Below are 72089 nucleotides of genomic sequence, written 5' to 3'. Positions count from 1 at the left end.
CTTATACGGTCAGATAGTTGGTCCGCTCATGTGAACGTTGTAGATCCGCTTATATGTACATGTACATATAAGCGGACCATGTCTGTCTATATATAGGGACCTTGGAGCGGACCTAGAACACATAGTTGAAGGTGTTTTTGTTCCGGTATGCTGCCGAAATGCTGTCAGACCTTGTAATTGTGTTTAATATCAATACAACAGCAAGCTTAAAGTGAATCTAGCTAGAATTGCACCAAATCATTAGTTTCCGCCTCTTGATTTGGATAGAAACTTCTCTGATCGACTCAAACAGGGCCGAAAACGATCCTACAATTGGTATCAGAGCTCAGGAGGAGGAGTTCTTGCCATTTTAGCTGCATTTCTTCTGATTTTCTACACTTTCTTCATTTTTTCAAAAATTTTCACGGAAAAATCGGCTCAAAATCACACAGTGCACTCAGAATCATGAACTAATAAATCCTTGAAGTTTCCAGATCTAAAATCGACGTAGAAGTTAGGATTTTAGGTGGTTCGCTCATACGGATTTGCGCAAAAGATGACGTCAGCAAGAACACTGGTTCGCTTTTAGGGACAATTGTTGACTGGTTCGCTCCAAAATCATTAATCTGGTTCGCTTATACGTACAGATTTGCTGGAAAAGATCAGATTCTGGTTCGCTTATTGATCCAATAGTTTGTTCGCTCGAACGGTCCGTTCTTTAGTCAGTCCATCTGGTCCGCTTATTGGGTAAACTTATTGGTTCGCTCATAAAGTCAAAAGTTTTGGTTCGCCTATTAGTCCAACAACCTGGTCCGCTCGTTTGTTAATATTTCTGGTTCGCTCCAAGTGAAAGTGACGGTCTCGCTTTTAGGACACTTGTTGGTTCGCTTTTGGAACAGTTATTGCTTCGCTTTTCTGACAGTGTCACTCATTTGAACAGTTTGCATAAATTTTGAAATTGTTGTAAACGTTGAATATTTGAACAATGGATACTGATTTCTATAACGCTTTTGCAACTCCGACTTCGATTACTCAAAGTGCTTTGATTGAAAACGAAACCGGAACGTCTCAGAAACCGCCGAAGCTCATGGATATTGATGATTATAACGTGTGGTCTGAACGTTTTGGAAATTGGGTTAAAGCTTATCATCTTGATGCGTGGGAACACACCGAGGAACCATATGTTAAACCCACAAAGAACAATGTTATGAATGGTACTCCGTTAACACTTAGAGAGATGACTACTGCAGATAAAAAGAAATATCGAGATGAGAAATTGATGGTGAGTCTGCTTCAGCAAGCGATAAAAGAAGATATTTTGCTATTGCTTCAACATGATGGAACTGCATATTCGATTTGGACAGAGTTAGAAGCAAAGTTTACTGGAAGTGACGATATGCTCAGGAATAAAATGTCTCTCATGAAAAAGGAATTTGATTTGTTTCGGGGATTGAAAAATGAAAATACCAAGCAAATAATTGATTGATATTGTAACTTGGTAAGAAATATGACGAAACTTGGTGTTAAGAAAGATACTGATGAATTAATTGAAAAACTTGCAGATGCATTACCATATGAAACATGGGGAACATTTCTTATGATGCTGCGAGCAAACAAAGCAGAATATAAGAAAATGACACTGGGAGATTTTATCAAACATCTGGAAGCTCAGGAGATGGAGCAGAGAAAAATCGCTAGGATGAAAAACTATGATGGAGAACAGGATATCAGTTTGTACTACAAGAGTGGTGCTACTGATTCTACAAAGTATTCTCCAAAGATCAAAACTGCTTACAGTGTTAAAGATTCTCCTGAGAAGAAGACATCTCAAGGATCAAGCAGCAGCATAAGATTTTCATCTTATGATCCTAACATCTCTGTAACAAAGAATGGTAGAAAACTTCAGTGTAACATTGTTTTAAGCCTTGAAAATGATCAAGACTACACTGAAGATATTGCAAAAAATCAAATGTCTTTGTTAGGGATGATTTTAGAGTCTTATAGTTGCTTTGTTGCAGGAAAGATCGGTAATCCAATGCTCACAAAAGAGGATTACGATCAAATTGATGCTGAGGAAATGGAATTGATGGATATCAAATGGTTATGGCGAGTGTGATGAGACGTGCTGAAAAGTTTAAACAAATTACAGGCCGTGATGATTTTCGTGATGCAAATGTTTCAGCTTTGGGTTTTGATAAATCTAAAGTTACATGTTTTCGTTGCAGGGAGAAGGGGCATTTCAAGAGGGAGTGCAAAAACCGTGAAGCTACCGGAGCCTAGAATCCTTTCGGAAACAACGACTATCACAAGAAGGCCATCTATCATCAAATCACACCACCAGCACAGCAACAGGCACAAACAGCTCATGGGAGAGATATGGTTGATAAAAGGGCATGTGTTGTTAGTGAGGGTAAATATGATAATTTTACCTGGGAAAAGTATCTTCCGAAAGACAGCAAAGTGTGTTTGGCTGAACAAGATGATGAGAAGTTGGCTGAAGGTTTTACATGGGATGATTTTTGTCCGGATCAAGATCTCATGGCCAAAGAGATGTCTAAAAACACTTCTCATGCTTTCTTTGCTAATGCTTATGATTTGAAATGTGCAGAAAGGTGCAGAAAAGTCATGGAAGCTGCTGAAGAAAAACGAAGAAGGAACAGAGAAGAGGCAGAAGAGGAAGAGAGATTGAAGGAAGAAGCGAAAGCTGAGAAAAGAAGAAGAGCTGAGTTTTTACAACCAAGCAGAAGTGTCAAAGAAGTTCCAGAATATGAAGTGAAGATTGATGCAGAATAAGTTGAAGTTTCTGAAAAGTGCTTAAACTGTGATTCGTTAATCAAACAAAACAACGAGTTGTTGCACAATATTCACAAATTGAAAGAATCTTATGACACAATGAACAGAGAAATCAACAAATATACTGATTCAAATGGTGAACAAGAAATGGCGATGAATACTTTGAAAGTAGCTTATCTTAGACAGCTGGATGAAGCTAACTTTCATATCAAGAGATGTGCTGATTTAGAGTTGGATCTGGCAACACAGAAGATAGAGACTGAGAAAGTTAAAAAGTTGTTAGACAGTTACTCATGTTCATCTTTTGTTGTTGACAGGATTTATCCCGTGGTGGAGAATTTGAAGACGTTTGATGAAATGAAAATGTCTGAAGAAAAGAAAACTGTGACTGAAGATGAAGTAAAGTTAAAGACTTCTGGTAAGAAATCAAGTGTGGTCTATAACAGATGTCCGCCCCCGGTTGAAAATGGATATTCACCTCGAAATCCAAATTCTGAAAGAGTCAATAAAGCAATCAATTTGCAATGGGAGTCTGGGCCGTCGGATAACTTGCCAGAAAATATTGATATTACGTATACGTCATCAGACACTGATCATGAGTCAAAGTTGATAAAAAGTGTGGTCGATCAGGTGTTAGATAAAGATGACAGTGAGGAGTCAAATCCGGAGTCCAAAACCGAGTCAAAGTCGACAAACAAAAAGGACAAACGGGTTTATGATAAAGAGTTTTTACTTTCGAAATCTAATTTGAATGATGAATCGGTCAAAGTGGCATATACTTTGAAAGGTTCTGACAAATTATATTCTGACGAAAGTTTTCCAATAAGAAGTGTCAGACTTGAAATGATTCAAAAGGTTTTCAAAATAACAGAAATTAATATTTCTGAAATAAAAGATTTTAATCTTAATGGAAAACCTAAACCATACACTTCAAGAGATCAACAAAGAATCAATAAGAAAATGGGTTACAATTGTGGTTATAGTTTCCGACAGAAACCAAACCATAATCGTAATTTCAAAAAGAAAGGTCTTGGTTTTGTTCCACCGAAAAACTATAAAAATGAGAAAACGTATAAACCAAAAACTATGTTTGTTTTAGGGAAAACGTCAGAGGCTGAAAAAGAACAATCATTCAGAAAGCAGACAAATCAGGAATTCCTTGCCAAGAAGCAAGAAGAGCTAAAGAAGAATGAAGTTTCAAAGAAAATTGAAAAGAGAACCTGTTTTCAATGCAAAATAGTTGGGCATGTGGCAAAGGATTGTCCGAAGACTTTCAAGCCAAAACAGGAAGTTTCTGGAAAAATGAAAGAAAAAGTTGTTGAAGAGACTGAACTGTCAACCCGGAAGTTTACTAGCTTTGAAAATTCAATTTTTGAAAAAGGAGAATGTTCAAAGAGTGCTTCAAAAAGGAAAGAAAATGTGCCAAATCAGAAATGGGTTGTGAAAGGTTCAGGTAATAGTTCTGGTGATGAATCTGATTCCATAAAATCAGAGGAGCCACGTGTTGAGAAAAAGGTTGAAAAGAAAATTCCGATAGTGGACGATGTGAATTTTCCGCCACTGAATGCTAAAAATTACAAATCCAAAATCGGAAAAGTTGAAATTTCAAATCAATTTTATTCTGACAAGAAGAAATTTGATGTTGAAAAAACTTTCAACGGAAATGTAAAACGTATCTTTGGAAAAATGGTCAATGGTAAGGCCAAAAGCATCGAAGATTTTTATGCTTCCAAAGGACGTGTTTACAAGCCTATTGAAAGTAAAGAGAAAGAAGATGTTGTTACACCCAAGGAAGGTCAGGCTTGGGTGGATATATTTTTCAAAGAATAAAAACCTGACTTGCCGGAGATCCCAAGTTGGTATCGTGGATCATGAATCGGCATCCTTCTTAATCTGTGTTTGAGGTTTTGCAGGACTTGCCGGAACTCCCAGGTTTGTATGCGAGGAGTAGGAATCGGCACCTTGAGAATTCAATCAAAAGATGGTAATTGTTTGAAAAACAGGTTTGAATAGCTTAATTGCTAAGTCTACAAGTGGTTGTATGTTTGTGGATGTTATAAGTGGTTAAGAATGAGAACTAGTTGATCCTACAAGTGGTTAAATCAAGGTCATTAAATTGAACTTGAATTAACTATCATTCATAAGATTGGTAAAACAATATGATGATTTGACCCCAATTTTACAAAAGGTAAAAACAACTAAACTTATTTTCCGGAAAAACCATTCTGATTAAATCAAACTTAAGTGTTTTGAAATCATTATGGGAAAATAGTTTGTTGTGAGGGGGAGTTCTGATGGTTTAAGCCAAACGGATGGAGAATTGAAGAGTTTCGATATCAGTTGTCATGTTCTGTACAGTTTGTTTTCAATTTTTATTAGATGTATTTGAATTTTAGGGGGAGTAAGATTTTTTAGAATTTTTTAGAAAATCCAAAAACATCAGAAAATTTGAAAAAGCCAAAAACATGATAAAACTAAAAAATGAGTTTTGTTGCAAAACAGAGGAAATGATAGTACATCAGTGGACTATCACAGCACGTTAAAGAATTGTAAAGCCAAAATGTGATAAACAATCTTACTGCGGATGTGTCAGTAGATTTTCGCACATTTAGTAAATTGAAACGAGATATAAACCTAAATTCGAACTTGCTTAATTCGTGGGTAACTATTCTTGGATATATGGGTAACCCCCGAAATCTTGTTTAAAAGGTCCCGTATTCTGAGATACTAGGTCTTTATACTCAGTGATATCTGGGGTATTATTCCGGGACTTCTGCTGTATGGAAATAATGACCTAGTCCCCGAATAATACTTTCTGCAAAAAGCTTTGAAATACAAGCTCACCTCAGCAATCTGATTAAACAATAAAATTGATAATCTTTGCTGTTGTAATAAAAGATCCTCTAAAGGGGACCCACCAAAAGTCGAGCCGTCATCTCTCTGCTGAACGGAAGTTCTGACCTGAGCTCTCACGGTTTCGCATCTACCCCTTTACAGATATCATCTGTGGTATACTCACCTGTAAGACTGAATATTTGGGAACTGGATATGGGAGTATATTCAAGTGGAGTGATACACAATTAAGTTTTAGTTTCTAAAACATTAATATCGTATCTCGAATCAATTGAAGTCTGTGTGAAAATTTAAGTGGACAAACATACTGACAATCTAGGTAAATTGTTTAGAACTTAATATGTAATCAAGCTTAATGGTGTTTGTGATCTGTTTCATAACTGATATAATCCTCTTGCACAAACTCACAAAAATATTGTCTGTAAATAGTTGTTTTCTGCTTTTCTACTTTCATTCAGAAAATTCAAAAAGATTTTTGGTGTGTTTTAGCATAAATTTTGAAAAAAAATCAAAAAGATTTTCGACATCTGATGTTGAGATACTGATTTTCGAAATTCAATGTGCTAAACTTGAAGAACTGGTTTGGGAGAGTGTATGTGAAGATGGTAAATTTGTTTGAAAAAAACCTGGTAATTGATTCTGAATGCAAAATCATTATTATAAGCTTATCAATATAGTTTCTGAATTGTTGGAAAGTTTTAATCTTTGAAGAAACTTATGGTTAGGTAGAGATTGTGCAGGCTTTGAGTCAGGTGACAATTATGTGATGAAGTGCCAGGTTACGATCTTGAACCTGATGAAGTTGTGAATTCCAGACTACGATCCCAGTGGTGTGAGAGGGGGAGTCTGAAGACACCGTATTAACAGCTGAGAGAGAGGAGTTTGGTGATGATGAAGAAAGAGTACGAGGAGTCTTGAAATGACAAATATTTCAGAGGCAGATTGTCGACTGATGAAGATTGTAGATTGACATGTGCGAAGACTCTATGAAGACTCCGTCAACATCCGAGGGGGAGTCTGTTGGTGCACTTACGTCTGTCGACTACGTCTTACATCGAGTCTTAGAGATGAAGAGATCGGACATGGCACAGAAACCTAGAAATAGTAGTATTGTATAGGTCCGCTTATGTGTACTCTACTAGGTTCGCTTTTGTGTCAAGTCTTGATCAGGTTCGCTTATATGGTCAGATAGTTGGTCCGCTCATGTGAACGTTGTAGATCCGCTTATATGTACATGTACATATAAGCGGACCATGTCTGTCTATATATAGGGACCTTGGAGCGGACCTAGAACACATAGTTGAAGGTGTTTTTGTTCCGGTATGCTGCCGAAGTGCTGTCAGACCTTGTAATTGTGTTTAATATCAATACAACAGCAAGTTTAAAGTGAATCTAGCTAGAATTGCACCAAATCATTAGTTTCCGCCTCTTGATTTGGATAGAAACTTCTCTGATCGACTCAAACAGGGCCGAAAACGATCCTACAATGAGAACCTTTCATGATCACACCTCGTGCTTCCGCCGCAGAAAAGGGTGTGACAGATTGGTATCAGAGCTGCGATTGTAGTGAACCAGGATTCCTTCTCGAGTCTAGTCTACAATCTCTAGGATCCTATCACAAAAACAATTTTTCAAAAAGTTTTCATTGCATAAAACGTCCCGCGACATCCACTACCTGAAACTGTTTACAAGAGTCAAGAAAAGGCACTACGAGACTTAGGGTGCACTGGAGTAGCACTTGTCTGTGATTGAGAATTACTTGCATTTATGTGTGATAATTGATATATACATTTACTAGAAGTAGAATATCACACGTGTATGTGACTTTACCTGAAAACAGTGACCTATCTGAAGGAAGAGATACGAGGATGAAACAAACTGTGCGGACTGTGCAAGGAGTTACGTAATTATGGATGCATACATAATTATGGAATTCAGTGCAGAGAAACCACAGCAAGTCTTGTCACGTATAGATTCCCTCAGTACAAGAAAAGGTCAAATGTATACTCTTTGGAGTAATGACTTAGGATAAAAAGACAAGAACCGCCAATGTGAAGTAAGGTGTTTACCTAACTACACATGCTTGTTGCTGTATGAATTGATTTATGCATTGCGCGGATTGTTTGATGTCACGTATGTGGTATATGCCTGCATATATATATATATATATATATATATATATATATACTACTGTCTCGTATGACGATATCAAACAAATGTCTAACCCTATTGTGTTGTGTTCTTTCAGAACATGGCACCAAGAAGAGCTGTGAACGCTCGTGGTCAACCTCCTCCTCCCCCATTGCCAAGAACTGCGGAAGAACTGAACGCTCTACAGGAAGAAAGGATCTCCGCAGCTATCGCTCAGTACGAGGCGAACCGTACCGAACACAGTCGAGGACCAAGCAATGCAAGGCAAAATGGTAATGGAGACTCTTCTGGGGGAAACGCAGCTCAGGGCTGCACTTTCAAGCAGTTTCTCGACTGCAAACCAATGAACTACGACGGCACAAGAGGTGCAGTAGCGTTTGTACGTTGGACGGAGAAGACTGAAGCTACTACTCGCATGAGCAAGTGTACCGCGGATCAACAAGTCACTTTTGCTACTGGGTTATTCGTCGATGAAGCTCTGACGTGGTGGAACTTGCAAGTTCAAACCTTGGGTGATGATGCCGCATATGGCATGACTTGTGATGAACTGAAAGAGAAAATGAGAGAGAAGTACTGCTCTCATGCCGAACTCCAAAGGTTGGAGACGGAGTTTTGGCACTTGACTATGGAAGGTGCTGACATCACTGGGTATACTCGAAGGTTCCATGATTTGTCTAAGGTGATCCCCTATATGGTGACTCCGGAATTTAAGTGCGTTGAACGCTACATTTGGGGATTGGCCCCGGTGTGACACCTGTGTCACTTCAACCATCAAAAAAATGCCAAACCAATGAAATATTGTATTTCATGCTTGGGATTTGTAAAAATATGTGTATCGTTTACACATATCAATTCTTGTTCGATTTCAAGCCTTAAATCGCTTTCTGGAAGGTTATACGAACACTGATGCGTAAATATAACCAGTTTAATGCAATGAACACTCTGGAATAGTGAAATAGGCTTAGCATACCTTAAATAACCTTCACATAACTTAGAAATAAGTTTTGAATGGTTTGGTATGTTGAAATCAAGTTTGTTCGATCGCAGGGACTAATTGTGTCAAACTGCGAAACTATACCGACTTTTATAGTAACGAACATTCCGGAACTTGATCATAAGTTAAACATACCCTAAATATCCTTTACATAGCTTAGAAATAGGCTTTGAGAGATTCGGTATGCTAAAATAAACTTTATTGATCAATAGGGACTAAAAGCGTCAAAAAGTGCACAAGTTTGCATTTTGGCGCATATCTTACGTTTGGAATATATCCTGACATCCAAAAATTTATGTAATCATTAAAATATTTTATTTTAGTGTTTGGCATGATAAAATTCCATTCGTCGCTTAATTTGAATCGATTTTGCGTTCGTTACGACATCCGTCGTAATTAACCGAACAACGCAATACCAAACGAACCGACATCCGACATATTTTTGAGCATGTTTCATGTCCCCTATACTTAGGCATCATTGTAGAGCCTTGAAAATGGCTTAACGAGCCTTAAATGGGTCAAAATGAAGCTTAAAAGCATGCAGGGACCAAAACTGCAATTTCTGAAACTTATGTGCATATCAGGGACCTCAGGCGGCCCGCGTAAGCCCCCAAAGAATCTTACGCGGGGCGAGAGAGCATGTCAGATATGCAAAAATCAATTTACAGCCTGTTAGCAGCTGTTGCACCTAGTTTTACTTCTTGCAAATGGTATTTTGGACACCATGGGCTCATTCTAGGGGCTCTAATGGTATTACAAAACAAGGGGCACACATGGAGGGCTAGGATCGAAGCTCGTTTCCCGATAAACGATCCTAACGGTTCTAGATTTCCTATAAATACCCACCATGTTTTCATTCATTCCTCACATTTGAATCTGATTCAAGCTCTCTAAGTGGAAGTATATGCTTCCTACCTGAGAGAGAATCGGGTTCAAATCTTGCGGGGACCTTCTGTAAGTATTCTTTCGTGTTTTTCATCGTTTTAGCGTTAAAGTCAAACTGCGTTTGACTTTCTGCATTGACCAGTTTATGGTCAATGCGAAGTTCGTTTGAACTTCATAACGTGAGTGTAATCACGATGGTTATAGTCCCTAGTGACTATACCTACTGATTTCCGCGTTATCTAGGCTCAGTGACGAGTCGTAGTTTCGGCCAAAATGCGTTTTCTCGCGTATTTTGTAACCAAACTACTCTAGGGTATTAAAACCGTTTGTTTTAATACCAAACCTGTTTTCTAACTTTGTTAAACATGTTTCGACATGTTTAGCTCATCACTTTTAGTTTAGTGTTTGTGTAGAGTCGTAAGTCAAGCGGACTAAACACCCGCTTAGACTTTCGAACACGGCCCGTTTGGTCGATCATTAGGATCCGACCAAACATGTTTAGTGACCATAGTTGCATAGGGAATAACCTTCTGAGGTTATACCTTATGGTCACCTAGTTTAAGTAGTTGTATGATAGGTAGTTTATATGCCTTAGGTAAATTACCAAAATGCCATTTTCATACATAATTGGTAATTAAGCATATGTAATCTAAATTTTTGTCACATAACTGATCATGTAACATATTTAAACATGTGTTGGCATATAATACTTGTCATAGTGCTAATTAGACGTCTCGAACGCGCATTGCGCGCACGACGCGTTAAAGTAGTGTAAGCTACCTTAATGGATCATAATGGGTCGAAAGCACTTAGGATAGGTTTCATTTTAGTATGTAGGCCTTGTTAGACCATATCATATGAGTTCCCACGCTCATCTGGTTCACGAGACCTCATACTATCCAATCTCCCGATTTAGGTCCAGTTTATTTATGTAGTTATCAATATTAGGTGCCGTTTGATTCCGTGCTCCTCTAGCTTGCTTGGTAGTTGTTCAAGACTTCTAAGCACTCTCAAGTGAGTACATAATCCCCTCTTTTACTGTTTTCAACTGTTTTGGGGTGAAACATGTGTACCTACCTGTTATTTTCATGATTTCAAAGTATAATTGATTATACATGTTACTGTTTATCTTTTGACAAACTGAATGATTATTTATGGCCTAAACACTGATTTTTCAAAGATTATAAAATAAATTATTGGAATAGTACTTATTTTTGTTCACCAGACCGGTTGGTAGTATGATATAGCGCTATAGGATTTGACACCCCATTCCTATTGTCATGGAATGTCTGAAACCAATTTGTTGCTCCATCCAAATAGGGATTGCCTTTGTGGTATTTCTATAGTTTCAAAGGTGTATTTTGATGCACTAGGTCTGAATGAATTCTTAAATCACATTATTTTTGTATATTAAGTTATACTCCCAAAAGTATAGTTTGATATGCTCTCATATGAGATATTGTACAAAAACCAACATATCTTTTGTTAATCATTAAAACATAGTTTGATATGTTATTTTCATAATCCAAAGCATAGTTTTAATATGTTATTTTCAAACCAAAACATAGTTTAATATGTTATTTATAAATCCAAAGTATACTTTTAATATACTACTGAAAATTATTATTTTTAACAACTAAAGTATATTTAATATACTATTTGTTTTACAATTGGGTTTTGGTTAGTGTTTAGATAACGGGACGGGTGTAATATGATGAAAACATGGTAGATACGCCGCTGGTACTTCTTATATATAAGTGTTTTCATCACATTACATACCGTGGCGTTTTTTAGTGCACTTGGGTTAACGATTTTGGAACTAAAATATATTTTAATATATTACTTATTCGACTTTCTTAAAACCAAAGTATATTTTTATATATATACTATAAACCTTTTTATCAAAATATTGCTTTTCAAATAATATATTTTATACAAACTCATTTACTTAGTTATTTATTTACCTATGTATTATTATTTTATATCACGTGATGTCTTATAAATGATTTATAAAAGAAAACCTTTTTCAAGGACTACTTTTATTAAAACCTTTTCTTTAAACTTATAAGTCATGAATCCTAAATCAATAAAACCTATGTATCTCACAGGCATTTTTATGCTGACGTACCTATTTTTATACATGTTTCAGGTACTGCTCTGTGAAGATAGGTGATATATGCTACACTTAGGATGGACTCGTGCCTTAGCGACATTAAAACTTGAAAGATAATAGTTGTACTTATTTGATTGTATTAAAACAACGAGTTCATTTATTCAATAAAACAAAATTATTTATTCCATGGTTGGGAAACAATGATTCTGTTACAACACTCCCCGACGTTTCCGCCACGTTTTGTTGTTTTACGTGGTCGGGGTGTGACAGAAAAGTTGGAATCAAAGCCAATGGTTTTAGGGAATTAGGTTATTAGGAATGCTTTGACCTAGACTATAACCTTCCTAGGACCCTAACGCGAGTTATCTCGTGTTTAGTCTTAAAACAATACCGTCACTTATCCTTAGGTGACAACCACAATAAGAACACAAATTTCTATCCCGCTTTGAAAACTAATCATCTGTTCTAGGATGATTTATTATATGGTTTTGAACCCTTTAAGTTTTCAAAATCCCGTCAAAGTTTGGTCTAAATAATGTGAACACGTGCAAACTGGAAGGGTGGATGTCTGTACCCTGGGTCTTCTGTCTAAGGCTAGAGTGTTCGTACAAATCCGCAGTATCGGACCGGTCACTCTTACCTGGGAACTCTTGGGGTGAGTGTCCACTTATAGGCGAGCATGTCTTCGCGATACATTATATTGACCCATTTACTTTGATTAGTCACCGTCTCATTTGTTTGCCTTAGGTAACAAACAAATGATCGCAATTTTATGCATTGTTATTCTGTTTTATTTCCCTTGTTTCCTCCCATGTCTCCCATTTTCTTCATGGTGCCTCTTCATCGCAACAACAATGTCCGAACTAGGCGCTGCAATTGTCCATCAATTAGGCATCGTACTACCAGAAGGCTGTTGATTTAGCTATCAACGTGACTCGTCTCAGGGATGAAGCCATACAAGGGAACCACTCCTTAGAGAAATCAATGCCACTGTCATCATCCGAATCAAATACCTTGTTTCAAATGTACCCACGGTGGACGATGGGGACATTTGGTTAACATGTGCCACTTTGCAATCCAAAGCAAAGCTGTTACAAATCATGCTGCTGCTCAACCTTCAAGCTCTGCTTCATATGTCGCCTGGCATATCTAGCGCCTCAACCTCATGAACTTTCTACCTTGTGTATTGATTTAAGCACGCCTAGTGCAAGGTGTCGAAACACCTCTCGTTACACAAATTCCAAAGTCCATTTAGGATCTTTTTATCTTCACAATTAGATCTTCATGGATGATTATCGCTTAAAATCGGAGCCCTTAATTAAATTAATCGTATGCCTTAATACGTATATTACGATTCAATAAGGATAAATCTGAATTCCTATTAAAGATCTTTCTATCTCCATAGTTAGATTCTTATGTTTAAAGTACCAAATGAAATCCACGGATTGGATTCCTGGTGTGCTTTAAATATCCGTGTCCAAAGATAACAAATTATTAATCAAGATAATCAATTATGTGATTATGTGCTTATGTGTTTTCTTATATGTTTTGTGTTTTTTATGTGATCCATCCAAATCCTCATAGAATCTTCCATATCTCATATGAGAGATTCATAGTAGGATATCTAAAGGTACTATCTCAAATCCTTAATGGACTTCTACGTTGTAGTTAAAGTCCCTTGGATTTTAAAGTACTATTCAAATATTGGACCCCTTGAGTGGTCTAGTTAAACAGATTGATTCGAAAATCTGGTTAGGAATATCATGTGATGATATAATTGAAAAGATCCCTTTAAGTGGTCTATTTAAGGAGATCGTACGATGGTCTAGTTAAGAAGATCATGTGTTGATCTAGTTAAAAAGATCGTTCGTTGATCTAGTTAAAAAGATCCTTGGGTGGTCTAGTCAAGTCGCTTCATGTTTATTCAATTGATTTTTCCCTATGCATTATGAAATGAACTGTGCGGACTGTGGAAGGAATTACGTAATTATGGAGGCCTACATAATTATGGAATTCAGTGCACAGAAACCACAAGAAGTTTTGTCATGTGTTAAGACCTATAGTGACAAGAATAATGATACGGGAGAAGTCTTGGACTTTGACCGATATCATTTCATCTTACACTCCCCAATTCTGATTTCAAGCACACACAAGTTTCCTATGATAAGTCTTCATGAGAAACGTTCTTCTGTCCATAGTTCGAAACTCCATGTGTTGTTACTACAAGGACTTCACATTTATAGTTGGAAATTTCGCTAAGAATCCTAACATGGCCCAGAGTTTTACTTTGGGTTCAATGGATTTATTTGAAAGTGAAACCGTCACAGCTGTCTTCACAAGTTTCCTCTAAAATTAAATTTCGGGACGAAATTTCCTAAAGTAGGGGAGACTATGACACCTGTGTCACTTCAACCATCAAAAAAAATGCCAAACTAATGAAATATTGTATTTCATACTTGGGATTTGTAAAAATATGTGTATCGTTTGCACATATCAATTCTTGTTCGATTTCAAGCCTTAAATCGCTTTCTTGAAGGTTATACGCACACTGATGCGTAAATATAACCAGTTTAATGCAACGAACACTCTGGAATAGTGAAATAGGCTTATCATACCTTAAATAACCTTCACATAACTTAGAAATAAGTTTTGAATGGTTTGGTATGTTGAAATCAAGTTTGTTCGATCGCAGGGACTAATTGTGTCAAACTGCGAAACTATACCGACTTGTATAGTAACGAACATTCCGGAACTTGATCATAAGTTAAACATACCCTAAATATCCTTTACATAGCTTAGAAATAGGCTTTGAGGGGTTCGGTATGCTAAAATAAACTTTATTGATCCATAGGGACTAAAAGCGTCAAAAAGTGCACAAGTTTGCATTTTGGCGCATATCATACGTTCTGAATATATCCGGATATCCAAGAATGTAAGCATTAAAATATTTTATTTTAGTGTTTGGCATGATAAAATTCCATTCGTCGCTTAATTTGGATCGATTTTGCGTTCGTTACGACATCCGTCGTAATTAACCGAACAACGCAATCATACGACCAAACGAACCGACATCCGACATATTTTTGAGCATGTTTCATGTCCCCTATACTTAGGCATCATTGTAGAGCCTTGAAAATGGCTTAAAGAGCGTTAAATGGGTCAAAATGAAGCTTAAAAGCATGCAGGGACCAAAACTGCAATTTCTGAAACTTATGTGCAGATCAGGGACTTCAGGCGGCCCGCGTAAGCCCCCAAAGAATCTTACGCGGGGCGCGAGAGCATGTCAGATATGCAAAAATCAATTTACAGCCTGTTAACAGCTGTTGCACCTGGTTTTACCTCTTGCAAATGGTATTTTGGACACCATGGGCTCATTCTAGGGGCTCTAATGGTATTACAAGGCTAGGATCGAAGCTCGTTTCCCGATAAACGATCCTAACGGTTCTAGATTTCCTATAAATACCCACCATGTTTTCATTCATTCCTCACATTTGAATCTGATTCAAGCTCTCTAAGTGGAAGTATATGCTTCCTACCTGAGAGAGAATCGGGTTCAAATCTTGCGGGGACCTTCTGTAAGTATTCTTTCGCGTTTTTCATTCGTTTTAGCATTAAAGTCAAACTGCGTTTGACTTTCTGCATTGACCAGTTTATGGTCAATGCGAAGTTCGTTTGAACTTCATAACGTGAGCGTAATCACGATGGTTATAGTCCCTAGTGACTATACCTACTGATTTCCACGTTATCTAGGCTCAGTGACGAGTCGTAGTTCCGGCCAAAATGCGTTTTCTCGCGTATTTTGTAACCAAACTACTCTAGGGTATTAAAACCGTTTGTTTTAATACCAAACCTGTTTTCTAACTTTGTTAAACATGTTTCGACATGTTTAGCTCGTCACTTTTAGTTTAGTGCTTGTGTAGAGTCGTAAGTCAAGCGGACTAAACACCCGCTTAGACTTTCGAACACGACCCGTTTGGTCGATCATTAGGATCCGACCAAACATGTTTAGTGACCATAGTTGCATAGGGAATAACCTTCCGAGGTTATACCTTATGGTCACCTAGTTTAAGTAGTTGTATGATAGGTAGTTTATATGCCTTAGGTAAATTACCAAAATGCCCTTTTCATACATAATTGGTAATTAAGCATATGTAACCTAAATTTTTGTCACATAACTGATTATGTAACATATTTAAACATGTTTTGGCATATAATACTTGTCATAGGGCTAGTTAGACGTCTCGAACGCGCATTGCGCGCGCGACACGTTAAAGTAGCGTAAGCTACCTTAATGGATCATAATGGGTCGAAAGCACTTAGGATAGGTTTCATTTTAGTATGTAGGCCTTGTTAGACCATATCATACGAGTTCCCTCGCTCATTTGGTTCACAAGACCTCATACTATCCAATCTCCCGATTTAGGTCCAGTTTATTTATGTAGTTATCAATATTAGGTGCCGTTTGATTCCGTGCTCCTCTAGCTTGCTTGGTAGTTGTTCAAGACTTCTAAGTACTCTCAAGTGAGTACATAGTCCCCTCTTTTACTGTTTTCAACTGTTTTGGGGTGAAACATGTGTACCTACCTGTTATTTTCATGATTTCAAAGTATAATTGATTATACATGTTAGTATTTATCTTTTGACAAACTAATGATTATTTATGGCCTAAACACTGATTTTTCAAAGATTATAAAATAAATTGTTGGAATAGTACTTATTTTTGTTCACCAGACCGGTTGGTAGTATGATATAGCGCTATAGGATTTGACACCCCATTCCTGTTGTCATGGAATGTCTGAAACCAATTTGTTGCTCCATCCAAATAGGGATTGCCTTTGTGGTATTTCTATAGTCTCAAAGGTGTATTTTGATGCACTAGGTCTGAATGAATTCTTAAATCACATTATTTTTGTATATTAAGTTATACTCCCAAAAGTATAGTTTGATATGCTCTCATATGGGATATTGTACAAAAACCAACATATATTTTGTTAATCATTAAAACATAGTTTGATATGTTATTTTCATAATCCAAAGCATAGTTTTAATATGTTATTTTCAAACCAAAACATAGTTTAATATGTTATTTATAAATCCAAAGTATACTTTTAATATACTACTAAAAATTATTATTTTTAACAACTAAAGTATATTTAATATACTATTTGTTTTACAATTGGGTTTTGGTTAGTGTTTAGATAACGGGACGGGTGTAATATGATGAAAACATGGTAGATACGCCGCTGGTACTTCTTATATATAAGTGTTTTCATCACATTACATACCGTGGCGTTTTTTAGTACACTTGGGTTAACGATTTTGGAACTAAAATATATTTTAATATATTAATTATTTGACTTTCTTAAAACCAAAGTATATTTTTATATATATACTATAAACCTTTTTATCAAAATATTGCTTTTCAAACAATATATTTTATACAAACTCATTTTACTTAGTTATTTATTTACCTATGTATTATTATTTTATATCATCTGATTTCTTATAAATGATTTATAAAAGAAAACCTTTTTCAAGGATCATGACTACTTTTATTAAAACCTTTTCTTTAAACTTATAAGTCATGAATCCTAAATCAATAAAACCTATGTATCTCACAGACATTTTTATGCTGACGTACCTATTTTTATACATGTTTCAGGTACTGCTCTGTGATGATTGGTGATATATGCTACACTTAGGATGGACTCGTGCCTTAGCGACTTTAAAACTTGAAAGATAATAGTTGTACATATTTGATTGTATTAAAACAACGAGTTCATTTATTCAATAAAACAAAATTATTTATTCCATGGTTGGGAAACAATGATTCTATTACAACACTCCCCGACGTTTCCGCCACGTTTTGTTGTTTTACGTGGTTGAGGTGTGACACCCGGAATTTCGCAGTTTGGTAACTTCGGCAAAATCCACAACAATCACTGAGGCTGTAACTCTGGCTGTCAGCCTTACTGAAGATGCTGTCCGAATGAAGAAGCTATCGCTAAACCCTACTGAAAAGACCGAGACGTATGCTGAGTCATCCGGTGACAAGAAAAGGAAACATGCAAACCTGAATCAAGCAACTCGTAACAATAAGGGTTCCAACAAGAAGCGTGACACCAACCCGCCTCAGGAGGCGAAATCTCTTGCAGCCATGAATGACGCTCCAGCTAAGGGATACCTGGGCACTCTGCCCAAATGCAATCGGTGCAAGTGTCATCACGAATGAGTCTGTCGCATCTCAAAATGCGACAAGTGTGGAAAACTGGGTCACCTCACGGAGGACTATTGGGGTAAGGGAAACAGGAACGGGAGTGGAAACCGCAACAGTGCTGGAAACAATGGGGGAAATGGAAATGGCAATGGTAACCGAATTGGAAATGAAGCTGGGTGAAACCAAGGATGCTTCAGTTGTGGAAGCAATGAACACTTCATGAAAGACTGCCCAAAGAGAAACAATGCTCAGGCTCGAGCATTTGTGATTGGAGCAAGGGACGCACGCGAGGACCCTAACGTGGTCACCGGTACGTTTCTCATTAACAATCACTTTGCATCCATATTATTTGACACTGGTGCCAATTATAGTTTCATGTCGGTGGAATTTAAACGTATGCTTGGGATAGAGTCTAGTAGATTGTATATTCCTTACTCCATAGAACTAGCCAATGGTAAACTTGTTGAATCGGGCAAAGTTGTTAGAGGCTGCACACTAGAACTTGGTGAACGAAGATTTAGCATCGACCTCTTACCCATTCAATTGGGTAGCTTCGATGTAGTAGTCGGAATGGACTGGTTGTCCAAGAACAAAGCTGAAGTTATTTGTCATGAGAAGACCATTCGCATCCCATTAGCGAATGATGAAACTCTCATCGTACATGGAGAAAAACAAGACGCGCCTCTGCGGATCATCAGTTGCATGAAGGCACAGAAGTGCCTAAGGAAAGGATGTGTTGCTTTCCTAGCTCACGTTGTTGATAAGAAGGCTGAGGAGGCAAAACTCGAAGACATCCCTGTGGTGAAAGAATTCCCTGATGTCTTTCTCGAAGATCTGCCAGGACTACCCCCGCAACGACAAGTCGAATTCCGTATAGACTTGGTTCCAGAAGCCGCTCCTATAGCCAAGGCACCCTATCGACTTGCACCATCCGAGATGCAAGAATTATCTGCACAACTCCAGGAGTTGTTGGATAAAGGATTCATAAGGCCAAGCTTCTCGCCCTGGGGAGCTCCAGTATTGTTCGTGAAGAAAAAGGATGGAACTCTGCGGATGTGTATCGATTACAGAGAACTGAACAAGTTCACTATCAAGAATCGGTATCCACTACCGAGGATTGATAACTTATTCGATCAGTTGCAAGGATCGAGTAACTATTCCAAGATCGACCTTCGATCTGGATACCATCAGTTAAGGATACAAGAAGAAAGCGTATCAAAGACTGCATTCCGAACGCGTTATGGGCACTATGAGTTTCTTGTGATGCCATTCGGACTAACGAACGCACCAGCGGTCTATATGGATCTGATGAACCGCGTATGCAAACCATATCTCGATAAATTCGTGATTGTATTTATCGATGATATCCTGATTTACTCGCAAACCAAGGAAGAGCACGAACAACACCTCAGAACCATTCTGGAATTGCTGAAGAAAGAGAAACTTCATGCAAAATTCTCAAAGTGCGAATTCTGGATTCGCGAAGTTCAATTTCTTGGTCATGTTGTGAATGAGAAGGGCATTCATGTAGACCCGTCCAAGATTGAAGCCATAAAGAATTGGGAAGCCCCCAAAACCCCAACTGAAGTTCATCAATTTTTGGGCTTAGCGGGCTAATATCGACGGTTTATTGAGAATTTCTTAAAAATAGCTCAACCGCTAACGACCCTTACGCAAAAAGACAAGAAGTACGACTGGGGTGACAAGCATGAAGAAGCCTTCCAACTACTCAAAAGCAAGCTATGCGATGCATCGATACTATCTTTACCCGAAGGCACAGAAGACTTCGTGGTATACTGCGACGCTTCATGACAAGGTTTGGGTTGCGTGCTCATGCAACGCCAAAAAGTCATCGCTTACGCTTCAAGACAATTGAAAGTACATGAAAGGAACTACACCACGCACGACTTGGAACTGGGTGCAGTGGTATTCGCCTTGAAGATCTGGCGACACTATCTGTATGGTACTCGATGTACAATCTTCACAGATCACAAAAGTCTACAACACATACTTGATCAGAAGGAATTGAACATGCGCCAGCGGCGATGGGTTGAACTGCTAAACGATTACGACTATGAGATTAAGTACCATCCTGGAAAGGCAAACGTTGTAGCAGACGCATTAAGTCGAAAAGAAAGGGTTAAGACCCTAAGGGTTCGAGCATTGGAAATGACTATTCGAACGAACCTCACTTCACGTATAAGTGATGCACAACAAGAAGCCCTTAAGATGGAAAACCATAAAGATGAATACCTCCGTGGTATGTTGAAATACATGGTGCCAAATGAAGAGGGAGCCTTATACTTTAAGAAGCGTATTTGGGTTTCGCTCTATGGCGGTATTCGAGAAGTCATCCTTGATGAAGCGCATAAATCGAGATACTCGATCCAATCAGGACCGGACAAGATGTATCAAGACTTGAAAGAATACTATTGGTGGCCAAGACTCAAGAGCGACGTTGTTGTTTATGTTGGAAAATGCCTAACCTATGCTAAGGTTAAGGCTGAGTATCAGAAACCATCTGGTCTACTACAACAACTAGAGATACCCATGTGGAAGTGGGAGCAAATCTCGATGGACTTCATAACGAAATTACCCAGGACCACGAGAGGGCACGATATGATATAGGTAATAGTTGATCGAATGACGAAATCTGCGCATTTCCTACCAATCCGCTAGAAGGATAGCACTGGAAGCTTGTTGAGATATACTTGAAAGAAATTGTGGCACATCATGGAGTGCCTATCTCAATCATTTCAGACAGAGATGGAATCTTTGTCTCAAGAATCTGGCAATCATTTCAGGAAGCCTTTGGATCTCAATTAGATCTAAGCACGACCTTCCATCCGCAAACAGACGGCCAGAGCGAACGAACCATACAAACGTTAGAAGATATGCTTCGCGCATGTGTCATGGACCTAGGCGGCAGCTGGGATACTCACCTACCTTTGGTTGAGTTTTCCTACAATAACAGTTATCATAGAAGCATAAAAGCCGCACCGTTCGAAGCTCTGTATAGCTGTAAGTGCCGATCGCCCTTATGTTGGGCAGACACTGGAGATAAGCGTATGGTTGGTCCTGAACTTGTACAAGAGACAACCGACAAGATTACGCAAATCCGAGAACGCATTAAGGCGGCTCGAGATCGACAAAAGAGCTACGCTGATCGAAGACGAAAACCATTAGAGTTCGAGGTGGGAGACAAAGTTTTGCTAAAAGTCTCACCCTGGAAGGGCGTAGTGCGATTCGGAAAACGTGGAAAGCTGAATCCACGATACATTGGACCATTCAAGATATTAGAAAGGATTGGTACCATAGCATACAAGTTGGAATTACCGGAAGAACTGGCACAAAACCGGTAATTTCCGTACACTTTAATTATTATTTAATGACTGCAATTATGTGCTTAAATGTCAACATTGTCTGATTACATTCTATACAAGTGAATTCATGCACGTTTTATATTACAAAATATTGCTTTATGCATTAACGAGAGCGTTGCGTCAGAAATACTAGTAAACTCACCGGTAAAGACACAATATGCCAACATTTCTGCAGAAAGCAGTTAGACAAAAAATTGGAGCCTAGGTGTAGGTCCAACGGCAAGAATACATTAAAACCCAAGAGTACATACAAGGGTTAACGTATAGACTTTCCGGAAGCTAAAACACGCACTAAAAAGCACCCGAAACGCACTTTAAGAGCAGAATTTTATTGAATTCAGCTATAATCAGCATTTAAACATATAAATATCATGCAGAATTTACGTTTTACAATCCAGAATACTTCCCTATGTGTCGGGAATTAAAAGGGTTACAAAAGGGTACTTAAAGGACACTAAACGGTGCAACTTAGCACTTTAACGAAACGGTATTTAACCGAACAACCGGATATTACCCGGAACACAAAAATATTATTAGAAACATTGTTTTATCATTTCTAAGCTAGTTATGATCACCAAACATCATATTATATCCTAAAACATATAAACATACTTAAACACCTAAATCTAACACCTAACATGTAACTAGATTGAGTAACTTGGAATTGAAATGCAACTAATACCCCCCCCCCTAAATGACGGTTCTAACATGGGGCACCACATGGGGATTTCTTTTATTTATTTATTTGGTCTTGATGGAAAGATATGGAACATTATAACCTAAGGATAATAAAATGTTGGAGGATTTCTTTATAAACCACAAGACTTGTCATAACCATTACTCATCACCATCAACAAACCAAAACTCCTCTTTCCTTTCCTCCATAGCCACGGCTCCAACACCCCCTCCTTACCTCTCCATTTCCAATCCATTACCAAGCATTCTAAGCATAAACAAAGGTGTACGAAGGCATATAAGGAAGCTAGAAGCTTATAGAAGTTGAAAGACCTCCTTCATTTGCTTTTATCCACTTCATTTGTCCTCTTGGTCATCCTTTGCCTTGTGCTAGTGGTAAGAGTCTTGATCTTTCCATTTTACTTCTATTTTAAGTGGTTAAAAGAAGATTTATAAGGTTAATCATGAAAAACACTAAGATACATAAGAAGTAAACTTGAACATAAGCATGGGTTATGAAGAAACTAAGTTGTTATTGTGTTGTTCTGCTTATGATTGTTGGTTATTGTGTGTTGGTAGAAATGATGTTGATCATCATGTAATCTTGCTAGATCATGATTAGAAACATAATCTAGCAAGATGAGAGGATGAACATGTTAAAGGTTATGGATCATCCTCACTGAAGTCATGAACTTGAATGAAAATAAATGTTTTCTTGTAAAATAAAGATCAAAATGAGTTATCTTGTAGATCTAAATATCCATGAGTGGTTTTTCAAAAGAACCAAGTTAAAAATACAAGTTTTACTTAATCTTGGTTCTTAAACAAATAAACCTTATTTTTGGTGGTTAATAAAGTAAAGATACACATGTGTAACAAGAAAAAATACAAGAAGTAGTATTTTCAGAAAATATGGTCACAAGTTGTAAAGAACTAAATTCTTTAAAAATGAAGCTTTTAAAGAAACAAACACACTTTAAAGAGTAACAAGAGTTACTAAATACCCTAGTAAGTTACTACACATTTTTATAAATTTTCAAGTTCATGAAATAGAAAAATTAGTGTATATTGTTGATGATTGTTGTTGATGTTGTAGATGATTTAAAAGAAAAGAAACACATGTTTTGAAAACATGGGTAACCTCCATTTTTAGGGGAAACTCTGTCAAAATTTTTATAAATTTTGACACTTAGAAAAATATATAAGTTTTGAGAAACTTATTCCCTAAAAATGTATACCAAAGTATTTACCAAGGTTTCCCCTAACTCTTGAGTTAAGAAACGATGATTTTGTCAAGGTTAAAAATTGACATTAAGTATGTATATTTTTGAGAAATATATATATATTATTTTATCACCAAACTTTGTGCTAAGTGTATGTAGTATGGATTATACGTGCTAGTGTATTAGGACTTGAAAATACACTAAATACTCTTGAGAAGTAAAAACACAAAAATACACATACAACATACTAAGACAAATACAAGAAAATATATTTGTGAAAATATATTAGTTGATAGAATAAATAACTTGGACAAGTTATGGGCATAAAATGAAGTTTTGAACAAAGATACATAATTCGGGTGCAAAGTGCAAAATACAAGATACTTATATTAATTTTTGAGAACATAAGTAAGATGCATAGTTAAAAATATAAAATATTTTTAACACAACAATATATATACAAAAGATAGTGACTTGTGCTTGTGCGATACAAGTCTAGTGACTAACGATAATAAAACACGTTTAGGTCACGACGCTTTATAAGCAAATCCAGTGGAGTTTACGACGCAAGGAACACAAAGTTGTGAGTTCACGTTCCCCCTTTTCTTTAACTGTTTTGGTTTTTTAACTTCGGGGGTGAAATACATGTTACAAAATATTACGATGTTTACAAATGGTATGTTGATTACAAAAACAAGAAGCACTCTTGGTGTTAACTAATACCAAGTATGATGCGTTTCGAGAAATGATACGAGAAATCGTGTCACGAATAGGGTACCATAAGCACCATTAATCGTGTACATACTTAGACCGCAGAACAAAAGGTTTGATCTAATGGGTTTCAGGGCAGCCCCACTCTTGGTGACAACTAGTACCGAGTAGTGTTTTTGTGTCTCAGTCGTGAATCGACTACTAGAAAAATGCCTATGGTTTGGTGACTTCCTATGTCGTGTCACATGTTAATGGCCTTGCAACCCATTAACAACTTGATACATACATGAATACTTGATTTACACAAAATACATACCATGTTTTTCATACAAGTATACAAACGTTCAATACAAAAACTACATGAATTCACACCAACATTATGTTGATGTTTTTCCAAAACTCACATGTATTTCAGGTAACTAGAAGTGGATGTGCGCGCGGCTTTACTCATGCTTGTGGATGTCGCTTATGTTTATCTTTAAATAAAGTTGTAAACTTTTTAAGACAATGTTTTAAGCTATCTCGCTGTCGCGGCTCCCGACCCACCCTGGACGGAGTCAGGGGCCGCGAGCAGTCCCAGTGGTACCCGTGGTATTTTTATGCAACAGCGGAAGTCTTTTATTACAGGATCTTTTCATCGTAAAATGCTCGTTTAATATATTACACAAAGTTTAGGGGATAAATCCCATAATTTACAATAAGTTGATTTCACACAGAAATCTTTATTTTCCAAAACATGTTTTATTGATTTATTCACACTGAGCCACTTTTCTGAGCTTTGATAGTGCTTTACTGCACTTTTCCTGGATCACACAGATCACCTGAAACATGTTAAAAAAAAGGTTTTGTCAGCGGGGAAATACTGAGTGAATCATTCAGTTTTCTAAAACGACCCGGTAGTTATAAATTCACAGTATTAAGAGCGATTACAATGTTTCTATCAACCAATTATCAAGAATGGGTATTTGTCACTCGACCGGATCTGTGACTGTGGTCATACCACTATTGGGTCCCGTCGCCCCTAATAGTGACGAGTATCAAGGCTCACTCACCTAGAGTGATAAAAATAGTAATGTGCACAATACCCCACATACCGACTGTAATTTGGTGATTACAAAGACTTAATCCCTGTAATTATAACCTTGAAAATAACTTTGAAGTTTTGTAATACTTACTCACAAACTGTGAGAAAACAGTTTAAAAAGAAGAATGACTCACATTGCAGATTAACGAGCAAATAGATAAGCCTACTGATTATCCTTGATTAACCTAGTTTAACACAATGCACACACAGACAGGTTAGTAACTAATACAGCAGTTACGTCAATTCACGAGATTAAACCCTCACAACGATTAATCAGTGCAATACTCGATAATTCAATCGGATTCACAACGAATAATAGAGCATAGTCCGAATTCAAACAGCACTCTAATATTCAAGTCGAAATCACGACGAATAATCAAAGTACAAGCTCAATTGAGCAGCACCCGGACTATCGTTGGATAGTTATAATCGATCGGACGTTGAATCGTAATAGTGATCGAGTTATTACCCTGATTGCGGCAGCGTTTCGTGATCGTGTGTGTGTGTTTAGACTGATTTCAGAATAACTGAACGTTCACAGAGAATTTGTGAAACGTTTTAGCACCCGAGTTGACATGCCAAGGTCGGCTATTTATAGCTAAAATTTCGACACGCTTACGGACCGTATGCCTAACCCCTTACGGTCCGTAAGGGAACCTGGTCTGCTTACGGTCCGTAAGGACCAACCTTTACGGTCCGTAAAGGGTGCAGCCTACTTCCTAGCCTAGCTGAGTTCGGTTGTAGCCTTGGTGAATCAAAAATTTCAACCAATCAGCATCTAGCAACGATTTTAATTAGATAATTATCAATTAGGGTTTGCCCCCCTCGAGTTTTAGGGGCCCTGATCCTGATTCCGATTGTTCCGGAAATTTCAGGGTTTATGCCAAATTACTTGGGTGTCTTAATTAGGGTTTTCTTATTGGATAATTATTTTCCTAATTACGGATTTTAGTGACAGTTGTTACATCCTCCCCACCTTAAGAAAAATCTCGTCCTCGAGATTTACTGGAATAGATGAGGATATTTTCGCTTCATTTCGGATTCCAGCTCCCAAGTGTATTCTGGTCCTCTCTTTGAATTCCACTTGACTTTGACCAATACCAGTCTTTTATGCTTGAGGAATTTGACTTTTCGATCTTCAATTTCTAATGGTTTCTCTTCGAATTTCAATTTTTCATTTACCTCTACTTCCTGAAGAGGGACTATCAGGGATTCATCTGTTAAACATTTCTTGAGATTGGATACATGAAATACATCATGTACTCCAGCCAATTCTTCTGGTAGTTGTAACCGATAAGCTACTGGTCCTATTCGTTGAATCACAGGGAATGGTCCAACGTATCTCGGACTTAGCTTTCCTTTCTTACCGAATCGTATTATACCTTTCCAAGGAGAAACTTTTAAAAGTACTTTATCTCCGACTTGAAATTCTAAAGGTTTGCGACGATTATCTGCATAGCTCTTCTGACGATCTCGAGCTGTTTTCAGTCTTTCCTTGATCTGAGTCATTTTGTCAGTAGTTTCTTGTACTATTTCAGGACCTGATAATTGACTTTCTCCGATTTCTGCCCAGCATACTGGAGTTCTGCATTTGCGTCCATACAGTGCTTCGAATGGTGCAGCTTCGATGCTTGAATGATAACTATTGTTATAGGAGAATTCTATTAATGGCAATTGGCTATCCCAATTACCACCAAAGTCAATTACACATGCTCGGAGCATGTCTTCTAATGTTTGTATTGTCCTTTCACTCTGTCCGTCTGTTTGTGGATGATATGCAGTACTTAGATTTAGTCGAGTTCCCATTGCTTTCTGAAAACTTTTCCAGAAATGAGAAGTAAATCGACTATCTCTATCCGATACGATGGAGAGTGGGACTCCATGTAGGGATACTACTTCGTCCACATACAGTTGTGCTAACCTTTCCATGCTAAAGGTTTCTTTCATTGGTAAGAAATGAGCTGATTTGGTTAATCGGTCTACAATTACCCAAATTGCATCATTACCTCTTTTGGTTTTGGGTAACTTAGTAACAAAATCCATTGTTATGAGTTCCCATTTCCATACCGGCATTTCTAGTTGTTGAAGTAATCCTTAAGGTTTTTGGTGTTCCGCCTTAACTTGTGAACAAGTTAAACACTTGGATACGTATCTGGCTATATCCTTTTTCATTCCTATCCACCAGAAATTATTTCTTAAATCTTGGTACATCTTATTGTTTCCTGGGTGCATGGTATACCTAGATTTATGAGCTTCTTCTAAGATCTTATTTCTTAACTCTCCTTGCTTAGGTACCCAAATTCGTTTCTTATGGAATTTCCAAATTCCATCATTTCCTTGTTCTAGTTCTTTTAGGTAACCTTTCATTCCTTCAGCATCATCTTTGATTGCTGTTTTCTGAACTTCTTTGATTTGTGCCATTAAATCTACTTGGAGATTTAATCTCAGAGCACGGACTCGTTTCGGTTTCTCATGGTACTTACGACTTAAGGCATCTGCGACTACATTTGCCTTTCCTTCGTGATATTGAATATCGCAGTCGTAATCGCTCAGCATCTCCATCCATCTTCTTTGCCTCATGTTTAATTCTTTTTGCCCGAATATGTACCTTAAACTTTTATGATCTGTATAGACAGTAAACTTACTTCCATACAGATAATGTCTCCAGATTTTAAGGGCAAAGATTATGGCTCCTAATTCTAGATCATGAGTCGTATAATTCTCTTCGTGCTTTTTCAATTGCCTAGAAGCATACGCAATTACCTTCTTGCGTTGCATTAATACACATCCATATCCTAATTTTGAAGCATCGCAATATACTTCAAAGTCTTCTGTTCCTTCTGGTAAAGTTAAGATTGGTGCATTTGTCAACCTATGCTTTAAAATCTTAAAAGCTTCTTCTTGTCTAGGCCCCCATTCAAACTTAACAGCTTTACAGGTTAACTTGGTTAAAGGTACGGCTATCTTAGAAAAATCTTTGATAAATCGTCTATAGTATCCAGCTAAGCCTAGAAAACTTCTTATCTCCATTGCTGTTTGTGGGACTTTCCATTTTGTAATTGTTTCTATCTTAGCAGGATCTACATGGATACCTTCGTGATTTACCACATGTCCTAAGAATTGTACTTCTTGCAACCAAAATTCACATTTCGAGAATTTGGCATAAAGCCTTTCTTTTCTTAACAAAGTTAAGAGAACGTGTAAATGCTCACAATGTTCTTTTTGGCTTTTGGAGTAAATAAGTATATCGTCGATGAAAACGATTACAAATTTATCCAAGTATGGTTTACAGATGCGGTTCATCATGTCCATGAATGCTGCTGGGGCATTCGTTAACCCAAAGGGCATGACGGTAAACTCATAATGACCATACCTAGTTCTGAAAGCAGTTTTAGGTATGTCTTCTTCTTGTACTTTCAACTGATGGTATCCGGATCTTAAATCTATCTTTGAGAAGTACCTAGCTCCTTGTAATTGATCAAAAAGATCATCAATCCTAGGTAATGGGTATCGATTCTTAACCGTAACCTTATTCAATTCTCTATAATCGATACACATTCTCATCGATCCATCTTTCTTTTTCACAAATAATACTGGTGCACCCCAAGGGGATGAACTCGGTTGTATGAATCCTTTGCTTAATAATTCATCTAACTGCTTTTTCAATTCTAGCATTTCGGTAGGTGCTAATCTATATGGTGCTTTGGCTATTGGTGCAGTACCTGGAATTAAATGAATTCTAAACTCTACTTCTCTATCAGGTGGTAACCCAGGTAATTCTTCTGGAAAAACGTCTGGGTATTCTGACACTACCGGGATGTCCTGAAGTTCCTTATCTTTAGTGTTAATGATTACCGAAATCATGTACACTATTTCCTGCTTTCTTGAATAACTAGCCAATTTCATTACGGAAATGAATTTCAGTGGCTTTCGGGGTTTATCTCCAGTAATTAAAATTGCTTCTCCGGAAGGTGTTTGAATTTCTACAGCATTTTTATCACATAGGATTCGAGCATGGTTGGCTATTAACCAATCCATTCCTAACACGACATCGAATCCGGCTAAATTCATTGGTAACAGATTTGCAGAAAATCTATGGCCTAATAGTTCTATTTTTCCTTCTTGCCAGATTTTATCTATTTTCACAGAATTTCCTTCTGCGGTTTCTACTGTGAAGATTTGCCTAAGAGTGGTTAAAGGTAACTTAAGATCTTGACAAAATGAAGTATTTATAAAACTTTGGTTCGCACCAGAGTCAAATAATACTTTTGCAAACACATCATGTACTAGGAACGTACCAGCTATCACATCTGGAATGAGTTCGGCTTCTTGAGTGGTTAGCTGGAATGCACGCGCATTTCTCTTGGTTGCTCCTTCAGCTGGTTTGGTTTGGTTGGCTACAGGTTTAGCTAATTTAGGACATTCAAATTGGAAATGACCTCTTTCTCTGCAATTATAGCAAATTCTTGTTTTCTTCCTGCAGTCTTCTTCCCGATGTCCTTTGGTCTTGCAAAAATTGCAAACCATGTTGCATTGTCCATAATGCTTCTTTTTGCAAATTTTGCAGAAAGGAGATGATGAAGATTGCCCCGTTCCTCTTTTCTTGGTATTACCCACACGAAATCCTTGGGTAATCTTTTGAGCTAATTCCTTCTTGCGATCTTCCTCTCTTGTGCGTACCAACTCATCCGTTAGGGTATTAGCTAATTCTACCGCATCGTCAATAGTACGAGGTCTCGCAGCTTTAACGATGTTTCGGATTTCACTAATTAACCCCCAGATGTAACGGGAAATAAGTACCGGTTCTGGCGAAGCCAGTGTTGGCACTACCCTTGCGTATTCAAAGAATGTCGAAGTATAGCCTCGGCAATCTACCCCTGTCATACGGTGACTTAGGAATTTATCTGCCATTTGGTCTTTTTCATATTCGGGACAGAATTTTCTTTCTACAAGATTCTTAAATTCTTCCCACATCATGGCATAGGCTATCCCTCTTCCTTTTGCCTGGAGGATCGTATTCCACCATTCTAATGCTCCTTCTTTGAATAGATTTGATGCATACATCACTTGATCCTCTTCAGCACATTTGCTTATTGCAATTACTGCTTCGGTTTTCTCTAACCAACGTAGTGTTGCAGTTGCCCCTTCGTTACCTGCAAATTCAGCGGGTTTGCAAGCAAGAAACTCTTTGTAAGTGCAACCAGGCGTTGCAGCTTTTATCCTCTTAGGGAGTGGGGCCTGTTGCGGATCATGAGTGTCATGATTGCCGCCTCCATTTATGTTGTTACTGCCGTTATCTTCCAGAGTACGTTTACTAGGATTTAATTGTTGTGGTTCGGCAGGTTTATGAACAGCAGCTACAATTGCTGGAATAGCCTGGGCTATCCCTTGTGCGATAAAATGCTCGATATCTTGTCGAGTTATATATTGATCTTCTTGTTCTTGCTCAGATTGATTTACTTCATTAATTGGTTCATTGTTAGCGTTTTCCATCTGCTAATTAGAAATTTATTAGTGTCTAACTCATTACTAACGAAATTAGCACAGATAAACACATAAATTATTACAACATACAAGCATAACCAAAATTGTCGATTTCTCGACTTTCAGTTTGTCATTGTATATTGTATATGCCTCCGTACACACCGTATCTTACAGAGTTTTATTGCCCATTTTACAGAGTTTTAAGTTACTATTTACACTAGTATACAATACGGGTCCCTGACTTGTTAGTTTGACTGACAGTCCTAATAACGATGCTCCCTCTCGTCGTACTTCCAAGTTAGATGCTCTCCCATTTCCTTGATCCTATTACCCGTACCTATCAGTTCTTCACCGAACTGACGGAGTTCAGCCAGGTTTTCATTACTCATGGGAGGATTCGGGATTGGTTCTGGGTCAAATTGTGGAAGGAAACTATAAGGACTATTGACTATGTTTTGGAATTGCCAGTCGTTTGTCCACCATTCTTCCAGTTCACCTAGTGGTCGGGTGTGGATTAAAGGTTTAGGAATAGTTGGTGCTACGTTTAAGGGAAATTGGACTGTAGCCGGGTAAGGATACAAATTAGTATGGATTGGGCTTATGGCTTCACAGTTTCCTAATAGACGGTCTATTTCGTCTTGGAACGTGATTTCTTCTGGTTGTTTAGAGCTTTCGCCAATTTCTATATCCTTTTGCTTAAGATCTATCCCTATTTCCTTTTCTGGTGGTTTCGAACTTTCTCCAGTTTCTATTTCTTTTCCCTTGCTCATGATCACAGGATTTTCTATTTTAGGGAGTCTCCTAATGGCTGGTTTCCTACGGCGTACTTTCCTCCACCCTACGTATCTTCTCTTCTTTTTAGGTTTGGCTTTTTCCAGCGGTGGAGCTTGGAATTCCACAGGTTCTTCTATGTCAGCAACATAACCAGTAAAGTCGTAAGAGACTTCGATAGGCACTGGATATAAGTTGAGATTCTGAAATGCTTCCGATATCTCACTCATGCTGCAAAGTATATATGCAAAATACAAAATGTAATGTTAAAACTTTGGAACAAAGTTTAACAAACAACACTGAAGTTTTATTGCATACCAATTTATACAGAAAACAACGGAAATAAACACACTAGGATTTTATTTATTTACGGGATAGTGATTTTTTTCTATTAGACTCGATTTATTGGAAATTTAGAGGTTGGTATTTTCTGCTACAGTAGCTAGCATATAGAGATTTGCCCATTTCCCGTCTATTTTATCTTCCCAAGGTACACTATTACCAAATTCTTGGACTTCTGGGTTAAACCTAACTCTCTTGGTTCGGGGTTTCTTGTTCTCCTGACTCTTTTTAAGTATCGAATCCCTTTTCTCTGGGGAAAGAGGATTCTCGTAGTTTGCCTTGCGGACAAAAATTCCTTCTTCTAAATTTACTGGGTTTTTAGAAGAAGATGCAACATCTAGTTTGTGGTAGATAGCAGACAGCTTTTGTTTACCCATACTGTAACTATCAAATAATCAGTTAATAAAACATATAATCACAGAATAACAACTAGTAGAATTAAGTATTTTGTCAAATACTTAATTTAGTATTAGGCTTAATCAGCGGCTCGATCAGTGGCTCAATAGTTATTAATTATTAGCTCTGATACCACCTTCTGTCGCGGCTCCCGACCCACCCTGGACCGAGTCAGGGGCCGCGAGCAGTCCCAGTGGTACCCGTGGTATTTTTATGCAACAGCGGAAGTCTTTTATTACAGGATCTTTTCACCGTAAAATGCTCGTTTAATATATTACACAAAGTTTTGGGGATAAATCCCATAATTTACAATAAGTTGATTTCACACAGAAATCTTTATTTTCCAAAACATGTTTTATTGATTTATTCACACTGAGCCACTTTTCTGAGCTTTGATAGTGCTTTACTGCACTTTTCCTGGATCACACAAATCACTTGAAACATGTTAAAAAAAAAGGTTTTGTCAGCGGGGAAATACTGAGTGAATCATTCAGTTTTCTAAAACGACCCGGTAGTTATAAATTCACAGTATTAAGAGCGATTATAATGTTTCTATCAACCAATTATCAAGAATGGGTATTTGTCACTCGACCGGATCTGTGACTGTGGTCATACCACTATTGGGTCCCGTCGCCCCTAATAGTGACGAGTATCAAGGCTCACTCACCTAGAGTGATAAAAATAGTAATGTGCACAATACCCCACATACCGACTGTAATTTGGTGATTACAAAGACTTAATCCCTGTAATTATAACCTTGAAAATAACTTTGAAGTTTTGTAATACTTACTCACAAACTGTGAGAAAACAGTTTAAAAAGAAGAATGACTCACATTGCAGATTAACGAGCAAATAGATAAGCCTACTGATTATCCTTGATTAACTAGTTTAACACAATGCACACACAGACAGGTTAGTAACTAATACAGCAGTTACGTCAATTCACGATATTAAACCCTCACAACGATTAATCAGTGCAATACTCGATAATTCAGTCGGATTCACAACGAATAACAGAGCATAGTCCGAATTCGAACAGCACTCTAATATTCAAGTCGAAATCACGACGAATAATCAAAGTACAAGCTCAATTGAGCAGCACCCGGACTATCGTTGGATAGTTATAATCAATCGGATGTTGAATCGTAATAGCGATCGAGTTATTACCCTGATTGCGGCAGCGTTTCGTGATCGTGTGTGTGTGTTTAGACTGATTTCGGAATAACTGAACGTTCACAGAGAATTTGTGAAACATTTTAGCACCCCAGTTGACATGCCAAGGTCGGCTATTTATAGCTAAAATTTCGACACGCTTACGGACCGTATGCCTAACCCCTTACGGTCCGTAAGGGAACCTGGTCTGCTTACGGTCCGTAAGGACCAACCTTTACGGTCCGTAAAGGGTGCAGCCTACTTCCTAGCCTAGCTGAGTTCGGTTGTAGCCTTGGTGAATCAAAAATTTCAACCAATCAGCATCTAGCAACGATTTTAATTAGATAATTATCAATTAGGGTTTGCCCCCCTCGAGTTTTAGGGGCCCTGATCCTAATTCCGATTGTTCCGGAAATTTCAGGGTTTATGCCAAATTACTTGGGTGTCTTAATTACGGTTTTCTTATTGGATAATTATTATCCTAATTACGGATTTTAGTAACAGTTGTTACACTCGCGATGTAAACACTAACTTATGTTTTCAAATTATGAAATGTTTGGTGTTTGATGTTATTTTTACAAGCATGTAGTATGTTTACCTTTCGTATGCAATGAGAACCTTTCATGATCACACCTCGTGCTTCCGCCGCAGAAAGGGGTGTGACATTAGATTTGAGATTGAAAAAGAGAAACAACTAAAGAGAAAGAGGAGAGAGAGGATAAAGATGATGAATTGTACAATCCATCTCCTAAGCATGTTATAGAATCCCAGACACCTCCATCATCTTGTGGTAGGAAGAAGACAAGTGCAAGAAAACGCATTGTATCTCCTCAAGTAGCAAGAAGAAAGATAACAATCAAGCTGCCAAAACGCACATCAAAACCAAAACCAACTACACCACCAAAACAACCCACACCACCACCATCACCTCCACCACAAACTGAACAACATCTATCTCCACCACATCTTTCACCACCACATCTTTCACCACCAAAATTACCTACTCCACCGCATCAAACACCACCACATGAACAACCTGTTGTTACTTCACAGCAAATTTTCCAAACACCACCAACCACACGACCACCTGTTCAAATCACTCCTGGATCTTCTAGATACAAAGATTTTCCTAACATTCCAGTGAACATTCCTCTTCAAGACATTGGAGATTTCGATTTTGCGAATGATGAGCAAGTAAAGAAGTTGGAGAAGAAAATGGAAGAAGTGTTAGTTGAGAACAAGAAGTTGGTGGATCGTGAGAAGAAACTAGAAAAGCGTGTCAAGAGTTGAAGCTGAAAATTCATCATTGTTGAAGAAAGTTGAAGCTGATCAGACTGAAATTGATATTCTTAAAGTGAAAGTTGCTGAATTAGAGGAAGAAAAAGCTCGCAGAGATGAACAGAATAAGTATTTCAAGTTAAAGAACAAAGAGCTAGAGGCAGCTAATGCAAAGAAAGAACACGAGATGTTTATGATAAAAAAGTGTTAGAAAATTTGATTGGAACTTCTGTTGAACAAAAATTTGAAGAAATTCAAGTTGAAGAAGTTAGAGCTCGTCGTCAAGCTGAAATTGATGCTGAGATGAAGTATAAAGGCAAGGGTGTTGAAGGTGTTTCTGATGTTTCTGAGAGGGCAATTGTTCCATCTGCTATTTCTGAATCTCCTGTTCAGAATCCTCGTCCTATTTCTGCTGTTTCCGGTATTTTTGAGGAAGATGTATTAACTGATGATGTTATTGATGATGAGGAAGATGTTGAAAAGGATGATGAAGAAGAGGATGTTGATGAAGAAAATACAGATGATGTAGACGATGTATTCTCTGCCAGTAGCCATAGTGATGATAATAATAATGACGATGATCAAGGTGGTACGGGTATTAAAGTTACAGAAGCGTCTAATGAAGAGAATGTCGAAGATTACCTTCATGATGATGTGAATGAAGAGCCTGAGGATGCTACAGGTGAGGGGGAGAACGTTGATGATCAGAACGTTGATAAATGTGAAAAGTTGATTTTGCGTCTTGAGCCTGAAGTTGAGGAAGGAGAAATCAGGCATACTTACTCCATGAATGATATTATCGAGATGACGCGTATTGATGATCCTAATTTCAAGTTTGACTTTGAAGAAGAGTTGAATGCGTTTGATATGAACCAACAACCAGATTATTAGTATAAGTATGTGGAAGAAGCTGATAATTATGATAGGGTTGTGGTTGAAGACTGCAGCGATGAAAAAAATGTGAATGCTGATACTTCAAACTTTCCAACGCTTATTGAGTTTTTCAGTCAAGCAAACGTAGATGAGTTGAGGAGGAAAGTTGCAGAATGTTTGAAAGATAAAAACTTTGATGGTACGACGAAAGATGCACAGCGCGAAGAACGCAAGAAGTGGTTTAGAAAGAGTACTGAAAGAAAATTCAAACGTCCACTCAAGTTTTATAAGAAAGACAGGGATGTGTCGCTGGGGGATATTATCAGTTGGGGCTTTCTGCCACAAGTTAATGTGTATGCTATTCGACGAGAATATGGAGTGCAGTATTTGGAATATATTCAGGATATCATGTCCCTACCTTGGTGGGATGTTGAAGAGTTATCAAAAGTTAGAACTCTGGATTATCCTATCAAAAAGCATGATGTACCCATTTGGGTTTGATGAAATTTGAAGCTTTCAGAGGATTCAAGCACTGGAAGCCTCACTATCCAAAGAAAGTAAAGAGAGTGGATCCTGAAACTGGTGCTGAAGAGACAATCCTGAAGATAAAGAAGCCAAAAGTGATAAAGAACATTCCTGTGCCAAAAATGGAGCAGGCTTTCCATACAGGGTTCTTGTATTGAGTGTACAGCTGTTTGACTACTGAGGCTGTGATCACCTACAGAGTTGAAAATGAATCAGATACATCTCTGTGTATGATCCTTTGTGGCTGGTTAATTGTTCGGCAAAAGACATTGAATGCTTGTTTGTTAACAGAATTGGGTTTAAAGCTGAAGACAGAGACCAGGCAATGCAGTTTTAGAAGGTTGTTTCTATCTGCTTCTAGAAAGGAATCAATGCTGAAAGTAAATGGTCATCTAAGTGGCGAGAGATTGAGAAAGAAGAAGCTCAAAAGGCTGAAAGAGAAAGGAAGGCTCGTGAAGATAAAGATAACATGCTAAGGCATACTGTTGTACAAAGAATGGCTGCTGAAGAGAAGCGAAAGGTTGAAGAGAATGAAAAGCTTAGGAAGATGTTGCTGAGAAAGCCTAAGCCAAGGGAAGAGAAGTTCAAGTCCTTGTGAAGTTTGTGTTGAAGACCTGACTGAAGACTCCGGCAATATCCAAGGGGGAGTTTGTTGGTGCATAATGTATATAGCCTACGTCTACAGTCTATGTCATGTTGATAGCTTGTAATAGGGGTCAGAATGTCAAAAATGTAAATTTATGTGTGTTTGTAGTGATTTCGCACAAAATGACATTTGGTCATTTCGTACGAAATCAAAAGTGGTCATTTCGTACGAAGTGACAAGTGGTCATTTCGTGCGAAATCAACTGCCTATAAATAGGCATGTGTAGTTTCTCATTTGGTACGAAATCAGTTGGTGTGCAACGAAGTGCTGCCCAATTTTCACCCTGTAATCAAGTTGAATATCAATGAGAAACGTGTTTTAAGTATAATTCTCTGTTTCTACACCTTTCTATCACTGATTCTAGGTTGTTTGACTATTTCCGCCTTTCAAACAGCTTTGTATTGACTCTGAACGACTCATATAGGTCGCAAAACGATCCTACAAGACTCTAAGATGGAAGCGCCACAATCTACTTTCCTCTACAAACACTTCAAAGCCTGTGATCCGATGGAGTTCATGGGTGAAGGAGGTGTGTCCCAGCTACTCAAGTGATTCGATTCTATCAACGTTACCCTTCATCAGTGTGGGTGTCCCGATAGCTTCCGTACTACTTGCGCAACTGGAGTATTTCAATCGCGAGCACTCGACTGGTGGGCTGCCGAACGTAACAAACGTGGGATCTCCGCAGCTTATGCTCTCTCTAGGAATGAGCTGAAGGAGCTCATGAAGAAAGAGTACTGCCCTCCCCACGAAGTCCAGAATCTAGAAGACGAATTTTGGGAAATCAAGTAAGTCGAAGGTGACAATACTAGCTACACCGCAAGGTTCAAACAGCTTAGCATAATCTGCCCAACTCAGGTCAACGCTTCAGAAAAAGCCATCACGAAGTACATTCGCGGCTTGCCTGAATATGTGGGCGATTTTGTCGAAGCTGCAAGACCTGCTACCATCGAAGAAACCTACCGCTTGGCCGCATAAATCAACGACAAACGAGTCTTGGACGGATTCTTCTCTAAGAACCCTGTCAAACAAGCTCACCAAGCAATCGTCATCGATTCTTCCGACGATTCCTCCGATGACTCTACCGATGATCCTTCAAGTGAGTCCTCAGACGAATCCTCCAATAATAACGCATCGCTTCAGGAAGCCCAGCTCAGCCGCAAACGAAAGACCATGAGCCCAAACTCTTCAACAACTGAACTGTTGCAACCAGAACCTCTCCAAGAAATTCCAGTTCACTCGAAGCGCGACTACAAAGGAACTCATCCCCTGTGTCTCACGTGTACGTATCATCACCGCCAGAAGCTAACTGTCGCTGTTGCGCAAATTGCAACTGGTATGGTCATCTTACCCAGCACTGCCGCACGGGGCTGCAGACTTGAGGAATTTCAGCAACGATCGCAGTCTCCGCAGAAGCCCTCCACAACAACATTAGTTATGCTTCCAATGTTGTTGTAGTGATACGATTTACGCCGTTAATTTCCTTTATATGTTGAACTTGTTCTATTTCTCGACGCAATGTGGACTCTATTTATCTCTCATTTCTCTCGCACTCGTGCACCGACAAATTACTAGCACTATGTACTATATAATGTGTTCTACCCCTACTATGCATCCTTGGGATGAATTACGATAAAACGCGCAAGGGAAAAATTAATCACGGGTGCACACGGGATTACTGTGATCAGTGCATGGAGATCGTAATGAATTTCAATGATGCCATAACGTTAAAAGCATGGTTAAGCGTGGTGGATACGCCACTGGTACTTCCTATATATAAGCGTCTTGACCATGTCGACACAGTGTGACACCTATTCACGGTGCAGAGGCGTGTGGTTGAAGCATGGTGGATACGCCGCTGGTACTTCCTATATATAAGTGCTTCGCCATGCCAACCAATGTCCTGTGAAGAAAGTGCCATACAAGTTGAACGTTATTAGACCAAGTATAATATTAAATCTATTTTCAACACACTAAGGTAGTGTTTGGTATGAAAGAATGGGTGGTGGAATGGAATGAACTATTGCGAGGGAATGAAAAAAAGTGTGTTTGGTTGGTCAACGTAATAGAATCACCCATTACATAAGTCATTCCATTCCCTCAAATTCATTCCATCCACCCCCCCTGTTTTTTTTCATTCCATTCCCTCTCTTAGCCTACGTCACAAACACCGCCCATCACCTCCACCATCTACCACAACCACCTACCGTCATCACCACCCGCCACCAACCTCCGCCGACCACCACCACCGTCCTCCGCCGCCACCGTCGCCCGCCGCCACCGCCATCGACTACCATCGCTGCCACACGCCATCACAAACCACCGCCACCCCGACCACTACCGCCACCCTCCGCCGACCACCACCACCATCCTCCGCTGCCACCACCCGCTACCGTCGACCACCACCACCCATTGTCGTCGCCGCCACTACCACCCGTCACCATCACCATCGACTATCATCGCCGCCACCACTGACCACCGTCACCCCAACCACTACCTCTACCCTTTGAGGCCACCACCACCATCCTCCATGGCCACCTCCCGCTACCGTCGCCCATCACCACCCACCGTCGTTGTCGCCACCACCATCGACCACCATCGCCGCCACCCGCAACCTGTGACACCCCAGGAAAACTAGTGAACAGTACAGTTTACCTAGCTTCCTCAGTGAGTGCATACCAAATTTCGGGACGAAATTTCCAATTAGTTGGGGATAATGTGACAACTCGAACTTTAGACTCGCTTTGTGTAATGCTATGTGCATATGTGGACCAAATTATATGTTGGGATTTAATAAATGTCTTGTTATTGTGTGTTATGTGATCTTTGTGAAACATGTGTTGTGATAATATTGTATGTATGTATGTACCGAACCGCACAAGAAACGCACAACACACACACACACCTACATTGGATCGCACAAAGCCGTTGGGCTTTACACCTTATGCATGGACCAATAGGGCGGCCCATGAGGGGTTTCGGCCCACTACACTCCCACGAATATCATTAGAGTGTTTTGTAGTTTCTCACATTTTTGGCAATTATCACACACACACACCAAGAACCCTAGACGACTTCTCCCTCTCGGTGTGACTAGAAACCGACGGCACAAGATCAATCTTCGTTCTTTCCCCTAATCCGGTTAGTAATTGGTATGCTTATTGTATTGATGTTATGTGTGATCGATGACTTATGATTATCCATGTTGTATGATAATGTTTTGATAATCGGATCCCTTGTGCACTTTAATTGCAAGTTCAATAATGTTTATACTTTGCTAGTATGCATGATCGTTGATGATGATTGGTATTTCTGTTAATCGTTTGGTGCTAAGTAGTGTCTTGATAATCGGTCATATGTGTATGCTCATGTAATCGGATCTTAGATGGATAATGTGCTAAGTAAATCGGATGGGTTGATGTTCTAGGTCATATGTTCATATAAATTGTTAGAGATTGACTTATGATATGATTTTAGGGTTCATGAGATTTAGAATGTTAAAACCCCCATTTGATCGAGTTTGAGCATGATTTGAAATAGATTAATTGTTAATTGATTTGGTTAAGTTTGGAAACTATTGATGGCTGTAACCGGTTTGCTTAAATGGTGGAGTTAGTTCAACCGATCGCACAAGACTTCTTGGTGTACAAGAAGTCCAATCACACAAGGTGGTCTAATCGCACAAATGGACCACACGCACAAGCAGGCCCAAACGTACAAGGGTCACGGTTCGCACAAACAGGTCCGATCACACAAGAGATTACCGGTCGCACAAGGCTCATTGGGCTTTATCGGCTGTAACATAGTTAAGACTGCTGGGCCGGACAGCCCAAAATGTCCAGGCGCACAAGCCCGATTCCAGTCGTACAATCCAGATCACTCGCACAAGCACACACCAACCGCACAAGCTGACTGTTACGTCATTTGGGCCGCACATGTGTTATTTGAATGTTTGGGCCGGATGGAATGTTGGGTTGGGCTGCTATATGATCGCACAACATGAACTGATCACACAAGATGTTTATTACTTGTTTTATTTTGGGGCCGATTGTTATTGGAACAACGAACATTATAATTGAGTTGTTATTTCATTGGGTCGGGTTAGGTTTGGGCCTAGACTCACATCGCACAAGATGGTTGGGCTCGCACAAGTTCTTTGGCCCAACCATCCGAATAGCACAAGTAGTGTACTTAATGTGTTTACGTGCATACGTGATTGCCATGATGTATATGTGTACCATTTGAACCGAACCTGACTTGTGTGGTAACCCTGTTAGGACGTGGTTGACCACCCTTAGTTCAAGAGTCTTTTATTTGTGTATCTGCCGAGCAAACCAAGGTGAGTTCACACAGCCAAGGCATGGGATTCCCGGGTTGGGAATTGGGTTGGATATGTTAAATGTGGAATGATTACTCGTACTTACGCATATACCAGACTATAGACCATCGTCCTCAGGTTAGTCAGGACACGTTACGTAAAGCCTGCGTAACCCAGTATGTTTGCCATTTGTCTCCCGGGTCGGGAGGACACGTTACGTAAAGCCTACGTAACCCAATACCATTCACTGGCTTCCAGGTCGGAAGGCCACGCTGCGTAAAGCCTACGTAGCCCCCACGCGTACCACTGTCCTCGGGGAAGGGCACGTCACGTAAAGCCTACGTGACCCTGTACGTATTCCTGTTCTCGGTAAAGAAGAACACATGGTCGGAAGTTAGTCTAGTAAGTACCGTTAATGAGAAGCCCTCATTAGCCAGGATGAACATGGGAAGCCCCCACCTTTAGTATACACTAGTATGGGAAGCCCCCACTAGCTACACTTATGCATTATGTTATGAACTTACTTGCTGTGAACTCGCTCAACTAGTTTGTTGATTATTTGCTGCATGCCTTGCAGGACCTTAGGTATGCTGGAGCTTGCACAGGGAGGAGCTGGGCGTTGTGGGTTTGGATTCATGAACGTTATTCGAACTTACATTTATTTTGAGATTACATACTATGCTTCCGCTACTTAAACGATGTTGGTTTTGAAACATCAATCATGTCATGATGATTTACATTATTTACTTTTACATTACATGCTATGTTTGATATGATTGATGGCTTGATCCTGGTCAGTCACGCTCCCAAGCGGTGGTACTCCGCGGGTGGATTTTGGGGGTGTGACAGATTGGTATCAGAGCCATTGGTTATAGAGAACTTGGTTTTAATATGGGAAAACGTTTTTATTAAAACCGGACTATAACCAGAACAGTGCTCTCAACGATCCACAACGACGCTTCGCTCCACGTGCAAGACTCGACATTCTAGGTAATAAGGTTATGTTTATTGCCTGTTTGCTAGAACTGCTTAGAACTTTGCTCGCATTACGTTTAGATACACATGATATTATAGCATGAGAAACTCTACGTGCTTACACTTTTCTGTCATCGCCCTACTCGCGAACCATTCTTATGTATGCTACTTGTTACTATGAAGATCATGTCTGGAAGAATCAACATGACACAAGCCCAGCTAGAGGCTCTTGTTCAAGCTCAAGTTGCTGCGGCAGTTGCAGCAGCTCAAGCAGGTAGTATACCCTGCAGTATAGGCACACACTAGGATCTTTAGATCCTACATTAACTCTCGTATTTAACTTCGTCCTATTCGTACACAATAGGTCAACACGCGCAGCAGCCTGTCTGCACATTCAAGAACTTCATGGACTGTCGTCCAAATTCCTTCAGTGGCACAGAGGGGGCAGTGGGACTCCTCCATTGGTTTGAAAAGCTAGAATCAGTGTTCGAAATGTGCGAGTGCCCTGAGGCTCGCAAGGTCAAGTTTGCCACCGGCACTTTGGAAGGGATAGCACTGACTTGGTGGAACGCCCAAGTTCAGATTTTAGGGTTGGCAGCTGCTAACGCCACCCCATGGAACGATTTCAAGGAACTCATCAAGCGTGAGTACTGTACGCGTGAGGATATTCACAAGTTGGAAGACGAGCTGTACAATCTGAAGATGGTTGGGTCAGAAATCGAAGCATATACCAAACGGTCGAATGAGCTGGCCGTTCTGTGTCCAACTATGGTGGACCCTCCATACAAGCGCATTGAGTTGTATCTCAAGGGGTTAGCGCCAGAAATTCAGAGCCACGTGACGTCGGCTAATCTCGAAAACATCCAGGAAATTCAGCGCCTCGCTCACCGTATCACCGATCAGGCAGTGGATCAGAATAAACTGCCCAAGCGTGTTAATGCTACTGCTAACGTCACCACTTCAGCTACTCCTGCTACATCTGGTGACAGTAAAAGAAAATGGGATGGAGATTCTAGCAAAAGTTCAGCATCCGTTCAGCCACAAGCTCAGCAACAGAAGATTGACCACTATCAGAGTCCCAGTCAGCAGTCCTCTGGTAGTCACAGACAGAGGAGATATCAGGGTAGTCAACCTAGGTGCCACAACTGCAACAGGCATCACCACGGCCCGTGTAACAAGGGTCGCTGTCAAAGGTGTCTTAAGATGGGGCACGAGGCTAAAGACTGTAGGAGCCCTCGTCCTGCAAATCAGAATCAGCAGCCTCAGCAATCAGCTCCACAGAACCAGAATCAGCAGCAGCAGCCACAGCGTGGAAACCGGGGATGTTTCCAGTGTGGGGCTGAAGGTCATTTCAAACGAGATTGCCCTCAGCTGAACCAGAATCGCAACAACAACAACCAGGGCAACGGGAATAACAACAATGGGGGAAACAACAACAACGGCAATGAAGCTCGTGGTCGTGCATTCGTACTAGGTCGGGGCGACGCAGTGAACGATCCCAACGTTGTTATGGGTAAGTTTCTCCTCGACAATATTTACGTTACTGTTTTGTTTGATTCGGGTGCGGATACAAGCTATATGTCTGTGAAAATGTGTCAACTGCTAAAACGTGCACCAACACTTTTACCCACCAAACACGTAGTAGAGTTAGCTAACGGTAAAAGTCTAGAAGCCACGCACGTAGTTCAGGGTTGTAATCTTATCCTAGCTGGTCAAGCTTTCACGATCGACCTCATTCCCATAGTTTTGGGTAGCTTCGACGTCGTGATTGGGATGGATTGGTTGTCCCAACACCAGGCAGAAATTTTATGCAGCGAGAAGGTTATTCGTATTCCTCGTTCGGGTCAGGAAGCTCTAGAAGTTCAAGGCGACAAGAGTGGTGCTGTGGTTGGCATCATCTCTTTCTTGAAGGCTCAGAAATGCTTACGAAAGGGGCACACAGCCATTTTGGCTCTTGTTTCAGATGCATCAGCAAAGGAAAAGAAATTGGAGGATATTCCAATTGTACGTGATTACCCTCAGGTGTTTCCTGAAGACTTACCTGGCTTACCGCCTCATCGTCAGGTTGAATTTCAGATCGACCTCGCTCCAGGAGCAGCACCCATAGCTCGCGCACCATATCGTCTAGCTCCATCAGAATTGGAGGAACTGTCAAAACAACTGCAAGAGCTCTTGGAAAAGGGCTTTATTCGTCCAAGCTCTTCGCCTTGGGGAGCTCCAGTGCTTTTCGTGAAGAAGAAAGACGGTACGTTCAGGATGTGCATTGACTACCGTGAACTCAACAAGGTGACGGTGAAGAACCGTTATCCTCTTCCACGCATAGATGACTTATTCGACCAGTTGCAAGGGTCGTGCTACTATTCGAATATAGATTTGAGGTCGGGGTACCATCAGCTGAGAGTCCGGGATGAGGACGTCTCCAAGACAGCCTTCAGAACTCGTTACGGTCACTACGAGTTTCTCGTCATGCCATTCGGGTTAACGAACGCGCCTGCCGTATTTATGGATCTGATGAACAGGGTGTGCAAACCCTATCTTGACAAGTTCGTCATAGTATTCATCGACGACATTCTGATTTACTCCAAGAGTCAGGAGGAACACGAGCAGCATCTTCGCCTTATTTTGGAACTCCTACGGAAGGAACAGTTGTACGCCAAGCTTTCTAAATGCGACTTCTGGCTTCGTGAAGTCCACTTCTTAGGCCACGTGGTGAACAAGGATGGGATCCATGTCGATCCATCCAAGGTAGACTCGATCAGAAACTGGCCTGCACCGCGTACGCCGACAGAAATACGCCAATTCTTGGGTCTGGCAGGTTATTACAGACGGTTTATTAAGGATTTCTCGAAGATTGCGCAGCCACTCACACTACTGACACAGAAGGGTGTCACCTACCGTTGGAGCAACACGCAGGAAACTGCTTTTCAGTATCTAAAGGATAGGCTTTGCAGTGCACCTATTCTTTCATTGCCAGAGGGCACAGATGACTTCGTAGTATATTGTGACGCATCAATACAGGGTCTGGGATGCGTATTGATGCAGCGGGATAAAGTGATTGCCTACGCCTCTCGTCAGCTAAAGGTTCATGAACGGAACTACACGACGCACGATTTAGAGCTGGGAGCTGTGGTTTTCGCGCTTAAGATATGGCGACACTACCTGTACGGTACCAGGTGCACGATTTACACCGATCACAGGAGTCTCGAGCATATCCTTAAGCAGAAGGATTTGAACATGCGTCAACGACGATGGGTCGAGTTACTTAACGATTATGAATGCGCTATCAAGTATCATCCAGGCAAAGCCAATGTTGTGGCTGACGCCCTCAGTCGAAAGGACACTTTACCGAAGCGCGTGCGAGCGCTACAGCTTACGATTCAGTCTAGCCTTCCAGCACAGATACGAAATGCTCAGGTAGAAGCATTGAAGCCCGAAAACGTCAAGGCTGAAGCCTTACGCGGTTCACGACAGCAAATGGAACAGAAGGCAGACGGCGCATACTATGTAACGGGCCGGATCTGGGTCCCTCTTTATGGCGGTTTACGCGAACTTGTAATGGATGAAGCTCACAAGTCTCGCTACTCGGTACATCCAGGGTCGGATAAAATGTACCACGACATCAGTACTACTTATTGGTGGCCTAGCATGAAGGCCCACATTGCTACGTACGTTGGAAAGTGCTTGACTTGTGCGAGAGTCAAGGTCGAATATCAGAAACCAGCTGGCCTACTTCAACAGCCTAAGATACCTCAGTGGAAATGGGAAGAAATTTCCATGGATTTTGTTACAGGCCTACCTAGATCCCAGCGTGGGAACGATACGATATGGGTCATAGTTGATCGACTCACCAAGTCTGCACACTTTCTACCTATAAAGGAAACAGACAAGTTCTCCACTCTCGCAGACGTCTATCTTAAAGAAGTTGTTTCAAGGCACGGGGTGCCCACGTCTATCATTTCGGATCGCGATGCACGATTCACGTCAGAACTTTGGCAAGCAATGCATAAATCTTTCGGCTCAAGGTTAGACATGAGCACAGCATACCACCCTCAGACGGATGGGCAGTCTGAGCGTACGATCCAAACTCTCGAAGACATGCTTCGGGCATGCGTTATCGATTTCGGCAACGGCTGGGAAAAGCACCTCCCTTTGGTGGAGTTTTCTTACAATAATAGTTATCACACCAGCATTCAAGCCGCTCCATTCGAGGCATTGTACGGGCGTAAATGCCGGTCACCTCTCTGTTGGGCAGAGGTGGGAGATAGTCAGATCACGGGTCCAGAGATTGTTGTGGACGCCACAGAAAAGATTGCACAGATACGACAACACATGGCGGCAGCACGCGACCGTCAGAAAGCCTACGCGGACAAGCGTAGAAAGCCTTTGGAATTTGAGGTCGGGGACCGGGTTTTGTTGAAAGTCTCACCCTGGAAGGGTGTGGTACGTTTTGGCAAACGGGGCAAACTGAATCCGCGATACGTCGGACCCTTCGAAATCATAGAAAAGGTTGGCAAAGTTGCATACAAGTTGAACCTACCAGCCGAACTCGGGGCAGTTCACAATGTCTTTCATGTTTCGAACCTAAAGAAGTGCCTATCTGATGAAAACCTCATCATTCCTTTTAAGGAACTCACTATCGACGAGCGGTTGGAGTTCGTTGAGGAACCAGTAGAAATCACGGACCGGGATGTGAAGGTCCTCAAACACAAGAGAATCCCTCTTGTTCGAGTTCGTTGGAACTCCAAACGTGGCCCAGAGTACACCTGGGAACGCGAAGACAGGATGACAGAAAAGTACCCCCAGTTATTCGAAACCAATGCTACCACTACTGAGGCTGAAGCTACTACTTCGGAATTTCGGGACGAAATTCCAGATCAACGGGGGGAGGATGTGACACCCCAGGAAAACTAGTGAACAGTACAGTTTACCTAGCTTCCTCAGTGAGTGCATACCAAATTTCGGGACGAAATTTCCAATTAGTTGGGGATAATGTGACAACTCGAACTTTAGACTCGCTTTGTGTAACGCTATGTGCATATGTGGACCAAATTATATGTTGGGATTTAATAAATGTCGTGTTATTGTGTGTTATGTGATCTTTGTGAAACATGTGTTGTGATAATATTGTATGTATGTATGTACCGAACCGCACAAGAAACGCACAACACACACACACACCTACATTGGATCGCACAAAGCCGTTGGGCTTTACACCTTATGCATGGACCAATAGGGCGGCCCATGAGGGGTTTCGGCCCACTACACTCCCACGAATATCATTAGAGTGTTTTGTAGTTTCTCACATTTTTGGCAATTATCACACACACACACCAAGAACCCTAGACGACTTCTCCCTCTCGGTGTGACTAGAAACCGACGGCACAAGATCAATCTTCGTTCTTTCCCCTAATCCGGTTAGTAATTGGTATGCTTATTGTATTGATGTTATGTGTGATCGATGACTTATGATTATCCATGTTGTATGATAATGTTTTGATAATCGGATCCCTTGTGCACTTTAATTGCAAGTTCAATAATGTTTATACTTTGCTAGTATGCATGATCGTTGATGATGATTGGTATTTCTGTTAATCGTTTGGTGCTAAGTAGTGTCTTGATAATCGGTCATATGTGTATGCTCATGTAATCGGATCTTAGATGGATAATGTGCTAAGTAAATCGGATGGGTTGATGTTCTAGGTCATATGTTCATATAAATTGTTAGAGATTGACTTATGATATGATTTTAGGGTTCATGAGATTTAGAATGTTAAAACCCCCATTTGATCGAGTTTGAGCATGATTTGAAATAGATTAATTGTTAATTGATTTGGTTAAGTTTGGAAACTATTGATGGCTGTAACCGGTTTGCTTAAATGGTGGAGTTAGTTCAACCGATCGCACAAGACTTCTTGGTGTACAAGAAGTCCAATCACACAAGGTGGTCTAATCGCACAAATGGACCACACGCACAAGCAGGCCCAAACGTACAAGGGTCACGGTTCGCACAAACAGGTCCGATCACACAAGAGATTACCGGTCGCACAAGGCTCATTGGGCTTTATCGGCTGTAACATAGTTAAGACTGCTGGGCCGGACAGCCCAAAATGTCTAGGCGCACAAGCCCGATTCCAGTCGTACAATCCAGATCACTCGCACAAGCACACACCAACCGCACAAGCTGACTGTTACGTCATTTGGGCCGCACATGTGTTATTTGAATGTTTGGGCCGGATGGAATGTTGGGTTGGGCTGCTATATGATCGCACAACATGAACTGATCACACAAGATGTTTATTACTTGTTTTATTTTGGGGCCGATTGTTATTGGAACAACGAACATTATAATTGAGTTGTTATTTCATTGGGTCGGGTTAGGTTTGGGCCTAGACTCACATCGCACAAGATGGTTGGGCTCGCACAAGTTCTTTGGCCCAACCATCCGAATAGCACAAGTAGTGTACTTAATGTGTTTACGTGCATACGTGATTGCCATGATGTATATGTGTACCATTTGAACCGAACCTGACTTGTGTGGTAACCCTGTTAGGACGTGGTTGACCACCCTTAGTTCAAGAGTCTTTTATTTGTGTATCTGCCGAGCAAACCAAGGTGAGTTCACACAGCCAAGGCATGGGATTCCCGGGTTGGGAATTGGGTTGGATATGTTAAATGTGGAATGATTACTCGTACTTACGCATATACCAGACTATAGACCATCGTCCTCAGGTTAGTCAGGACACGTTACGTAAAGCCTGCGTAACCCAGTATGTTTGCCATTTGTCTCCCGGGTCGGGAGGACACGTTACGTAAAGCCTACGTAACCCAATACCATTCACTGGCTTCCAGGTCGGAAGGCCACGCTGCGTAAAGCCTACGTAGCCCCCACGCGTACCACTGTCCTCGGGGAAGGGCACGTCACGTAAAGCCTACGTGACCCTGTACGTATTCCTGTTCTCGGTAAAGAAGAACACATGGTCGGAAGTTAGTCTAGTAAGTACCGTTAATGAGAAGCCCTCATTAGCCAGGATGAACATGGGAAGCCCCCACCTTTAGTATACACTAGTATGGGAAGCCCCCACTAGCTACACTTATGCATTATGTTATGAACTTACTTGCTGTGAACTCGCTCAACTAGTTTGTTGATTATTTGCTGCATGCCTTGCAGGACCTTAGGTATACTGGAGCTTGCACAGGGAGGAGCTGGGCGTTGTGGGTTTGGATTCATGAACGTTATTCGAACTTACATTTATTTTGAGATTACATACTATGCTTCCGCTACTTCAACGATGTTGGTTTTGAAACATCAATCATGTCATGATGATTTACATTATTTACTTTTACATTACATGCTATGTTTGATATGATTGATGGCTTGATCCTGGTCAGTCACGCTCCCAAGCGGTGGTACTCCGCGGGTGGATTTTGGGGGTGTGACACAACCACCGACAACCGCCACCCCAACCACGACCGCCACCCTCCCCCGACCACCACCACCATCCTCCGTGGCCACCACCCGCTACCGTCAACCACCACCACCCACCGTCGTCGCCACCACCATCGCCGCCACCTGCCACCGCAGACCACCGCCAACCCCTACCATCACCGCCGCCACCGCTAATAACCGTCACCCACCGACCACCGCCACCCACCACTGCTACCACCGACCCCCGCCACCCATCGATGCCACCGCCACCCATCGCTGCCACCGCCACTAGCCGCCACCGATCACCGCCACCACCCATCACCGATTTAATTCATTCCTCTTTTCTTACCTACCAAACAACACAATGTAATGATTTATTTCTTTCATGTATGGTAACCAAACAAGACTATGGAATGTAATGATCCATTTCATTCCTTAGACCATTCCATTACCTCGTCCATTCCATTCCCTCATCTATTCCATTACACCATACCAAACAGACCCTAAACTACCTCACAAGGCGTAACAATCTCAAATCGCAACTCAAAGCGTGTAATCGCTAAGACTTTTTGTAAGTCAAACACGCTCGCAATCGTATTATCGCTGGAATCTACTTCACAATCTCAATCGCTTATTGTGTGGTTCGCTCAATTGCTGGTTATGTGTATTGCTTATCGTGTGTATCGCTCATCGTGTGTATCGCTTATCGTGTGTATCGCTTATCGTGTGTATCACTTATCGTATGTATCGCTCTATCGCTTGTATATCGCTCTATCGCTTGTGTATTGCTCCATCGCTCATCGTGTATCGCTTAACATTTATCGCTATCGCTTACCATTATCTATGCTATCTGTGTTATGTTAGCAAACATGACCTCGCTTCACGAAACGGAACTGATAGGGATAAAACATGGTGGATACGCCGCTGGTACTTCCTATATGTAAGTGTTTTAGCCATATCAGCAGACTTTCGTGGAAAAAGGCCATGTGGGGCTTAATGTCAGTTAAAATTTATGGTGTGTTGAATCTAATCAAATCGCATGATCTCATCGCTTGCAACGCATCGATCGTCGCTTATCGCTCGAGGGTTGTCGCTATCGCTTTTCACTTATCGGCGCCGTCTTCACTCATTATGTTGATATTGTGCTATCAAATTTTCGCGTACCGCTTATCGTTTATCGCACTCGCTCGTATCGCTAAACTGAGTTCGTAAACAACTTCATCGCTCAGTTTGCCCAATCACTCTCTTACACTTGGTCCAACCATCTTTCGCTTAGACCGAGGGAATCGAAATCTATCAGTACTATGTCGACACACATGACACTGCCTCACGGGACGGAAGCCATACGGCTAAAACATGGTGGACACGCCGCTGGTACTTCCTATATATAAGTGTTTTAACCATATTGTCGAACTCTCGTGGGAATGTGCCATGCGGGGCTGATTTTAAAATTTAAAATCATTGATGTTATTTAAAACCCTTGTGTAAACAAAGCTTTTCCTACAGACTTTTTCTAAGAAAATTTAGTCAAATCTTTGTACAAAACGAGACTTTCTTGTAACGTTGGTGTGACAATCGACTCATGTTAATGCCACGTGACGTGAAAATTTCGTCAAACAAGTTTTAATCACCCTAAAATCTTTTAGTAACCTAATAAAACTCCTCTCACGGCGCTGGTGGGAACATCGAAACAGTTTGACACCGCACTGTGGGAAGAGTTTTCATAAATAAGTTTTCTCCAACCTTTCGAATTAACCAACTTTTCGAGAATTCAAAACACTTTCGGATCGCTTTTCGTGTGTTGCCATCTTTTGTTATACGAATCGTCTTACTCGCTGCCTTCGTCAGTCATTGCAACGTTCTCGCTCGTCGGATTTCAATTGATCGCTCGTTTATTTTGACGCTTTTATTGCTACTCCCACTCATATCGATCCTCGCAACCCTTCTTGCGGATTAATTTCGGGACGAAATTTCCTAAAGTAGGGGAGACTGTAACAACCCGCACGATCGTGCGTTGTTACTACTCGTTATACTCGTTACGCCTAGCACTAGAGATTCGGATCATGTAGCTATATCGAATACATCGCTACTTCGCAGTATTTTCGCATATTACGCATATTTTATCGCTATAACACATCACCTCGCACATACTAACAGTCACGATGACATTGAGTGAGGACCTATTCTACCCTCCTCAACAGCCGTGATGTGTCGCAACGCAACGCATATTCGAAACGCGCAACTCGATTGTCGCAACGCAGACTTTGAAATGTGGATATTTATACGACCCTATGTTAATAATTATAATAAATATATGAATGTGGTTATGAAAAGGTGTGACCAAACTATCGAAACGCTTCACGATCGAAACGAAACGCCAAAACTCAATTCGCCGGAGGCATTTGATCGAATGACAATTCGATCGAATGGCCATCCGATCGGATTGCCACCCAATTGAGGTGCCACCCGATCCGACACCTTCCATCACCTTCTTTCCTCTTCACCTATAAATAGCACTTGTCACATCACTGTTCAAGTGACGTGACAGCTCTCACTCGACCAGCACGCTTTGGGGCTATTTTCGCTCGAATTCTCGCGATTCCTGTAAGTTTCTACCTCAAATCTTGTACTTCTATGATCTACACGCACTTCTTCATCTTTTTCACCTTTGAATCTTAACTTTTAACCATGAAATCAATGGATTTGAGGTGCTCTAGGGTGATGTCATCATGGAGTTCTTATGAACTTCATGTTTTGGCTTCAACCCACCAAGAACAACTTAGATATGAACGATTTCCACATGAATAAACAAAGATCTTGTATAGATCTGAACATATTCACGATAAAAAGGATTGAAAGATGGTTTGCTAAATTCCTTTCAACTCTTTTACACTAAATGCACTCAAAACCAATAGAATCGGAGCTCGTTCTGATCTTCTACTCTTTTTAGTGTTGTGTCGGTTCAAGATCCGAGTTCTATCAACGAGACAACTGATCTCGGGTTAAACACGAACCATCATCTCGAACAACTGACCGACCAGACTAGGGTGATTCCTGCCCGATCGGATCACCTGGGTGTTGATAGGGTTCTGTTGCTTGGCACGTGGTCATACCGCCTCGAGAAAACTGCAAAACTTTCAAAACAAACAAGTGACAAAACGATCAGACCGCCGGGACGGATTTTCGTCCGATCGTCTTGCACTTGGCCCCACACTTAAACAATGTTACAACTTTTCAAGAGTTTTAAACGTCGAACGGATTGCCGTCCAATCGGATTGCCATCCGATCGAACGACCATCCGACCCTGTGGCGTTTTGAACTTCAAACGTTTAAAAAATTTTCAACATGTTCAATACGGATTGCCACGGATTGCCACCCGATCGGATTGCAATCCGATCGAGTGACAAACTGCTGTGAACTTGTTCTCACTAAGTGTCCAACCAATCGGATCGTCACCCGATCGAACCGCTGTTCGAACGATCGACCTGAAGGGTAGAGATACTTCTCTGTTTTCAAAATGCTAAAACAAAAACTTCAAAAAAAAGACAAACCATCATACACAAACACATCTTTACCAAACGAGATGACAATCCAATCGAATGGTCACCCGATCGGATGACCATCCGAACAACTTGTCATCCGATCGAACGGCCATCCGATCGAATTACCATCCGACCGGATTGCCATTCGACACACAGTCACTTCTCATCGTTTAACGCACTGTTCAACGCTTACGCCATCAATCTGTAATCAGGCTAATCTCAGACGCGCTCCCTTCAATCCAACCAAGTTATGTTTACTTGCCGAACATCGACAGTGAGTATACTCGAACCCTTTTTATCGCATTTTGGGTGTAACATACGTTCCTATCAAAATCAAATTTATCGAAACGAATTATCCAATCAAACTGTTTATCACTTGCGAATAACTGTTATGCATATTTACACGTGATGCTAGTTACATATGTGTTAGGACTTATACTCGCAAGGTCCCGCCTTAACTAGTATACTACTATAGAACCCGACGGGGTCTAGTTAGGTTGAATAGTAATTGTAATCGCAGCTCGAGAGACTTAGCTGGTAGTATTTGTCTTGTATGCATATATGTTGAGGTATCTCGTTTATATATTTTGTAATTCACATCACTTTTTACTATTTACGCTACTCTATCAAACTTGTATACTCGCCAACACTTTTGTATTGACGATGTTTTAACGTACGTTGCAGGTTTAGTCGCAGTCTACATGAAATCAAGCTAGGAAGTCTAGAAACACACCTAAAATCTAGGTTGTCAGATTTGTATTGTTTGGGATAACATGAAATTCGTGACAGCTTATGTGATTGTAATTGTTTATTAGTATGGGATAATGAACGCATTAAATATTGTCGCCATTTAGTTGTCATGGATTCTCTTGAACAATCTGATTCGCCTAGTTCCATGCCCAGATGATTCCGCTATCGGTTGGGGTGTGACACCAATGGCTTCGTACGAAGGCAGGGCCTTCGCATAAGGTAACTAGCTTCGAACCAACACTCCACCACTCTCCTATAAATACCCAAGCCCTCTTCATTCATTATAACTTGCTGCCTTTTGCTTCGAAACGCTACCGAATTGTTGTCCGACCATTTTCAAGTAAGATTTAACATTTTTACATGATTTCACAACGTTTTCCACTTCGATTTTCCACAAGATTCACTCTGATTTCATCAAAACTCTTCTATTTTCATTTAAACTTCATCTTTTCACTATAGCTTCTCCATTTTCATGAAAACCTTCATCTTTTTCATCAAATCTTCTTATTTTATCACGGATCTACACTTAACCGAGTGTATTGGGCTTAGCTTTGGCTTCCCAAGTTAGAAATCTGTGGATTTCACACTCACCAAGTATTAGATCTAAGTGAAAACCTTTTAAAACCCCTTTTTGAACTCGATTTTTACACAAAACGGACCAAAACCGACACATATTTCGTTCACTGGATAGTGGGACGAAGTGGTGTCGAAACCCTCTCGAATAAGACTCGAAAACACATCTGATTCAGACGAGAAAACAGCTCCGAACGCCAAGAACAGCCACAAATGCGAGCTGGACTGTTCTGTGCGAAGCCCGGCTTCATACGAAGGCACACATGGCTTCATATGAAGGCACTGACTTCGCACATTACAGGCCAATTCTCATCCGTTACTCAAACAAAGACCTCTCCGACTCTAAGTTTAATTAGTAGCTTAAGGTTGGAGGGATGAACACTCGATTTTCCGAAGACAGGCGCGAAGCACACTCGATTTTGGACAACGGAAGAATCACTTGTGCGAAGACTCCTTTCGTACGAAGGCGCTGGCTTCGTACGAAGCCTCTGTTTCCCACCCGAGACTTCGATTTCGACCATTTCAGTACTTTGGAGGACTTATGCTTCTGTTCTCGTACGCAGCTGATCCGGCGCTCCCTTCAATCCATTTCACGCCGTGTTTACTTACTAGACACACACTGTGAGTATACTCGAACCCTTTTCCGCTTAACGCAATTTTGGGTGTTACATGCGTTCTCTATCAAAATACACAACACTTAAACGCTTTATAAACGCTAACCTCACTCGCATACTATACGTGATTAGTTGAATACTTGTTGCTATGTTACATAGTGATGACTTGTTCGACCGCCCTTAGCAACGATAGTACTATAGTTTGGACTCAGCACCTGTTTAGTCAGGGGTTGTTAAGGATCACATACTTTATTTCACGTGTTCACCTCGGTGAACATGTGTCGCGCATACTCTACTTGCAGTCATGTGGTTAGCTTGTATCATTGTGATAGTTACTTGATTAGCCTGTTACGTGTTACATGCCGGTTATGCGTAAACGCTTTTATACTATACTTATGCCAACTTGTGTACTCAGCTTTACATTATTGTATTGACTTTATTTTAACGTATGTGATAGGTTAATGGTTTGTTTGCTGCAAATGGATAGGAAGTCTAGAAACCAGCCATAAAAATCTAGGTTGTCGGATTGGATTTTGTTTGAGAGATTTGAACTCTGTGATGACTGTTTAATGAAATATTTGTTTATTAGTATGGGATAATGAACTAGTTAAATATTGTCACTAAATAGTTGTTATAGATTCTCTTGAGTAATCTGGTTCGCCTAGTGTTGCGCCCCGATGATTCCGCCATCGGTTGGGGTGTGACACATACACCTTTGTATAACCTTGGATCTTGTTGAAAGTCTTTGAAAAATATGGATGTACGTGTGTGTGCTCTTGAGGCCGAGAGTAGAATAGGAAAGGGAGAGGAAGAAGATGAAAATTTTGAATGAGGAAATGATAAGGATTATCACCCTTAGGTCACTCTTATAATCTTCCAACAACTCATTAACCTTAGGGTCATATGTCAAAGCATCTTTGACCAAACAATGGTTTGGTCAAGGGTGAAGGTTGTGGGGCCACTTAAGGGGTCGGCCTAAGCAGGGGGGTAGAGTGCAAGTTTTTCGAAGTTTTGGGGGTTAGAAGCTAAGTTGGGGAGTTAAACATGGTGTTTAGTGTGCTTAAGTGTTTTTTTATGATTTTTAAGGTATTCTATCACCATAACTAGCTTTAAAACATCAAAAACATGTTTCTAGTCTATTTTTGGTATTTTGGGTAGTGTCCGGATAACTGTTCGGTTGTCGGTTCGTTAAAGTGCTAAATAGTGAGTTTTACAAGGTATGAAGTACCTTTTGTGACAGGTTTTCATTCCCGACACTTTACAAGTTATTCTGAATGCTTAATCGTTAATTCTGCTTGTTATTTTAATGTTTAAGTGCTGAATTTTGCTGAAAAATGCTGAATTCTGCATTTAAGGTGTGTTTCGGACAGTTTTTAGTGCTTATTTTAGCTTCTGGAAAGTGTTAATGTAAACACTTGTTTACCCACTTGGGTTTTAATGTATTTTTTATGTTAGACCTACATCTAAGTCCTAAATCTATTGTCTAACTGAATACTGAAGTTGTGCTGACACAACTTGTCTAACCGGTGAGTTTACTTAATTGTTTCGACGCAATACTTTAAGTATTGTATAATGTGACAAATAAAGTATGAAACATGCATGATTTCAAATGAATAACATGTAAGCATATAATGTTGACGTGTAAACACATAGATGCAGGAAATAAATAATTATTTAAATAGTATGGAAATTACCGGTTTCGTGCCAGTTGTCACAGTTAGTGGGTGGTGTCGGCAGGTGGTGGTAAGTGGGGTGGTGGGTGGTGTCGGCAGGTGGTGGTTAGCGGTGGTCAGTAGATGACGGTGGTGGTGGTGCAGGATGGTGGTTGTTAGTGGGGAGGTTGTTGATGGTGAGACTGATTTACGGAGGAGAGAGAGCATGTAGAGAGAGAAGAGAGTGTATATCTGTTTTATATATGTATTATATTTAATAACAAAATGTCTAAAATATGGGAAAAGACTAAAATGCCCCTCATGTGAGGGGCATGTGACCAGGATTTAACGGTTAAATTTGATGGCGTTAGGGGCCGGTAGTGAAATAGAGATAAGCTTCATAGACCAGGGAGTAAAATAACTATTTTTAAAGGATTGGTCAAAACCGTTAAAACGGCCAAAGCATAGAAAACAAAACGGAAATTTACTCTTTTTCTAATTTATATATTTGACTGCTACCTACCACATTTAATTTATCACTGCTAATTTATATATTTGAATGCTACCTACCACATCTAATTTATCACTGTTAAAGATGGTGACACTTAAAGAAACTGTTATATAAATGGATCCTTTGGACTCAAACATGATTAGATTATTAAAACCTGAAAGCTATGGAGCCCAGTTTCATAATAGTTATAATAACTACCATTCTTCTGCACCTGACAGCTTTATTAAACTCAAAGGAAATCATCAAGAATCTCCCTGGTTTTCATGGTGATCTCCCATTCACACTTGAAACTGGGTACGTATGTTATCTGTTCTTTATTTTTATTTTCGAAACTTATCAAAATAAACATGTTTAACTTCATTTAACTATTTATTTTTTCTTGATTTTTAATTGTTGAAAGATACGTGGGAGTTGGAGAAGATGATTCAGTTCAGTTTTTTTACTACTTTGTTGAGTCTCAAAGAGACCCGATGCACGATCCTCTTGTTCTTTATTTCGCGGGCGGTCCGGGCACTTCAGGGCTTTTTCCTTTACTTCAACAGATTGGTAAGTTTTTTACATTCAAGTTGGTTTAGTATATATAAATGTAGTTATTTAGATCCAACTGTTTTCAGTTTTCTTTTGAGTAAACACATATGTATTTGGTTATGAAACAATGATAATAACTTTTATATTTATTTTAATTTAAAGTTTAAACTACATTCAATGCTAGTTTTTGTATATTTTATGGCAACTAAAAATGGGTTTTTGTTTTGTAATAATCTAAACTAAAACGACTTAACGGTGTTAGAGTGGAGTGGGTGTTCCTAATAAGTACCCTCTCCACCATCCAATGATATTGTGTTACATCACCTGAAGTCATTTAAGCTCATTTCGACCTTAAGAGGATGGGGCACCACTAGCTGAACCACATACTTGCATTGTTTAGTTAAAGTTTCACTCTTTATGTGAATGTAACTTTTACACTATTTAATTATTCTACAGTCTTATAACATTAAGTTGGTATGGTGAGTTGTTGTCAATGTGATATAACAATTTCTTAGAATATATATATTTTTTTAAAAGAGATGCTGATCTAACGTTTTCAGATATAAGAAAACGGACGTTAGCGTTGACAATCAGAATAATGTATATGAGATTTATGATTAAGATAAAGATAGAAATGAACAACAGAATATGTGAGATTTTAATAGAAGTAAATAAACTTTTAAGGAAAGTATGTTTTTTAGTTACATTATATAAATTATAAATTAAGGGTGTGAATTTCTGACACGACACGAACCTAACACGAAATTCGCGGGTTTAGGTTTAGTCTAAACGGGTTCGGGTCAGTTTCAGGTTGAACACGCGAACCCGTTTAGGTTAACGGGTTGTGTTCGGGTCAACCTAGTCGGGTTGGCGGGTTGACCCGTTTAACACATTTATACTATAATATATTTTTTACAATATATTTTATGTAATAAATTGAATGGGGTGTGTATTTTATGTTATGATTATAATTTAAAAAAAGAAATTAACATAGATTTTATAATTTAAATATGATATTATTATATATATTTGTGTTTTTTAAGTAAATTTTAATTTTAATATATTAATTTTAGAAAAAATATAAAAAAAATCGGGTTGAACGCGTCGTGTTCGTGTCAACCCACGAAACTTCGGGTCGTGTTCGGATTCTTACGTATGATACCATTTTCGGGTTCGAGTTTGTGTAAAATTTTCGGGTCAGGTTGAACCCGCCAACCCGCGAACACGACCCGTTTAACACCTCTAATATAAATTATATAAATAAGAGAGAATGCTATTAGCCTATTAATTAATAATAACACTGAACTATTGATTTGTTAGACTTTAGGGTATAGGAAGTGGCTAGACACTTGAAAGTGGTAAACTTCAAAATCAATTAATGAGAGTGTGTCATGTCAAAGTGGTAAACTATGATCAAAAGTGTTGGCAATGGTTAGACACTTAATGAATTGGTAAACTATTAAAAAAAGGAAAAAGGTGTGATTGGTTGAGATGGCATGGACCCCACCCCACACACCCCCTCTCTCTCCTACCCTCCCTCCCCGCATCGGAAACCCATCACCGAACAAACATGGCAAAATCGGCAAACTTGGTGCTGGCAGTGATTTACCGCATCGGTAAATTGGTTTACCGAAGTTTGCCGATCTCCACTCTCCACTCCGTATCCCTTAGCAGTATATTCCAGCAGTCTCTATCTTAGTAGAATGATGGTGTTCTAGGAGGTCCCTACAAATCAGAGTGCACACTAACAACACTCCATTGGTTTTATCACTTCCTTTCCTAAGACTACAAGGTATGGTGATGGACCATCCTTGGAGGATGATCCGTCACGTAGGCGCCACGTCACATTCCTCCCCAAGATGGTCCATCCTCCAAAACTAGAGGGCATGGTAGGATGGTCATAGTCATAGTCCTCCACCACTTTTTATGTTTTTTTCTTTATTTTTTTTAGTATTCTATTTTTTTAACATTTAACAAATATACTAACAAAATATTTTCATTAATATTAAACCCACATTACATAAATATAAAAAAACATAAACTTAAAAAAAAAACAAAGACTTAATAAAAATAAACATAGAGTTAAATAATTTGATGTTTTTTCATGATGTCGTGTTGTAATTTTTTCAACATCGAACGTTTCGGCTTGAGTTCGTCCTCGACATTCATCGTCATTATTTCCCATTCCTTGAGCCGAATTTTTTCATCGGAAATTCGGATTTTCTCATTCGCTAATCGGACCTTCTCGCGTAACTTTTCTTCCGATGCACGACTTTTTTCTTCGACGCCCCGCTCCTTCGCCTTCGTCTTTTGGGCCGTGACGTCGTTGTACATTTTTAGGTGTTCCATAAACTCAACCATGTTCGGGTCCACCTTTTCCTTTTCTTTTCCCTTGGCCCGCTCCTTCTTTGTTTTGTCTCGGCCCGGTGGACGCTCCGGTTCACGTACGTTATACTCGTCTTCGTCATAGTCGGCGTCATCATTTAAGTTTATGTGACACCTCGCGCCCGATCCACCGACGCTAGAACTACCCGTTTCCGATGTTTTTTGGCGTTTCGCCATCGCCATCGCCCATTTTGGTTCGTCTTTCACAACCATCCACGCGCGAACGTGAGGAAAGTTGCTACCATTCTTGTCCTTATACTTTTCCAACGCCATTTTGAACACATCCTCGTCGTTCCACCCGCTACGACGGTCACTTGTATATAACTTATTATATTCTTCGCAAAACCGATTGATGGACGAGTTCATTTTCCGCCACTTTGACGAAACCGAGTCGAGATCTCGATACGGGCCTTGGTCCATCAAGGCGAGAAACTTGGCCAATACCTTGGACCAAAACCCATCACCCGATTGGTTAGTACCAATAAAAAACAAACAAAATATATAAAGTGTTAACATAATAATAAACAAAAAAAAAAACTTTAAAACTACCTACTGTTAAGAAAAAAAATAAACTTAAAAACTAATAAACCTAAAAACCCACTGTTAAAAAAAATAAACTTTTAAAAATTTAAACTTTAAAAAATGTAAACTTTAAAAAATGTAAACTTTAAAAAGATGTAAACTTTAAAAAATTACGAACCTTTTGTCGGGTTGTCAGAAGTGCCAATGAAAGCCTTGGCTAAGGCTTCTTCTTCGATTGGGGTCCACTTAGTCGCTTTCGGTTTCGACGGTTGATCACCCACCACTTGTTTGCCTTTGTTTCCTTTTCCTTTCCCTTTAGGCGGTTGGGTTTCGGGAACAATCTCCACATCGTCTTCGGGTTCGGATTGGGTCGGGATCGGTTGAGGTTGAACGGGTGGTGTGGGGATCGGTTGAGGTTGAACGGGTGGGAAGTTCCAAGCACCCCGCATCATCATTTGTTGAAGGGCTTGATTTTGGGAGATTTGAGCGAATTGGTTTGGCGAGTGTTGGAATGAAGCAAACGCGTTCGATGAATATTGCGAGAATTGGTTCGGTTCTAGCGTTGGATAATATCCCGGAACCGAAAAAACATTAGGTTGGGTCGGATTGTTGGGAGTATTCGGGTTGTTCGAAGTGTTCGGGTTCTCCGGGTTGTTGAACGGATCCATGAAAATTATGTGGAAGAAGGTTTATAAAATAGTGGAAGAAGGTGTATAAAAATTATGTGAGAAAGAGGTGAAATTTTGGGATTAATTTGGTGATTGAAAGTGAAAATGGAAGTTAAATTTATATATTTTAAAAATATGACCGTTTGGCTTTATTCAAATTATGGAAATTTTGTTTTTTTTTTATTTTAATGGTCAAAAATTGCTTTAGGGCCCCACTTTTTTGGACCGTCTCCAACGGCAGGGAACGGACGGAGAGACCGGGACGGGATGGGGGCGGCACGGTGTGTCCAGCGGCACCGAACCGCGACACACCAGGGACGTGTTCCATACCGTCTAGCCTAAACCATACTATGTTGGTTTTATCACTTCCTTTCCTAAACCATACTACGTGTGAGTTCCCCAAGATACTGTTCTCATAGAACCTGACATCATACAGTTGTCACAGAACTTGACATTCCTTGAATCCCACAATCACATGTTGTTCAACTCCAATATGCGTTGGAAATGGGTTCTAATTCAGGATTTTAATCCAATAGCAGACATTGGTATAGATATAAATTAGGTTATACGATATGTGAATTAGCGGTTCAAAACAAAAATATATTATTACGAATTTTCAGAAAAAAATTGCTTAAGGGGTAAATTACTTTTTGAGTCTCTGTATTTCAGGGGTTTTAACCACTTAAGTCCAAAATCAAAATGTTTAACGTCCTGGGTCACTAAAGTCACTTTTCTTAACCATTTGAGTCCAAATTTCTAACATAATGTCTTGAATCACAAATACAATGTTCCTGTTGTTTAAAACACCAAGCTTGAATCTTATTACAATTCTTTCAGATGTTAAAACACCATAAGTCGAATAGCAATACAATTAAACGCCATGTCTTGAATCACCATACCAATGTTTCCAGATATTAAACACCATGCCCTGGATCATCATACAATGTTCTAGATATTAAACACTATGCCTTGAATCTTATTACAATTCTTTCAGATGTTAAAACACCATAAGTCGAATAGCAATACAATTTAACACCATGTCTTGAATCACCATACAAATGTTTCCAGATATTAAACACCATACCCTGAATCACCATACACTGTATCCAGATATTAAACACCATGCCTTGAATCTTATTACAATTCTTTCAGATGAAGTCGAATAGCAATACAATTAAACACCATGACTTGAATCACATACAAATGTTTCCAGATATTAAACATCATGCCCTGAATCACCATATAATGTTTCCAAATATTAAACACAATACCTTGAATCTTAAAATATTTCTTCTAGATTTCAAATAAGAAACACTTGCGTGAACACATGGTATTTTGTACCCAATCACAATGAAGCAAGAAATAAGTAGGTCATGGTTAGAAAGAAAATCATGGATGTTCGTAGAAGGAGGTTTAGGTGGTTTTTTTTTTTTTTTTTTTTTTTTTTGCGGTGGCTGGAGATAATGATGATTATTGAGGGATTAGGGTGAAGAAGAGAGATAATCTCTGGTTTGTGTGGAGTAGAGAGACAAAATCGTGATTTTAGGGAGGGAATTTATACACTTTAATTGATGTTTATTGACACTTATACCCCTATCAAGACAAATCAATTATTAAAAATTCAAACAAAATTTACATTCTTGCCATTGTGATCTCGACCATTAAAAATCAGATCTAATGGTGTAAAACCCTTCCTACACTTCTCACATAAAAGGTCTTTTTTTACAGGATCCTTTACCTATAAATATATATATATATATAATAAAACACACACACACACCTACACACACTTTCTTTCTCATCTTTACAAACTCTTCTCTCTCTCTCTAAACACCACCGCATCGCCACCATCCCCACCACTGCCCACCATCATCCCCACCACTGCCACCACTATCGCACTACCGCCACCTCCAAACACCCACCACCACTACCGTGTCACCCCTACCACCGTCTCACCTCCACCACCAGTGCCGCCCCACTGTCACCACCATCCCACTACGCCACCTCTGAGCGCTCACCACCACCGTCTCACCCCCATTGTCGAGAACCCTCCACCATCATCTCACCTCCACCACCGCTACCGTCGCCGCCGCCCCACTGCTACCATCAGATCTCAAATCAGAGGTGGGTGGAGATGGGTTCCAAATCATACAGCGGCGTTCGGGTTCCAGATCGATGGCGTTAGGGATGTTGTTGTTGTGTTCAGATGAATCAAAAAGATTGGAGAAAATGGTCTTGGAGCCAGCTAGTGTTAGGGTTTGTTTTGTGGTTTGAAAAAGATGACCACCTACATCAATGGTGATGATATTGGTTGAAGGTTGTTGGTTGTTTTTGTGGTGATTGTTTGAAAACCCATTTGAGATAGGGCTTGATTATGAGAAAGGAGGCATCTTTTTCACAAATTGAGAATTGGGTTTGATCTTTCTTCAAGATTTATGAAAGAAAAAATGTATAATTCTTGTGCAATGACAGGGAAAAGTGTGAAGAGTGCTTATTTACAGAAGTTCAGGCCTACGAATGATCTGTTTTGCATATCAGCGGCAACTGCTGTTTGTGTTTTTTGTTTTTTGTTTTCGTAGCTTGATTTATCGACTTATTATGCTTGAATTGATGCACAGGATGCCGGAATTAGGTTTGAAATAAGTGTTTGAGTGTGTGTTTTCTCTCCATATATATGAATTAATAATAATAATAATAATAATAATAATAATAATAATAATAATAATATAATAATACAGGGGCATTTTAGTCTTTTAATAAAAAACTAACAGAAAATTTAATAGGAGTTAGAAATTTAGACTCAAATGGTTAAAAAAAGTGGATGTAGAGACTCAAAGCGTTAAACATTTTGATTTTGTACTTAAGTGGTTAAAACCACTAAAACATAGGAACTCAAGTGGATAAATTGATAAATCATTTCCTAGACTGATGTCACCCAAGATTTTGTTTTAACTAACGAAATATTGATTATCCAGCAATTTTATTAATTATGGAATTTGAAAAAAAAAATTAAAAGGAAAATTATACTATTTAACCTTCGTTTAACTGAAAAACACTGTTATCATTTCCATAAATTGTGCAGGTCCACTTACTATCCTTTCCGATAGTTCGAAGAGGAATAATGTTACACTGGAGTTGAACCCCAATTCATTGACAAAGGTTTATATTCTTATTTTCACTCATTTTGAAAAATATATATATCGCTTTTGATTATTAAAAAATAGTATTTATAACCTTGTATATCATTAATTAATATATAATATTTTGAAATCTTGTAGGTTGCTAATGTAATATTCGTAGATGAACCAGCTGGTGTAGGGTTTTCATATGCTACAACTTACGAGGGAACCAAGAGTAGTGATTCCATTTTAGCTTTGCATAGTTATCAATTTCTAACAAAGGTACTTGTATCATTATTTTCGAAAAGAATTGGTGAAAATAATTTGTTGACTTAATATTATTATTTGTGTTTAAATAACAGTGGGTTTTGGAGAATCCAAGGTTTCAAAATCATCAATTGTACATATCTGGGATTTCATACATGGGCCTTCTTGTACCAATGGTTGCTTTAGAGGCATACAAAGGTAACAACTTGTATTCATTTAGATACAACTGATATTCATATTTATCCTAAGGTGAGCTCCGGCTTGGCTTGCTTAATTTATGAGATCGAGCATCGTTCGTTTCGAGCTCTATTTCTAAAGCTCGAGTTCAGCTTTTAATTCAAGCTTGAGCTTAGTCGGACTCGGCTAACTTATAATTTAATTATATTTATACATGTTTCTTATTGTTTATATATATAGATATATGATTATAACTTTTATTATAATTAACATAATATATACTATATAATTATTTTTATCTTATATTGTATATAATAATAATAAATATAAAGTAAATGTTTACTTAGCATATTAACAAAAAAAATTATATAGATAATAAGCTTGTACCGCTCGAAGGTTTATTCGGGCTTGATAAGTGAAGTTTGGGATCGTTTATAAAGGCTTGGACTCATTTTATTTAGGCTTGATAAGTGAAGTTTGGGATCATTTATAAATGGCCTTATTTCTAGGCTTGAGTTCAGGCTCGGCTCATCTATTTCTGTTCAACTCGATTCAAACTTTGAACATGAATATTATACCTACTTTTTACTAGTTGCATCGGGAATGATTGTATTTATTTCTCTTAAATTTTGCAGGCAATGAAGATGGAAATCAACCACAGTTGAATATTAAAGTATACGTCTACTTCACATGTTTTCCTTTAATTTCGCATATTAGTCAAAATCTGATGCTTCAGACATCTTTCCATTAACTTTTTTTTAGAATGGCTAACTCATCCACTCACTAATCCTATCTAAACATTTTTCTATCATAGATTAGAATCACCAGCCTCTAGAGGACAATATTTTGATCTGTATATTGACAATATTTTGTTTCCTCATTATACATACAGGGATACCTAATCATTAGCCCACTCACCGATAAATTCATTGATTTTAATTCAAGATTTGAGTATGCTCACCGGTTTGCACTTATATCAGACGATATCTACAAGGTAACCAAATATAACATGTGTAATGTATCAACATGTATCATGACACGCATTGCGTGTAAAGCATGTTTTGACAATGTACTTATTGTTGTTATATTTCAGTCTACAAAAGAAGCTTGTGGTGGTAAGTATATATACAATGATGCGAACAATATTCTATGTTCAAGTAATCTCCAACGTGTTGATGAGGTACATGCTTGCTTACTTTTGATCGGATATTTTGTGTTTCTTTGTATGTGTCATTAATCCGAATTCCCGGCCAATTTCAGTGCATAAGCGGAATTAACTTAGAAAATATATTGGAGCCGTTGTGTGATGATGCCGATCCAGAGCCACCCTGTGTCGTAATATTTATCTCTCTCTCTCTCTCTCTCTCTCTCTCTCTCTCGCGTACCTTTGTAATCGAGAAAATGAGGAAATATGACTAAGACATTTATTCTAATTTATAGGCAGCTACCAATGTAGTTATAGAAGATTGGGCTAACGAAGAAGATGTTCAGAAAGCTCTCCATGTTCGCGAGGTATGCTAACGGGTGTGCTAAACGTTACTTCACCCCTTCATTTTTACTTGTTGCACTCCCCTATAGGCTATAACATGCCAATGATCATACCAATATGAAAAACTTTTGTTAATACGATCATTACACTTTCAAAATTTCTTCCAACACGTATATCATCGTTAAATGTAACATGAAACAATTTAAAATTCTAATTCTTCTTGTTTTCTTTTCAACATTTTGTGTACTTGAATCAAATTTTGCAGGGAACAATAGAAACATGGAAGAAAAACAATGAAACTATGCATTACTATTTTGAGAAAAATGACACTACATGTTACTCATATGACATCTTCAGCACTATTGTCTACCATAAACAGCTTGTTTCTAGAAATTGCCAGGTCTTGATCATCAGGTACCACCAATACTCTTAGAGATAATAATCGCGTAAAATTTGCCCTTTAGATCTGATGTGTTATATTTGTAATAACTATATGTTACTTTCTCCTAAAATTTCAATTGGCAGCGGTGATCATGATATGACATTTCCATATGTGGGAACAGAAGAATGGATAAAATCTCTCAATGTTCCAATTGAAAGCCCTTGGAACCCATGGTTCGTTGATAATCAAGTCGCTGGGTAAGCTCAATTTTCCGTCCTGGTATTTTCGTAACATGGAATGCTTCATTGTAAACTTACCATGCAAAGTGACGCTTCTTTGTTTGTGTAGATATCAGATGACATATGGAAAGAATGGATACTCATTAACATATGCAACTGTTAAGGTAAGAAACGTCACATTTAAACCATGTTTATTTTTAAATATTTAATTATTCACCATGCACATGAATAGACCTTATTGTATGTCACATATATTGTCAAAAAACATGATTAACGAGATAGAAAATTGTTTTAAATTATGTAGGGTGCGGGTCATTCAGTGGCATTCAACAAACCGGAAGAATTTTCTGCTCTTGTGTATGGGTGGCTTGATCATTATGCTTATATAAGTGATTCTTAAGCAAAGCAGATGTAATGTTATTGTCAGTGTTGTTAGTTTTATTAGATGGAAACAAAAACCATGAAGTTTTGAATTATAATGGTTTGAAATGAATGCATGGGCATGAATTTTATTAGGTAAAATAATAAGAACGGCCATTTTTAGAACAAATTGTTTTGGGTCGATGCATTCCCACAGTTTTCATATCGAAAATAACAAACAAACAATGGAAAAAGTAGAAAGATTAAACGGTGATAAAAAAAAAACAAGATTAATACTTAAACTGGTTGATATATGTTCAATCAGATCTACAATGTGAAGAATTGTGTTTGTTAACTTTAACCGCTTCTCCATTCGACACACCGTTTAACCTACCTACGATCCAATATATATCGGTATGCATGGGCTGAATAGTTAGGCCCATGCCAAATACAAATTAAAATATTAATAAGTTTGATCCATATAAACAAAAAATTGAACACACCCCCTTAATCTTCAATCCACACGTGTTGCAACCATTCTTTCTTTGTGCTCTTCAGCAAACCCTCTCAAATGAAGTAGTGTCATTTGAGTCACCAACACTTGCAACTTGATTAGCCGATTCCTCTTCATCATCACTTGTTATGATCCCGCCATTCGTATTCTTTAGTCCACTTGGTCCAAAATCGCTTAGTTCATATTTGTGAGCATAATTGCCAAAGATAGATATAACGCGGAGGGTAGTCTTGTGTATAAGGCGAGGGGGGGGGGGTGGTTACTAGTGATAGAATTCTATCACTCACAAGCACCAATCAAGTTCCATCATGTCATCAACCATTTTCTCATCACTCACAACCTTTTTTAGTGGGGGTGGTCATCACTCACCACCACACCCAACAATTTTCCCCCAACCAACAATACACTCACAAAAAAAAAAATAACGGCGTGATAAAAATAACGAAAATGGAATGCGTGATGCTATAACGCGTTATAGTTTGGACCGGCGGTGGAAATTAACGAGTTATACATTTGTCCGTGATAATATCACGGAACCGCCCCGTGCACCCTAACCCCCACTTCTTTTTTTACCGGTAGAGGCTTTATTTCTTTTTCTTCTTCACTTTTTTCACAAATGTTGTCCACATGTTCCTCCAAATCGGCATCTTCAAAGTATCCTCTTTTGGTAACAGTATGATAACACCATTCCAAGGTGTTTAAGTACCTATGGAAAGTGAAGGACCTCTTTCAAGTGCTATTAACCACCAAATTCATCATCATCATCTTCATCTTGTGTTCATCCCTAGCCTTCTGCTAGTAGTAAGACCTTCCTAATCTCATTTTACATCTTGTTATGATGGTTAAAAGTATATGTAAATCACTAATCATGAAGAACACTAAAGATCAAGAACATAATCTTTAACATAAGACTAAAAATCATGATGATCTATGTTGTTTAAGTGTTTATGTGCTTCTTGATTGTTGATTGTTTGTGTTAATGATGTTATACATCGTATGAACTTGCTAGATTGTGATTAAACACATGATCTAGCAAGTGAGAGGATGATTATGTTATAAATCAAAGATGATCATCCTTATGTGTAAACATGAACTTGAAGAATGAAGTGTTTTCTTGAATGATGATGATCGAAGTGTGTTATAAACTTTGTAAATGGATGAATTCAAAAATTATTCTCTCAAGAAACTAAGTTTACTTACAAGATTTACTTAACCATATTTTTAAAGGAATTAATCACATTTTTAGTGATTATTCAAGTGTAGAAACATGTTAATGACAAGAAGAATTCAAAAAGAAATATTTTTAGAAAATCATTTTACAAGTTGTAAAGATCTAAATTCTTCAAGAATAATGTTTTTAAACAAATAAGCACACTTTAAAGGGTAACTAAACTTACTAAACACTCTACTAAGTTACTACAAATTTTTATAAATTTTCAAGTTCATGAAGTAGTGTAAATAGCTTGCTTTTGGCACTTGGTAAGTATTGTTTGGATTGTTGATGACTTGTGATGATTTTTAAAAGAAAATGATATGCTTGGAAAGCATGGAACCTCCATTTTAAGGGGAAACTATGGCAAAATTTTTCTTAAAATTAAACACTTAGAAAAATATTTTTAAACAAGTGTATACAAGAGTATTTTAACCATGATTTTTCATATAAAATTTTCCATAATTTTTGTTACAAAAATTACAAATATTGAAGGTTGGTTTTTGAGAAATAAAAGTGACTAAATATGTATTTAGGAAAATATATATTTAGATGTCACAATGTGTGTGATTATTTGTATATTATGTGTATTAGTTATATTATTTTAGGACTTGAAATAATATAACTCACCAAATTAAAATACCAAGAATTATAACACAAAATATTACCAAAATCCCAAGAAAATAAATATATAATTTATACCCAAAAATTTGAGAAACCGAACAAGGAATATAACTTACAAAAATATTCCGGAATTAAATTCATAAGTATATTTTGGTAAACGGTATTTTGGAAACCAAGAGAATGAAAATATGATTTTTATAATTATTACAACAATATATCATATTTTTGACAAGAAGGAAATCTATTATTTTCGAGTAAAGAAAAATATATATTTCTTAAAAAAAATTTAGAATATATTATTTTTGGGGTGAAAAATGGATTATATATATTTTCTAAGTTAAACTTGAAATTATATCATTTTTGAGGTTTATATGAAAATATAAATATTTTTGCCAAGGAAGAAATATAAATAATTTTCTATACAACTTTTCTTAAAATATTTATATATTTTAAGAGTATATGTACATTGGTGATTTTATTGAAAATAATATTCCGGAAAAATAAATACAAAAATTAAGTATAAGAATACTTAATAAACACAATAAAAACACGTATTCTCGTACGTATAAATACACCGGAATGCGCCACCGATACTTGGTAGAAATATACAAGTTTAAGAATACGATTATGAATACACCCATCCTTGGGGAAGATATACATGTATAAGTCCACAATGTGTCAAGTTAAAATATATTATTTTAACTAATATTCCAAAATTTAATAAATATAATTTAAGTTACAATATTATTTATTTTAACAAATAATTATATACTTTGAAATAATATTTAAGACACAAAGAAATGTAACTCAAAGATACTAATGAAGACTAAAAGTCAAGGCACTACCCATCCGTCTAATAAACCATAGTACGTTTGTAGGTAGTCGTGTGAATGAGTAGCAGCTTTGAGTTACACCGAATTTTGAGACGCAAGACTGTGAGTTCATGTCCCCCTTTTCTTTTGACTGTTTTCAGTTTTATAACTTCGTGGGTGAAATGCATGTTACAAAATGTTTAAAAACGTTTATAAATGGTATGCTTAGCTAAGGAATGAACTATTAGATCATGTGAATGGGTAGACGCACACTGAAGACCATTAATCCTCGTATAAGGACTGATGGACATGAGTGATAGATCTATTTGGGTGTTGCGAGCCCCACCCCTGGGTCGGAAGTGGCCAAAGGAGGTGACTATGTCTTCCAGCCAGAAGCCCGGTACAAAATCTGCTAGGTTTGAGCCTTCCTACGCCGTTGCACACATATTAATGGCCTTGCAAACCATTAATTGATCTGTTTCCTTGTTGCTTTCATACTGGGTTTACAAATACATACTTACAATGATTACACAGTTTATTCGTGCACACATACAAAACACATGAACTCGCTCAACTTTTGTTAATGTTTTCAAACTACATGTATTTCAGGGAGTTGAAATGGATCTGGCGGGCGCTGAAGTTTTTCAAGTTGTGTCTTCAAATAAAAGATGTCATCCAGTGTCGAAGGGTTTGGATTGTGTATATTATCTTGGATAAGATACATGATTCAAAGCCTAGCTTTTAATAGTGTCTTTTGTTAAGTCCAGTATGGAACTTAAAACTTGGGTTGTTATGTACTTTAAACTTGAAGTCTTGGTTTGTGGTTAAACAATGATGGTTGTATTATTTTGAAACTTAATTATGGATGAACATCATAGTTTTATCATATAGTTGTTTGTTATGGTTGGATGCAATGATATTAAGCAAGTCACACATAATCACTGTCACACCCTGGCTTTTGCGGAAGCGTGGGTTTATTTGGTGTGACTTCTTAATACCACAGCAACAATCACAACATGCTATATGATAAAATATTTGATGTTCATCCATTGAAATAATTGAAAATGCATAACATATTGTTTTGAAACAACATCAACCACAAGATACGTTTACAAACATGACTTGTTTAAAAATGAGTTCATAAGACTTGACGAAAAACTACCAACAACACAAAGATTTGAGACAATGCAACTCGTCCAGGAAAGAGTTACACTTCCCAATCCTACGACTCCGGATGACATCCTTATTTAGTACGCAGCTAAACATGCATCACTTGCCAGATCCAACTTAATTTCCTGAAATACATGTAGTTTAAAAAGTCAACAAAAGGTTGAGCGAGTTCATGAGTAAGTCTTATGTAAATAAAACCGTTTAGTATGTCTGTAAGTAAAATTTGTCCCTGGTATGTAGCAATAAGGAAAAAGAGATCACCGACGGTTTGCAAAGCCACCGGTATGTGTGAAAAGGTGCAGGGAAACTCAAACCTAGCATATTTGTTACCGGGCTTCCGGCTGGAAGACACAGTCACCACTATGGGCCGCCCCGGCCTCACGGGTGTGGGCTCGCTACACCCAAATAGATCTATCACTCTTGTTGTCACACCCTGGCTTTGCGGAAGCGTGGTTAATTTGGTGTGACTTCTTAATACCATAGCTTAATCATAACAAGCTATATGAATTAAAAATATGCAAGATCATCCATTGATAATAAAAATATTAAACATTGTCTTAACGGGTTAACACCCATCAACCATAACTTGTCTAAACATTACAAATGCAAACTTAACATAAACATGATTCAAGGACTGTGACTTGTCCAGGAAAGAGTCACAAGCCTTGAACCCTGGATGACCTCGGGCTAATGCAGCGGAAAACAAGCCATACCGCGCCAGATCGTTAATTTCC

General features: G+C 39.0%; 2 protein-coding genes across 2 annotated transcripts; one reads left to right on the top strand and one right to left on the bottom strand.

Annotated features, from left to right (window-relative positions):
• Positions 1–38984: 38984 nt before the first annotated feature.
• LOC110886892 (glycine-rich RNA-binding protein GRP2A-like) lies at positions 38985–49566 on the bottom strand. The gene is made up of 2 exons (XM_022134800.1): positions 49396–49566; positions 38985–39143 (listed from the first exon to the last, which is right to left on the bottom strand). The coding sequence occupies exons 1-2, from the start codon at positions 49564–49566 to the stop codon at positions 38985–38987; spliced, it is 330 nt and encodes a 109-aa protein (XP_021990492.1).
• A 7460-nt stretch (positions 49567–57026) lies between these two features.
• On the top strand, positions 57027–67215 carry LOC110865991 (serine carboxypeptidase-like 18). Its single transcript, XM_022115345.2, has 14 exons — positions 57027–57183; positions 57290–57435; positions 64075–64151; positions 64271–64393; positions 64474–64576; positions 65191–65228; positions 65448–65549; positions 65649–65735; positions 65816–65890; positions 65996–66067; positions 66310–66458; positions 66570–66683; positions 66775–66829; positions 66970–67215. Exons 1-14 carry the CDS (start codon positions 57053–57055, stop codon positions 67063–67065), a joined length of 1368 nt encoding a protein of 455 aa, XP_021971037.1. The 5' UTR covers positions 57027–57052; the 3' UTR covers positions 67066–67215.
• Positions 67216–72089: the final 4874 nt, after the last annotated feature.

This window comes from Helianthus annuus, chromosome 1 (genome assembly GCF_002127325.2).
Source record: "Helianthus annuus cultivar XRQ/B chromosome 1, HanXRQr2.0-SUNRISE, whole genome shotgun sequence".
Taxonomy (NCBI): domain Eukaryota; kingdom Viridiplantae; phylum Streptophyta; class Magnoliopsida; order Asterales; family Asteraceae; genus Helianthus; species Helianthus annuus.
The sequence above is the reverse complement of the archived record's forward strand: the minus strand, read 5'-3'. Positions and strand labels throughout refer to the sequence as shown.

What these genes read in the sequence shown, in the direction of transcription:
- LOC110865991 (XM_022115345.2), top strand. Translation starts at nt 57,053, where the DNA reads ATGGAGCCCAGTTTCATAATAGTTATAATAACTACCATTCTTCTGCAC. An exon ending in TGCTTTAGAGGCATACAAAG is followed by an intron (nt 64,577 to 65,190) that starts GTAACAACTTGT and finishes TAAATTTTGCAG; the next exon opens with GCAATGAAGATGGAAATCAA. An exon ending in TGCCAGGTCTTGATCATCAG is followed by an intron (nt 66,459 to 66,569) that starts GTACCACCAATA and finishes TTCAATTGGCAG; the next exon opens with CGGTGATCATGATATGACAT.
- LOC110886892 (XM_022134800.1), bottom strand. Translation starts at nt 49,566, where the DNA reads ATGGGTGGTGGCGGTGATCGGTGGCGGCTAGTGGCGGTGGCAGCGATG. An exon ending in GTTGGCGGTGGTCTGCGGTG is followed by an intron (nt 39,144 to 49,395) that starts GCAGGTGGCGGC and finishes GGGGTGTCACAG; the next exon opens with GTTGCGGGTGGCGGCGATGG.